Here is a 72,089-nt window from a genome sequence, read left to right on the forward strand (position 1 = left end):
TCCACTTTGAGAGAACCCTGGTTTCCTTGGTTGTTTTCTAAAGAGTAGAAAAAGAACACCTAACAGGCAAAACAACAATAAGCACATTTGAGGGCATAGGCAAAATAGGGAGATCAGCTGTCATGTCATTTAGGACAACTGAGACAGGGACAATCAGAAGACCAATAGAAACTGCAGTGGACTTGGAAACACTGCCTACGTGGAAGGTGAGAGGAAGTAGAGCCATGCAAACCAAGCTTAGTTGACTGTGGGCAAAGTCATCAACAGTGTTAGGAGTTTGTAGGAAGTAAAAGGGAAAGTGAAAGAGAGTAAGCTATTTGCTTTTTGCCAACACCACCATCACTACAAAACATTTAGAGCGAGGTGGTCAGCAAACTTTTTTCATAAAGAACCAGTTAGTAAATATCTCAGGCTTTGCAGCCAGATAGTCTCTGTCTACTTTAAGACAACTCTGACACTGTGGCACAAAAACAGCCATGGACATATGTAAACAAATGGGTAAGACCATGTTTCAATAAAACTTTATTTACAAAATAGATGTGAGCAGTCATAATGGCTATGATTAAAAAGTCAAAAATAACAGATGCTGGCAAGGTTGTGGAGAAAAATGAACACTTATACACTGTTGGTGGGAGTGTAAATTAGTTCAACCATTGTGGAAGACTGTGTGGCGATTCATCAAAGACCTAAAGAAATAACATTCAACCCAGAAATCCCATAACTGGGTATATACCCAAAGGAACATAAATTATTCTATTATAAAAAGACATGCATATGTATGTTCACTGCAGCACTATTCACAATAGCAAAAACAAGGAATCAACCTAAATGCCTATTAATGATAGACTGGATACAGAAAATGTGGTATATATACACTACAGAATACTATGCAGCATAGAAAATACACGATCACGTCCTTTACAGGGACATGCATGGAGCTTGAGGCCATTATCCTTAGCAAACTAAAGCAGGAACAGAAAACCAAACACCACATTCTCACTTGTAAGTGGGAGCTAAATGATAAGAACACATGGACACATAGAGGGGAACAGCACACAATGAGGCCTTTCAGAGAGTGGAGGATGGGAGGAGGGAGAGGATCAAAAAAAAAAAAAAAAACTAGTGTATACTAGGCTTAATACATGGGTGATGAAATAATCTGTACATGGGGTTCTATGACACAAGTTTACCTATGTAACAAACCTGCACTTGCACCCCTGAACTTAAAAGTTAAAAAAAAAGTGATTGGCACAAAGTGACAGAATGGATAACCCAAGGGCAGTAGAAATGGAAGATGCAGACATTTGAAGACAACCTTCATAAAGTACTACTTACAAAACAGCATGTAGAAGAGGAAAATAGTGGTTTCCTGAAAGGAGAAAAAAATGTGCTTAATAATCACTTACCATTCTGACTCAGTTACAAAACCTGTGTGTGGAGACATGCAGAACATTGCGATATTTAACCATCATAATAAATCCAAAAGGCAGAGCTAGAACACAGAGTCCCAATAGTAATATCTAATATGCTTAACACCTTGGCATAAACAATGCAAGGTTCAAGTTGGGACAAATCTTATGCCTCACATGTCCTATGGCATACCCTACACATCAAAACGTGATGTCAGGCATCATGCACAAATCATTCGCCCAACATTGAGTCAAATGTTGAAGTCACAAAATAAAGCAGAAAAATAATGCTCTTAAAAGCAAATTAGGCCAGACTCAGTGGCTTGGCGCAGTGACTCATGCCTATAATCCTAGCACTTTGGAAGGCCGAGGCTGGCAAATCACCTGAGGTCAGGAGTTCCAAGACCAGCCTGACAACATAGAGAAACCCCGCCGCTACTAAAAATACAAAATTAGCTGGGCGTGGTGGTGCATGCCTGTAATCCCACCTATTCAGGAGGCTGAGGCAAGAGAATCACTTGAACCCAAGAGGCAGTGGTTGTGGTGAGCTGAGATCGTGCCATTGCACTCCAGCCTGGGCAACAAGAGCAAAACTCTGTCTCAAAAAAATAAAAATAAAAAAATAAAAACAATTAAACGCCAAGGGAAACTGGTTACTACTATAAATATGTGTTTGGGAAATGCTCTCATTTAGAAAACTGTGAAGTTAAATTTATTATAAGGCATAACAATAAAACTAGATACAATATCAGTGCATTAGATTCAGTTTTATCAATATTTACAGGTAAATAGGTAAAATGAAAGTAGATAAGAGCTCATAGCCCATCTTTGGGAAAGAGTACAATCTAGCAAATAAATTATGTGTATAACAATGTTGGCTCATTAGAAGAAAATACATTAAAATCAACCCGAAAAAGTATCATGAAGACCAAAACTGCATAACTTGCAAAGCTGCATTATAGAACACAATGACAAAACAGATGATCTATATACATGGATTAGAATGGGTTGGCATATAAAAAAAGATCATCATCACTGATCATGAGAAAAATGCAAATCAAAACCACAGTGAAATACCATCTCACACGTTAGAATGGTGATCATTAAACAGTCAGGAAACAACAGATGCTGGAGAGGATGTGGAGAAATAGGAACACTTTTACACTGTTGGTGGGAGTGTAAATTAGTTCAACCATTGTGGAAGACAGTGTGGCGATTCCTCAAGAATCTAGAACCAGAAACACCATTTGACCCAGCAATACCATTACTGGGTATAAACCCAAAGGATTACAAATCATTCTACTATAAAGACACATGCACACATATGTTTATTGTGGCACTGTTCACAATAGCAAACACTTAGAACTAACCCAAATGCCTATCAGTGATAGACTGGATAAAGAAAATGTAGCACATATACACCATGGAATACTGTACAGCCATAAAAAAGGATGAGTTCTTCATGTCCTTTGCAGGAACATGGATGCAGCTGGAAACCATCATTCTCAGCAAACTGGCACAACAACGGAAAACCAAACACTGCATGTTCTCGCTCATAAGTGGGAATTGACAGTGAGAACACATGGACACAAGGAGGGGGACATCACACACCGGGGCCTAAAAGGTGGTGGGGAGCTAGGGGAGGGATAGCATTAGGAGAAATCCTAATGTAGATGGGTTGATGGGTGCAGCAAACCACCATGGCATGTATGTACCTATATAACAAACCTGCACATTCTGCGTATGTATCCCAGACTAGGTATATTAAAAAAAGAAAGAAAAAAAGAAAAAGAATGGTTTGGGTGTTGAAGGGGTAGATGGTTAAGTGCCACTTGGTATTGCTGAAGGAAATCAATCCGTCTTTTTTATACTTAGTGTAAAAAGATACAGAAACAACTTGAGGTCTGTGAAGGCAAATTCACCAACAGGAAATACATGTGTACAATGGAACACCAGACACGAAAAAGAACGCATTCTATCTACATGCACCGTGACAAGTAAAAATGAGAAAACAATGCTAACAGAATTTTGTGTCCAAAGAAAAAAGTTACACATACGGTACATCTGTTTTTTGTTTTTGTTTGAGACAACATCTGGCTCTGTTGCCCAGGCTGGAAAGCAGTGGTGCAATCTTGGCTCACTGCAGCCTCTGCCACCTGGGTTGAAGCGATTCCTGTGCCTCAGCCTCCTGAGTAGCTGGGATTACAGGCGTGTACCACCATACCTAGCTAATTTTTCTAATTTTAGTAAAGATGAGATTTCATCATATTGGCCAGGCTGGTCTTAAACTCCTGACCTCAGGTGATCCAGCCACCTTGGCTTCCCAAAATGCTGGGATTACAGGCATGAACCACCGTGCCCAGCCACACTGTGCATCTAGTGTATGCCCAAGTTTCTAGACATTTACAAGAAATTTGAGTGGCACCTTGAAAAACAACAGTGGGGGCTGGGCACGGTGGCTCACGCCTGTAATCCCAGCACTTTGGGAGGTCAAGGCAGGTGGATCACGAGGTCAGGAATTCGAAACCAGCCTGGCCAACATGGCAAAACCCCATCTCTACTAAAAATACAAATTAGCTGGGCGTGGTGGTGGGCACCTGTAATTCCAGCTACTTCGGAGGCTGAGGCGGGAGAATCACTTGAACCTGGGACGCAGAGGTTGCAGTGAGTCGAGAGTATGCCATGTACTCCAGCCTGGGGGACAGAGCAAGACTATCTCAAAACAAAAACAAAAAAAGCATTTATTATGTTTGGTCAAACATCAAAGAAAACAATCACAGATCAGTATTTTGGGAAGGTGTCTGGAGAAACCTCTAAAGCCACACCAGTGCAGACACAATTGCATTTAAAATACTACGGTATGCTAAAAAATGTTAACTGAATGGTGAAAAAATTTTAAAGTACAATCACATACTCAAAAAAGAGCCACAAAATTTTACTTGGATAATCATATAGAGTTCAGTAAAAGTAGAAACGGTCTTGCAAAAGCTATAATTTGCTTATGCTGGTTTGCTAGGGTCCTCCTAGAATGTTATTTGTATATAATCAATGGAGCTGGAAGAGTATTTAGAACAAACCAAGGCTGGATGTGGCTCACGCCTGTAATCCCAAAACTTTCGGAGGCCGAGGCGGGAGGATCACAAGTTCAAGAGATCCAGACCATCCTGGCCAACATGGTGAAACCGTCTCTACTAAAAATACAAAAATTAGCTGGGCGTGGTTGCACGTGCCTATAGTCCCAGCTACCTGGGAGGCTGAGGCAGAACTGCTTGAACCCCAGAGGCAGAGGATGCAGTGAGCCAAGATTGTGCTACTGCACTCCAGCCTGGTGACAAAGCAAGACTCCGTCTCAAAAAAAAAAAAAAAAAAAAAAACTCACCAAACGTCATTTTATATTTACCTCTAGACTACATAATCCCCAGTAATAAAACCCTAGTTCTATTTTCAATAACAAAAGCTATTTGTAGAACCTCACGGACAGATGCATGCTTTTTAAGATGGTGTGTTGCCGGCACCCAGGATGGAGTGCAGTGGCGCAATCTTGGCTCACTGCAACCTCCGCCTCCTGGATTCAAGCAATTCCCCTCAGTCTCCCAAGTAGCTGGGATTATAGGTGCACACCACCATGCCTGGCTAATTTTTGTATTTTTAGTAGAGACAGGGTTTCACCATGTTGGCCAGGCTGGTCTCCAACTCCTGACTTCATGTGATCAACCTGCTTCAGCCTCCTAAAGTGCTGGGATTACAGGCATGAGCCACTGCTACCAGCCAGACTCATGCATTTTAATATATGTCTGCTTTTAAAACTTCTTTGGAGCAGGGTCCCAGACCATTCTGTTCTTGCTCTGTGCTCAGCACATGAAACATAGTAAATAGAGGTGCTCAATACATATGCATGTGTATACATACGTATTTTTTTTTCCAGAAAAGGTAGGAAAGTGAGTTCTGTGCACAACTATGAGAAATCACAATGTATGAAATACAGAAAAAGCGGCAAGAATAAAATATGAAAATTAGTTCCCCTGAATTGGAAAAGACAGCAACATAGGTACATGTGATCACATGCCTACAATTTCACTTTTTGCTTCTACCAGTGGAACAGTCATAAGAATACTGAACTCTGAACCATCTAAGGTAGTAGGAAGGCTACCTAATGACTACTTTGGAATTCATTAGTAAAGCAGGACACAACAGTTTAAGATGCCACAGAACAGGACTAAAGTTTTGACACCAAATCCATTAACTGTATGAAGATGAAAACTAGACCTAACAGACCTGGTTGTTTTAGGGAATGATGGGCAAATGAGATGCCCAGGGCTAAGGGGGAAAGCAACCTGTGAGCAGTTTCTCACACCATATGTGAGGGAACAGTCTTAACCCTTAACCTGCACTCTGCCAGACATACTTTATATGTGTGTGTGTGTGTGTGTCATATATACACACACACATTTTTTAATTTTGTAGAGATGGGGTCTCACTTTGTCACCCAGGCTGGTGTTGAACTCCTGGACTTACCCAGTCCTGCTACCTTGGCCTACCAAAGTGCTGGGATTACAGGTATAAGCCACTATGCCTAGCCTTTAAGATATATTATTTTAAAAACATTACTAGAAAAGTGATGACATATTAATGTCACAGTAATATAAAATTGTTATAGAAGTTTCCAGACACATACAATTTCTACACTGACCTTGAGAGAGATGCTGAAGTTTTGTTAATGTTAATCTGGCCTAAACTCTTGAATCTATGTAAAAAGGATCTGACATTTATTATTTTACTACTCAGTAATAAAAGACATACTATAAGAAACAATTAGAGGCAAAAGGTGCATAGACTTGTCATTAATTTTAAAATTTAACACTTGCTTTGTCACAATGCCTAAAATTATCCTTTTGAAACTTAAGCATTTAAGAATCTCAATTATCAATTTGAACAATTTTGCCTTATTTTGCCACTTAGATTAGAATACAGAAGCTTAAAAATGTATATGAAAACATGACCATGCATTGCTTAATGATGGGGATATGTTTTGAGAAATGGGTCATTAGGTGATTTCACTGTGTACTTACACAAACCTGGATGGTATAACCTACTACAAATGCAGGCTTCATGGAACAGTCTTACTGCTCCTAGGCTAGAAACCTGTACAGCGTGTTACCATACTGAATACTCCACATGGTATTTGTGTATCTAAACGTAACAAAACATAGAAAACGTACAGTAAAAATACAGTGTTATGTTACTGGCCCACCATTCTAAATGTGGTCTGTTGCTGACCAAAACTTCCTTATATAGCATGTGACTATATTTACTTACACTACACTCCTGTAAACTCCTGTACCTTTGCCTCCAAACTTCCCCAACTAACACAGTGAATATAGGGAAAATTTCCATCTTTTATTAGATTCATTACCAAGGGGAGTAAAACAGAGACATGTTTGTATGCCCAACATATAACAAGCTGAGGTCATTTACTATATTAGGCTATACCCTGTGGAAAAAGTGTTATGTAATTATTGTCTCTGGAACCCAATTTCCAGAATTCAAATCCACCCTTTGTAAGTTGCAAGCAAAAGTTACTTAAATTCTCAGTAACAGCACCTACATCTCAAAAGATTATTGTGCAAGTTAATGTGTATGTAAAGTAACTGGAATACTGCCTGTCACATAAATTATTACTATGTGTTATAATTATTTAATTACATAATATTCATTAAATCCTTCTGTAGAATTGGGATAGTCGACATTAAATTCATTAAATGAAATATGTCACATTCCTACAATAAAAGCATCCACTAAAATCCTATTTCAATTCTCTATTATGAAAATACATCTATTTATAATATCTTGTTAAACAGAAAAGAGTAAGTTGGAAAATAACATATAACCTAATTTTACATTTAGAGAAGGCGCTAATAAAGTTATAAAAGTTGCTTAGTCACTGTACTATTTAAGTGGCAACTGCCCAAAGTGATTCGGAGTAATTTATCATCCTTTCTTGTCCCCAGAAAAAATGTTTAAAATAAAATCATGATTCTAAAATGGTAATAACAATAATCAAATGCTACAAATTAGTTACTTCTAAAATTTAGAACTGTATACATTTAATGTATTATTCCTCCTTTCCCCCTATGAGCTGATGCTTCTTAAAACTGGACTTCATCTTAGAATTCAGGAAATACAACATTAATTTCTAATAGATACACTACTTCAGTCCCACCCATTGCCAACATACCACTAACACCATCACTTTTAAGCAAGCTCTTCAAGTGCTCAGAACTATACATATCAACACAGACAGTAAGTCAGCTTAACCAATTACCCAAGTTTAACCAGCAGATATTATGTACAGTATGCTGAGATTATAATAAAAACAAAAGAGTCAGTATTTCCAGAATACTGAACAAGAGGTGTTTGTGGCACTGAGAGAGTACTGTGATAACCTTGGTACCCTTTAAACTATTTTAAAATTCTACAATGAAATCAGTGCTATTAATTTCATGTTTATTTCACACATGGTTTTTGTCAAGTTTCAGTTTTAAAATGATTAAGTCATAGTCACCATTCAAAGACAAATTTTCCTCTCAAACTAGTAATTTCCATTCTGCTACCTAGAGCTTGGCTTATCCTTTGGTCTGATAGCCATACTTCATTTCACAGGACTATACAAGTATGTACTATGTACAAAATATTTTCAAGTTTGTTTTCAAATGATATCTACAAAGAGCAGATCAAGTTTTCGAGTTTACAGAATACCATACTACAACAATTTATCACTATAAATATGTCTTAATACCTGTTTATTCCATTCAATTTAGACTGCAACACTAACAAAATTCTTAATGCATACATCCCCACCACCTGTCCTTTCACTATACTATCATTTTGACACTTACATACAAACAACTCAATTCAGCAACCAAGTTTTACAACCACTGTTGCTACTAATCAAATGATGATGCGTCAGATCCCAATTCTCATGAGTATTAACATATTAAGAGAGTACATTATTTACCTAAGACTGAAGGACTGCGCCTTACTTTAGAAAAAAACAAAGATAGTCACATCAATTTAATTCCATATATATGATACTACCTATTCAATTTATTAAAAATTGTAATCAACATAATAATCAAACTAGTGCTCCAAACTTATGCTGTTCACATGGAAGACACCACAAAAGAAGACACAATATAGAGACTGCCTTGCAATAAGAAGTACAAATTCCTTCTATAGAGATGGAGAAATAAAAGGACAAATCTAGTTGTCTAAAAGACAATTCACTGTACACATTTTATTTACAGTTTTGTACACTGTCTTAATATGAATGGGACTGCTTTTCTACTTGAGCCATTTTTAACCAAAGCAAAATAACCTAAGTAATACAAAGTGTTAAAATACAGCATAAAGATACAAAAACAGACATACTAATTCTAGTTAGGAATGTAATTATGATGTTACATTTTTTATAATCCACAATTATGTTTAGGAAATCACACAAACATAGATCACTGATTTGAATGAAATGCATAAATTTGTAGCAAAGCTTTGTAGTTACAAAAAAACAAAAAAATTACCAAAGAATGCACAAAATTAATGTTTATTCCACCTCTGTGTCATATTCCTGGATCCTTCACCAATGTTATATGAGGAAAAAAACAAAAGCAAAACAAATGAAAAACTGAAATCAGAATCACTAATATTATCAAGTAGGGAAACAAATAAATTAAAATCTAGCAGCCATCAGCAAGAGTACAGCAAAGACAATGCTGTAAAAAGAAACAAAGAAAATTGCTAGAAAACTGTATGCATCATAATCTTTCAAACCAGCAAAATATGCTCCTGCATACAATAGAACATCAACAGAATTTTTTTCCTGTAAAGTAGAGAAATGCCAAGTTGTTTTCTGAATATTGTGGATAGGTAAAATGTGTATGTAATTAATGGTAATTCAATTGAACTATTACAGAGTGGGCCAGGAACACATTTATGGATTCTGGGGATGTGTACTATAATTCTTTGATTGGGATAGTGGACACTCTAGCCAAAAAATATATATATATATGAACACAGAAGTACAAGACAAAGGCAAATGAGACTTCTCTTATATCTCAGCAACATTTAGATGGAAATCAAATTTAAATGCAGTCCACTCTGCTTTTGGAAGAGGCTTTGGTTCAGCTCCCAAATCTCGATTGCTTGACGCAGTCTCCTATGAGAATACTCAGAAGGTGTCTTCTTAAACAACAAACCTATTTTTAGTGGTGGAGCCGCTCTTAGTAGCTGTGTCTGCGTGGGACTGATAACCAATCACTATCTTTGGAGGAAGTCCTAACCTTTCCTTGTATACCCTCCTAGAAGAGAAAAAAAGAAGTAGTCATTAATTTTTATTCACAAGAAGTAAATAAATTTAAAAATTTAGTGTTACTAGTCTTCATATTATAAAATACAGACTTGAGAGTACAATAGGAAATTATACAGCCTTTTCCTTTTAGCACAATCTACTCTTCCATTTTTGCAATATTCTTGGTTAATTACATTTATTTATTTATGGATTTTTGCTTTTGGTACCCAGACTGGAGTGCAATGGCACGATCTCAGCTCACTACAACCTCCACCTCCCAGGTTCAAGCGATTCTCCTGCCTCAGCCTCCCGAGTACCTGGAATTACAGGCACTCGCCACCACACCTGGCTAATATTTCGCATTTTTAGTAGAGTCGGGGTTTCACTATGTTGACCAAGCTGGTCTCAAACTCCTGACCTCAGGCGATACACCCACCTTGGCCTCCCAAAGTGCTGGGATTACAGGTGTGAGCCATTGCGCCCAGCCATTAATTACTTTTAAAATATCTGAGAGCCAATCAGGTATGTTATTACTAAATTACGGTAGCATTACTACATGATTATACTGTTATTTATTCTGGTACTATGATAATCACTACTAAATCAATAGTGAACAAAGCCAGGACAGTCCCTGGGCTCACTGCATTTACAGTCTAATTAAAAAAAACACAAATAATCACAAATACCTATGACAGACCTGTATCACATGCGTACTTAAACAGAAATCTGTAACACAAACATGTTTATTTTCATTCTTTGATCTAAAATGTTACATTTCACATCTGAACCCTAGCACATATTGTATATTACTATACAAATTACATTTACCATATCTGTTACATAAGACTGCACAAACAAAAACTAAACACTTAAGAGATTAATTTAGAACATACATAATTTCTAACTTACTAACTTTACAATCTAATTTTCAAATAAGATGTGACTCAAGCACACGTTTCCAAGAACAAAATGGCACTTGTCAAAAGTGCCAAAGAGTAAATATAGGGGCTGTGATACTGTATAACAAGGAGATTCTAATCTCATCTACAAAATTAGAGAAGTCTCCCCTTTAAATATCACGAGGTCAAAAGGATAACGTTAAAAGAAGGAGCACATCTGAAAGCTGAGAAATAAAAATTAGACTGTGTGGCTATGGCTCATAAGTAAAGTGAATATGAGATAAGGCTGACAAGTTTTCAGAGGAAGAGAGCTTCATAGGTCACCTTAAAAATTTGAATCTTTAAGAAAAAAATAAGGCCGGCACAGTGGCTCATACCTATAATCCCAGCACTTTGGGAGGCCAAGGCAGGCGGATCACAAGGTCAGGAGATAGAGATGGTGAAACCCCAACACTACTAAAAACAAAAACTTATCTGGGTGTGGTGGCATGCGCCTGTACTCCCAGCTACTTGGGAGGCTGAGGCAGGAGAATTGCTTGAACCCGGGAGGCAGAGGTTGCAGTGAGCTGAGATCGCGCCACTGCACTCCAGTATGGGCAACAGAGTGAGACTCTGCCTCGAAAAAAAAAAAGAAAAAGAAAAATATAGCAAAAATTCAAAAATAAGCAAAATCAAATACAAATAAAGGAATAGCCAGGGGTAGTGGCTCACACCTGTAATCCCAGCACTTTGGGAGGCTGAGGCGGGCAGATTAGCTGAGGTCGGAAGTTCAAGACCAGCCTGACCAACATGGAGAAATCCTGTCTCTACTAAAAATACAAAATTAGCTGGGCATGGTGGTGCATGCCTATAATCCCAGCTACTCTGGAGGCTAAGGCAGGAGAATGCACTCCAGCCTGGACATCAAGAATGAAACTGTCTCAATCAATCAATCAATCAGTCAATCAATAAAGGAACAAACATATTAATGGAGTTAAATCCTCCAACACAATACTAGGATAGTTTTATCATACCTTCCAAAAGATTTATCACCTTCCCCCTAAAATAAAGTATTAAAAAGAAATTTTATGGTAATTATCAAATTTGCATTATAGTGATAATTATCAAATTTGCATTATAGGCCGGGCGTGGTGGCTCACGCCTATAATCCCAGCACTTTGGGAGGCCGAGGCGGGTGGATCACGAGGTCAAGAGATCAAGACCATCCTGGTCAACATGGTGAAACCCCGTCTCTACTAAAAATACAAAAAAAAAAAAAATGCTGGGCATGGTGGCACGTGCCTGTAATCCCAGCTACTCAGGAGGCTGAGACAGGAGAATTGCCTGAACCCAGGAGGCGGAGGTTGCGGTGAGCCGAGATCGCGCCATTGCACTCCAGCCTGGGTAACAAGAACGATACTCCGTCTCAAAAAAAAAAAAAAAAAAATTGCATTATAATGCAATGCATTCCTTTCAATTATACTTAATTATTAAAAATGCCAGAAAGCAAGACCAATGCAAATTGGAAGGGTTAAAAAAAAAAAATCTTTCTTTGAAAATCTGCAGTCTTAATACAGACTCAAAAGCATTTAATATCGACAAAAATACAAAACTTCGGTAGAAAAAAATTCTTAATTTCTCTAACTCTTGTTTAAAATAAAGTAAAACTTCCACAATTAGGTTTTGATGTTGGCAGAAACATTAAAATATGATGACAAATCAACTCCTTTCTCTTACTGAACCCTATACAGCATGAAATGTAGAAAATCCCTATACCTTTTGATCTAGAAATAAATTATGTTCACAGAAAAATACATGGCTGAGAGCGGTGGTTCATGCCTGAAATCCCAGCAATTTGGGAGGCTGAGACAGGCAGATCACTTGAGGTCAGGAGTTCAACACCAGCTTGGCCAACATAGCAAAAGCCTTGTCTCTACAAAAAACGCTGTAGTGGCTCAGGCCTGTGATCCCAGCTTTTCAGTAGGCTGAGGCAAGAGAGTCACTTAAGCCCAAGAGGTGGATGTTGCACTGAGCCGAGATCGCGCTACTGCACTCCAACCTGGGCAACAGAGTGTAACTCGTCTCAAAAAATTAATTTTAAAAAGAAAAAGTAATAATATTTGAAAAAAAATCACAACGGGGCAAACCAAACATTTTGTGACCACTGACTGACCAGCACTTAATTTTAACATAAAATTGTGAGTCAAATATTACTAATATAATTGAGGTAAAAAGAAATCTTAGAAAAAAAATGCCAGCTGGTTTAGCATGGTGGCTCACGCCTGTAATCTCAGCACTTTGAAAGGCTAAGGTGGCTTGATCAAGTCCAGGAGTTCATGACCAGTCTGGGCAACATGGCAAAATCTCTTCTCTACAAAATGTACAAAAAAAAATTAGCCAGACGTGGTGGTACGCGCCTGCAGTTCCAGCTACTCTGGTGGCTGAGGTGGGAGGATCACCAGGAGGCTGAGGCTACAGTGAGCCATGACTGCACCACTGCACTCTTGCCTGAGTAACACAGTAAGACCCTGTCTCAAAACACAAAACAAAACAAAAACAACAACAACAACAACAAAAAAAAAAACACCATTTTTTGCAAAGAATAAAATTTCCAAAAGTGGTCAAAAACCCCCACATATGTGGGTTTTAAATATGGATAAAAACCAAGATATGTCATATAAATTTAATGAAAATTCTATGTAGTAAACACACATGCTTTAAATGCACATAGACTATTTGTCAATACTCACTGAATTATTTTTATTATGAGCATACATTAGCTCTTTTCAAAGTAGTACTTTTTTCAAACAGTACTTTCAAAGTAGGAAATAATACATTCTCATTTGGTGAATGAATAAAAAAAAATGCTACATGCCAAAGGAGTGCTCTAGTGGTTATATACTTTACTGCTGAGAAAAAAAAATTTTACAGAAATAAAAAACATATAAACAAGGCTGGGTGCAGTGGCTCACGCCTGTAATCCCAGCACTTCGGGAGGCCAAGGTGGATGGATCACTTGAGGCCAGGAGTTAAACACCAGCCTGGTCAACATGGCAAAACCTGGTCTCTACTAAAAATACAAAAATTAATCGAGCATGGTGGCATGCACCAGTATTCCCAGCTACTTGAAGGCTGAGACATGAGAACTGCTGGAATCTGAGAGGTGGAGGTTGCAGTGAGCCTAGATCATGCCACTGTACTACACAGCCTGAGGAACAGAGTGAGACTCTCTCTCAAAATAAATAAATAAATAAATAAATAAAATAGCAGTGTAAAAAAAACAAAATCAAAAACAAAAACCACAAATATATATATGAACAAGACACTGAGCACCAACAGAGCCATTCAAACTTATAAAAGAGTTCATGAAAACAAGGAAAATAGAATCTACACACCAAAGTATATCTAAAGCTACAAATAAAATAACTTCTTTTAGTCATTTTAATATTGTAAAAATAAGTAGGCAAAGAGCAAAACTTACCCTATATGTGTAACAGCTTCTCTGTTTTCACATTCAGTAGTCCATATTGCTATCTTATCTCCTTTAGCTCTAACATTAACAACAGCGCCACATACATCGTCACTGTAGTCATCAAAAGATTCTCCAATAAGGCACAGAAGCTTAAAAAAAAAATCCCAAATTACATTTAATAGATTATAAACAAGCTATTACACTGCAAATGTCTCTTCTATATTCGTATAGACACAAAAGTAAAGAAAGCTTTTAAATCAAGAGTTAACTTTTTAAATGTCTAAATTTTATTTGCATATACAGATTTGTCCTGACTTTTAAATATTCATTCATTTATTTATTACCAAAAACATTAACAGTTGTCCTCACCTTTTTCAGCAAATTTGGCAGTTAATATCATGGCAGATATAAAAGCTGACTTTATAATATTCATTTGCTCTGCTGCTGCTTCTATTTACAAGCAAACAACAGAATAACAGAAATATTCATTCATGGTTAATTGCCTCTTGTTCTTATTTTTTATCAATAGTTGTTAATGGTTTGAGGTTTTTTGTTGTTTTTGAGAAAGGGTCTTGCTCTGTCACCCTGGCTGGAGTACAGTAACACCATCACAGCTCACTGCAGCCTCAACCTCCTGGGCTTAAGAGATCCTCCCACCTCAGCTTCCTGAGTAGCTGGGCCTACATACTGGCACATGTCACCACACCTAGTTAATTTTTGTATTTTTTGTAGAGACAGGGTTTTCCCATGTTACCCAAACTGGTCTTGAACTTGTGAGTTTCACTGAGTGAAATACCTGGCTTGGCCTCCTGAAGTGGTAAGATTACAGGTGTGAGCCTGGCCCTATTGGGTTTCTTAATTGTGGTAAAACATCAATAACAAAATTTACCATTTTAACCATTTCTAAGTGTACAGTTCAGTGGCGTTAAGTAAATTCAAAATTGTTGTACAACCATCACTACTACCATTCATCTCCATAACATTTTTTTTAACTGAAAAGTGGAAATGTCCTGACTTTTTAATGTGGAATTCCAAAATGATACTTGCTGATGATCTTCCCCCTCAAAAACAGAATTAAATTACTTCTTAAAAAGCCATTCATTCAGTAGCTAGGTGTGCTGACATGCACCTGTAGTCCCAACTACTTGACAGGCCAAGGCAGGATGATTGCTTGAGCCCTACAGTGAGCTATGATGGCCCCACTGCACTACAGCCTGGGTGACAGACAGAGCAAGACCCTGTCTTTAAAAAAACAAAATAGTCACTTATTCCAACATTTTAAGTGATTAACTTAGTAAGTGCTAACTATAAACCAGGCACTCTTTCAAGTGCTAGGGATACAAAGGAGACTACAAATCCCATTCCTAAAACTTGGGGTTTGGAACCTCTGTCTACAGAAAATGCCTATTATCTCATATTTAATTTGTCTTGTTAAGGCAAAAGTTCCAGTTATATCACAACGTATAGGTCGAATGACAGTACACAACAATTTTATTGTTTGCTTCACTGATCTAAAAAGTTTAGTGGGACAGGCACAGTGACTCACATCAGTAATTCCAGCACTTTGAGAGGCTCAAGTGGGAGGATCACTTGAGGCCAGGAGTTTGAGACTAACCTGGACAACATATCAAGATCCTATTTCTACAAAAAGATTTTAAAAATTAGCTGGGCATGGTGGCACACACCTGTAGTCCAAGCTACTTAAGAGGCTGAGGTGGGAGGGTTGCTTGAACCCAAAGGGTGAGGCTGAAGTGAGCCGTATAAAAAAATATCTGCACTCCAGCCTGGGTAACACAACAAGGCCCCAGCTCTAAAAATATAAATATTTAAAATTTTAGTATACATATAGCAATGCTGTAAATGAGTTGGAAAAACTTCAATCATACAAAATGTAAGGTTCTATAATTTTGGGGTTAATGAAATGACCACAAAATTGGGGGTGAGAGTCAACTGCCAATCACTCGAATATCTGACTTACAATATGGTAGGATGTTTTACTATACATAAACAGAAGTCACATGACAGAACAAAAGTAATTACTGACCCTGATTTTCTAGTGCTGGGCATCCTTCTTTCCTCTTAAATCAAGTAACAAATGTAAAATGTAACATATATTAAGTTTCAGTATTCCAAAACTACCTCTAAAACTGCTTTATACTTTTAAAACCTTACTGTCTCTAGCCAAAAGCGATCGAGGTCACTTCGTCTCTGCTGTTTGTTCAATGTAATTAGCCATCGTCCTCCCCGTTTGTTTTTCTCATCTTCCCACATAGGCTCAATACCATCCTACAGGGTTAGAAGACAACAGTATTACACAATATTGTTACCTTGACTTTGAGAGATAATCATCAGAAACAATGAGCAATAACACTGTTAACTTCTTAGTTTATTCTCCATAAAACTGTCACTGATGTAGTTTTTAAAAAGCACATAAAACTTAACACCAGAGGCATGACACTGCAGAATTACAGTCCTGACTGTGTCACTTATTAGCTAGTAATCTTGAGTTTCACTTAATTTGAAGGTTCTTTTTCTAAGTAGCAAACATATTTTAGAAGCTCTGTACACTTCTATATCTAGAAAATACATGCAAAAACTATTCAGTTTCAGTTAATGAATGTCCTGTCCCCACACCTGACAAATCCCAATAATAAGTATTCCAAGGGCCTATGCTCCTAAGGTGAAGAATGCCTGGTAAACTCAGTCTGCTCAAGTATATAAAGGAAGGAGTAGACTGGATAATCAAAGCTCTCATCAAAATCAATCTCAGTATGGTACCCACAGAATAACTCTCTCTCAATTTTTATAAACAAAAAGAGTAAGATATATTTATACTAAAGCATACTAAAGCCAATTAAATTATCAGCCTGCTCACCATACTATCAAATACTCCTAAGTTTATGGCAAGATTTCTTAATGAATACCAAATGGCCCAGTCCTATAATAAATATATAAAAATCACCAATTATGCATACCTTAAAAAGTGAGTAGTCACAGCCAGGCATTAAATTACTAGACAACTGGATATGGTTGTACAGACTAGGTAAAAGAAAATGACAATTAAAAACACAGAATATGTAATACAGAGTTTAGGTGCTTACATATATATACATTTAGAAAATATGAAAAATAAATAGATAAAAGTTCATGTCTACTCGTTTCTAAGAAGCCAATTTCTTAAAAGGACAAAACAGATCTTAAAAGCAGTTCAATAATCAACTTCGGATGACAGGTATAATTTTCAAAAAAATTTCTAGTAATTGACCTGACAAAAATATATTTTTATATGTTAGTTAACTGGGTGCATACATATGTGTGTATATAAGAAACTGAGAAGAGAGGTATATGGTGGCTTTAAGTAAATGAAATAATTTCTGAAGTTTATCAACAGTTTTGTTTTTTCACATACACATTAGAAAAAAAAAAAAAAAACAGAAAAGATGAACTTTCTGACCATCGAGATTGTGTGACTGAAATAGTCAACATTATTATCCTCGAGGGTATCCAAGAGGAGAATAGACCAACGGTTCGCAAACACCACTAACTGTCGCTGGTCAGTCAACAGAATAATCATTTTAAAAATGATTTTAGAAAAATATAGTTCCAAGCACTACCTCTTGGGATTATAATCACCTAAATATGAAATGAAACCCTGGAATCTGTATTTCTAAACTATTTCCCAAATAACAGAATAACATCTGCAATGACTCAGTCGCTTGCCTGAAGGCAAGAGGTTTAGATCATTTGATCTCCTGTAGTCACTTACAGCAAAATTGATTTTTAAAAAATTATCAACTCTTAAGAATCTTTTGCCTGTCTCCAATATTAGATGGCAGAAATAATGATCTTAGCTTAGACCATGGATGATTCTATTATCCTTAGTCTGGTTCTCCTGGTGCTATGTTAACCCCATCTAGGAGTATTTCAGGTAAAGATTTAAGAAAGAATTTGGCATCCTTTAGATCAAATCCCACAATATAATACATAAATATCGTTTAGGTGAGACAACCTAAGATCACATACGGTTTGCAGAGTCACTACCTAATGGTAACTCCAAACTACATTATCAATGACAGCCTCCACTAGGCAACAAAAGCAGCTGGATACTAAGTGACTATGGGCCAGGTGCAGTGGCTCACGCCTGTAATCCCAGCACTTTGGAGGCTGAGGTGGGCAGTTCACCTCAGTTCAGGAGTTCAAGACCAGCCTGGCCAACGTGGTGAAACCCCATCTCTACTAAAAATACAAATATTAGCCAAGTGTGGTGGCGCATGCCTGTAATTCCAGCTACTTGGGAGGCTGAGGCAGAAGAATCGCTTGAACCCAGGAGGCGGAGGTTGCAGTGAGCCAAGATCACACCATTGCACTCTAGCCTGGGCAACAGGAGCAAAACTCCGTCCCAAAAAAAAAAAAAAATTAGCGCTACTAATTTCATAAAATAAATGGATATTGTGGGAATGACCTTCAAGAAAATACTTTTTTCTTTTTGCTGCCTTCTTTCTCTTCCGTGGTGCTCAAAGGTCTTTCAAGTTCATAATGAGACTTTGTAATAGCACATCTAAACAGAATCCTAAGACTATGCAGTCTGGAAAAATACAAAAGGACTCGATGGTTATTTGCAATAAATTTGCTAGAAAAAAAAAAAACAAGTTAAGAAGTGGCTCACACATGTATAGAAAACTAAAAAGTTCTTCATATCTCTAAATTACAGTTTAAAAATCTACTATGCAATGACATTAATTACATATAACTGAAGTGTGGAGGCACTGTTCTAATTAGAGGGTACAATTATGTAAACTGGTAAAAGTCAAACAAACTAGATAAATGCAAATCTGATTGGGGAGGGTGACTCAAGGCTGCCTTTTCCTCTGTAGGAGAATGAAGAGCTTTTTTTTTTTTTTTTTTTTTTTTTTGGTGCAAAAGGCTGGAGTTCTAAATAAACATAATTATAGAAGAAAAACTACTTGATGTTTTGATGACGGGCAAAGAATAATAACCCTAGTTTAACTAGACCTATAAATTATTAGGACTTAAATGTAGTTATTATTAAGTTTCAATGCGTTTATGCTTATTAAAGACTTTTGTCTTTCATGGTCTCAAATAGTTCCTCCCTACTCATTCTCCAAGTAAATTAGACACACTGGATTAACTTTGTTTTTAAGAGAATCAATTCTCAAAACTTCTTAATTTAGACTTTACAATTTTTATATTTTATAGATAAACAGGAACTCATGTTGACCAGGCTGGTCTTGAACTCCTGGACACAAGTGATCTTCCTGCCTCAGCCTCCCAAAGTATTAGTATTACAGGCATGAGCCACTGAGCCCAGTCTTAAATTTTGTTTTGAAGTCATGAAAAACTTGATGATCCCAATTCTTAGCTTTTTACTATATCAGAAACAAAATTTCAAAAAATATTTCAAATATTCTTCTTGATATTGATCAAAGTATAATGAAATGAATAAAGTATCATGACAGATACTGGCATTCCTTGACAAACCCTGAACTCTGAACATTTCAGCCTTTGATATCTTAAAATCTGTGATACAGGAAATTCCATATGTTCCAATAAAAACAGTTCGCAAAAATGAGGACCCAATAATGCACTGGAACACCTGGTTATGAGGCAAATGTATCTTGTCAACCAAGAGAAGAACAAGTTCCAACTAATTGTCAAAAGTTCTAAGGGCAATAAAGGATTCCTGAGCAAAGGATATCTCAGGACAAGAAACAGAATAATCAGGGCTGAGGGATGACAAGATTGAAGTTTTGTAAAACTAATAAAGCATAATCACCAATTCAAACATTTGTGAGAAGATAAAAAAATAGATGAACAAAAAAAAATAGATGAACATTCATTAACTGTTCACCTCACACTTCATTTTGTGAATTCAACTTAAAAATAAAAGACTACACAGCTAATAAAACAACAAACATTCTAAAACAAATGGCTACTTACGCCCAAAAGTCTTCAACGGTATCAAACTTAGAGATCAGTCGTAGGTTTGCTTGCCAAGTTTTGCTTTTATCATTTTTAAAAAACCAGAGTGCCCATCTAAAAATAAAAAGTCAATGTCAAAAAATGATAGTTGCACCCCCATGTTAAAAGCAACATTATTCACAACAGTCAAAAGGTGGAAACAACCCAACTGTCCATCCACAGATAAATGAAAAAAAAGTATATATATATACATGATGAAATATTTAAAAACTCTAATGAAAGAAATTCTAACACTTGATAAAACATGAGGAGAAGCTAAGAACATTGCATTAATAAGTCAGGCCCCCTGCTCCAAAAAAACCAAAATACTATACAATTCCACTTATATGAGGTATAAGAAATCAAATTCATAGAAACAAAAAGAATGGTGGTTGTCACTAGCTAAGAAGAAGGGGTAATGGGGAGTTTAATGGGTTATAGAGTTTACAAAGTTTTGAAAAATGAACAGGAGTTCTGGAGATTAGTCGCAAAGTAACTGGTTGCACAAAGTACTTAACATTAACTGAACTGTACACCTAAAAATAGTTAAGATGGTAAATTTTATGTTTACCCCAAACATTTAGGAAAAAAAATGTAAAATGCTAGTTGCTATTACAGTAGCAAATAATGAGAGCTCTCCATTGCTTTCATTTAAAAAATATGTTATCCTATGCCTACTACATAACAGATTTTCTGCTATACCTAGAGACCCAAGACACTCTGAAACTCATCACTCAACAGAATTCATAGAAATGAGGCAGAGAGACAACTACAGTGTGCTAAGTGCTATGACAGACATAAGCAAGCAGTTATTTAAGAGAAACACAGAAGAAACACTTAACTATAAAAGAAGGCGAAGAGGCTGGGCATAGTGGCTCACACCTGTAATCCTAGCACTTTGGGAGGCTGAAGCAGGCAGATTGCTAGAGCTCAGGAGTTCAAGACCAGCCTGGGCAACATGGTGAAACCCCGTCTCTACTAAAATAGAAAAAATTAGCTGGGTGTGGTGGTGTGCACCTGTAGACTCAGCTACTTGGGAGGCTGAAGCAGGAGAATCACTTGAACTCGGGAGAGGGAGGGAGGTTTCAGTGAGCCAAGATCGTGCCACTGCACTCCAGCCTAGGAGACAGAGCAAGACTTGGTCTCAAAAAAATAAAAAATAAAAAAAATAAAAGGCTAGGTGGCTCAAGCCTGTAATCCCAACACTTTAGGAGGCTGAGAGGGTTGCAGATCACTTGAGGTCAGGAGTTCGAGACCAGCCTGGCCAACATGGTGAAACCCAATCTCTACTAAAAATACAAAACAATTATTTAGCCAGGCATGGTGGTGTGTGCCTGTAATTCCAGCTACTCAGGAAGCTGAGGCACTAGAATCACTTGAATCCAAGAGGCGGAGGTTGCCATTAGACAAGATTGTGCCACTGCACTCCAGCCTGGGTGACAGAGGGAAAATCTCAAAAAAAGAAGGCGAGGAACAGGATGACTGATTTTTCAGAGGAACAAATCAGTCAAGAAGAAATGAGAGTGCTGTGCTAGGAGTGGGGAAAATGATTAAATGTGATTCTGCATTTAATCAAACACCTAACTGGAAAAATAATAAAGATTAAGTAATGCTGCATAGATATGTTCTGAAATAATGTGTACCGGTTTTAATAGATCTGTATATACTTACTTCTGTTAAAATAGTTTTATTGCTAGATAATATATAATAGCTTATACATACCTGACATATTATATAAAGAGGCATACCTTGGATATATTGTGAGTTCAGCTCTAAGTGAATATCACAAAAAAGGGACTATCTCTAAGGAGGGTCAAAACAAATTTTCTGGTTTCCCAGTGCATATAAAAGTTATGTTTACACTATACTGTAGTCTATCTTATGTCTGAAATAGCATTATATCTAGGAAAAAAAAAATGCACATACCTTAACTAAAAATTCTATTGCTTTAAATGAAAGTTGCCAGGTTAAAAAAAAAAAAAATTCTATTGCTAAAAATGCTATCATCTGAGTCTACAGAGAGTGGTAATCTTGCTGATGGGAAGGCCTTGCCTAGATGTTCATGGCTGCTGACTGATTATAGTAGTGGTTGCTAAAGACTGGGGTGGCTGTGGCAATTTCTTAACATAAGACAACAACAAAGTTTGTCACACTGACTGAATCTTCATTTCACAAAAGACGCATTTTTTCATTTCTCTATAACACGAAATGCTGTTTGTAAGCATTTTACATACAGAATTTCTTTCAAAATTGGAGTATGGCCTCCCAAACCCTGGGGTTGCTTTATCAATTCAAGTTTATGTAATATTCTTAATCCTTGTTGTAATTTCAACAATATTCACAGCATCTTCACCAGGAGTAGATTCCAGCTCAAGAAACCTTTTTTTTTTTTTTTGGCTCACCCATAAGACGCAACTCCTTACCCATTGAGGTTTTATCATGAGATTGCAACAATTCAGTAACATCTTCAGGCTCCATTTCTTACTATAGGTCTCTTGCTCTCTATCTGCAGTAACTTCTCCCACTAACGTCTTGAACCCTTCAAAGTCATCAATACAGGTTGGAATCAGATTCTTCCTAACTCTTGTTCTGACCTCCCATGAATCATGAATGTTCTTAATGACATCCAGAATGCTGAATCCTTTCCAGGTTTTCAATTTACTTTGTCCAGATCCATCAAAGGAATCACTATCTACAGCACCTATAGCCTTATGAAATGTAGTTCTTATTAATAAATAATAAGACTTAAAAGTCAAAATTCTTCTTTGTTGCTCCACAGGCTGCATAAAGTACGCTGTGTTAAGAGGCATGAAAACAATTCGTCTTCATCAGAGCTCTTGGGCATCATCAATGATCACCTATTTTGAAAGGAAACTTTTCTTCTAGGCAGTGGGGTTTCAACAGTAGGCTTTAAGTTTTCAGTAAACCATGCCATAAATCAATACACTGTCAACCAGGCTTTGTTGCTCCATTCCTCGAGCATGGGCAGAGTAGATTTAGCATCATCCTTAAGGACTCTTAAGATTTTGGGAATGGCAAATGAGCACTGGCTTCAACTTAAAGTCATCAACTGCAACATCCCCTAACAAGAGTCAGCCTGTACTTTGTAGCTTTGAAGCTAGGCACTGACTTCTCTCTAGCTAGCAAAGTCCTAGATGGCATATTCTTCCAGTAGAAGGCTGTTTTGTTTACATTGAAAATCTGTTGTTTAGTGTAACCTCCTTAATCAATTACCTTAGCTAGATCCTCTGGATAGTTTGGTACAATTTCTATATCTGCATTTGCTGCTCCACCTTGTACTTTTATGGAAGTGGCTTCTTTCCTTAAACTTCATAACTGACATCTGCTAGCTTTCAACTTTTGAGACAGAGTCTTGCTCTGTCGCCCAGGCTGGAGTGCTTATGAAAGTGGCTTCTTTCCTTAAACCTCATAACCGACCTCTGGTAGCTTTCAATTTTTTTTTTTTTTTCAGATGGAGTCTTTCCCCAGGTTGGAGTGCAGTGGCACGATCTTGGCTCACTGCAACCTCTGCCTCCTGGGTTCAAGCGATTCTTCTGCCTCAGCTTCCTGAGTAGCTGGCACTACAGGCGAGCACCACCACACCTGGCAAATTTTTTTAGTAGAGACAGGGTTTCACCATATAGGCCAGGCTGGTCTCAAACTCCTGACCTCGTGATCCGCCCGCCTCAGCCTCCCAAAGTGTTAGGATTACAAGTGTAAGCCAAAGCGCCCAGCCCACTTTCAACTTTTATTCTGCCGTATCCCCACCTCTCTCAGCCTTCATAACACTGAACACAGTTAGGGCCTTACTAAGGATTAGGCTTTGTCTTAAGGGAATGTTGTAGCTGGTTTTATTTACTACCCAGACCACTTGAACTTTCTCTATATCAGCAATAAGGCTGCTTTGCTTTCTCATCATTCATGTGTTTGCTGGAGCAGGACTTTTCATTTCTTTCAAGAACTTTTCCTTTGCTTTCACAACCTGGCTAACTCGTTTGGTGCAAGAGACCTAGCTTTCGGCCTGTGTTGGCTTTTGACATGTCTTCCGCATAAGCTTAGTAATTTCTAGCTTTTAATTTAAAGTGAGAGACATGCAACTCTTTCTTTCACTATAACATGTAGAGGCCAATGTAGGGCTATCAATTGGCTTAATTTCAATATTGTTGTGTCTCAGGGAATAGGTAGACCCAAGGACAAGAAGATGGGAATGGCCGGTCAGTGGAGCAGTCAGAACACATATAACATTTATCAATTGAGTTTGCTGTCTTATATGGCCAACATTCATGGCACCCCAAAACAATTATAATAGCAACATCAAAGAGCACTGATCACCGATCATAACAGATATAATAATCAGAAAGTTTGAAATACTGTGAGAATTACCAAGCAAGCACATGCCACTGAGAAAACGGCATCAACAGAATTGTCTGACACAGGATTTCCACAAACTTTCAATTTATAGAAAAGGCATTATTTGTAAAGCACAGTAAAATGAGGCATACCTGTATAATATTTTCTCTAATACCTTGAAGATAAACTCAGGGAACATTAAAGTTACACTTAAACATTATTATCCCAAGATGATTCTCCTTTAGAAAAATTAAACTGATTATTCTCTGAATTACAATACCAAAGGAAAAGTCAAAGGGAAATTCCATTGTCTCATCAATACAAATGTTGTATGAAGAGCCTTCCAAATTGTATATTTCATAATCCTATAATTAATGCTTGGTAACCTTACCTAGACAGAAAAATGAGACATATTTCAACATGTACTTGGTATTTTGTCAGCAACTGCCACCCCATTATCAATAAAAAAGAAAAAGATAAGGGAAGAAAACCCTGAACAAGGTCAAGTGCTACACTCTGGATTTTTAAAAATAATTAAATCGGCTGGGCGCAGTGGCTCATGCCTATAATCCCAACACTTTGGGAGGCCAAGGCAGGCAGATCCAGAGGTAAGGATATCGAGACCATCCTGGCTAACATGGTGAAACACTATCTCTACTAAAATTACAAAAAATTAGCCGGGCGTGATGGCACATGCCTGTAGTCCCAGCTACTAGGGAGGTTGAGGTGGGAGAATCGCTTGAACCTGGGAGGTGGAGGTTGCAATGAGCCAAGATCACGCCACTGCTCTCCAGGCTGGGTGACAGAATGAGACTCCGTCTCAAAAAAAAAAAAAAATCAATCTTTTTTCAAAACAACAAGGCCGGGCACGGTGGCTTACGCCTGTAATCTCAGCACTTTGGGAAGCTGAGGCGGGTGGATCACGAGGTCAAGAGATCGAGACCATCCTGGTCAACATGGTGAAACCCAGTCTCTACTAAAAATACAAAAAAATTAGCTGGGCACGGTGGCGTGTGCCTGTAATCCCAGCTACTCAGGAGGTTGAGGCAGGAGAATTGCCTGAACCTAGGAGGCGGAGGTTGCAGTAAGCTGAGATTGCGCCATTGCACTCCAGCCTGGGTAACAAGAGCGAAACTCCGTTTTAAAAAAAAAAAAAAAAAAAAAAAAAAAAAACACTACACCGAGCCAGTTAAACATATAAAGAACTATGAGACCAGGCAAGATGGCTCACACCGGTAATAACAGCACTTTAGAAGCCTGAGGTAGGAGGATCACTTGAGCCCAGGAGCTCAAGACCAGCCTGAGCAACATAGTGAGACCTTGTCCCTACTAGACATTTAAAAAATTAGTGAGGAATGGGCCAGGCATGGTGGCTCACACCTGTAATCCCAGCACTTTGGGAGGCCAAGGCGGGTGGATCACCTGAGATTGACACCATTCTGGCTCACATGGTGAAGCTCTATCTCTACTAAAAATACAAAAATTAGCTGGGCATGTGTGGTGGCACATGCCTGTAGTCCCAGCCACTCGAGAGGCTGAGGGAGGAGAATCACTTGAACCTGGGAGGCAGAGGTTCCAGTGAGCCGAGATCGCCCCACTGCACCGTAGCCTGGCAACAGAGCAAGACACCATTTCAAAACAAAAAACAAAAAATCTTAACCATGTATGGTGGCATGTCTGTAGTCCCAGTACCCAGGAAGCCAAGGTGGGAGGATTGCTTGAGCCCAAGAGTTTGAGGTTGCAGTGAGCTATGATCATGCCACTGCATTCCAACATGAGTGATAAGAGCAAGACCCTGTCAAGAAACAGGACTGGGACAGGGGCAGGGAAAGGAAAGGCGAGAGGACTGCTTGAGGTCAGGAGTTTACAAACAGCATAAGCAACAGAGCAAGACCCTGTATCTCTTAAAAAAAAAAAAAAAAAAAAAAAACCATAGCCAGGCATTGTGGTGCATACCTGTAGACCTAGCTACTTAGAAGGCTGAGGCAAAGAGATCATTTGAGCCAAGTTTGAGGTTATAGTGACTTATGATCATACAACTATACCCCAGTCTGGGTGACAGAGTAGGACCATGTCTCTTAAAAAAAAGAAAAAAAAAAAGCCAGGCATGGTGGCTCATGCCTGTAATCCCAGCACCAGCACTTTGGGAGGTTGAGGTAGATGGACTGCTTTAGTCTAGCAGTTCAAGGTTAGCCTGGGAAATAGCAAAACTCCAACTCTACAAAAAAATGCTAAAATGGTGGTGGTGCATGCCTGTGACTCCAGATGGGGTGGAAAGATGGCTTGAGCATGAGAGGTCAAAGCTGCAGTGAGCTGAGACTGCACACTCCAGCCTGGGTGACAGAGTGAGACCCTGTCTCCAAAAACAAACAAATCATGTTTTTAGTTTTGGAAATTTTGAAAACTTACTAAGTGCTTATCAACAAGCAATTATCTAAATCAGCTGTTCTCAAAATGTGGTTTGCAGACCTGCAGGAGGCCCTAACATACTTTTTCATATGCCAAGATGTCACTTTGCTCTTCAGTGTTTACATTTGTACTAATGGTACAAAAGCAATAGTAGTTAAATCTCCTGGTGCCTTAGCAAGAATCAAGACACTGACACCAAACTGTGAGTAGTCACTGTATCCTTTATTACTACCAACTCTCACAGTACTAATAATGTGAGTTTCATATAAGTATGCCTTTGGGCTGGGTGAGGTGGCTCACAACTGTAATCCTAGCACTTTGGGAGGCTGATGGGCAGATCACCTGTGGTCAAGAGTTCGACACCAGACTGGCCAACATGGTGACACCCTATCTCTACTAAAAATACAAAAATTAGCTGAGTCTGGTAGAAGGTGCCTGTAATCCCAGCTACTTGGGAGGCTGACACATGAGAATCACTTGAACCCGAGAGGCAGAGGTTGCAGTGAGCCAAGATCGTGCCTCCAGCCTGGGCAATAGAGTGAAACTCCATCTCAAAAAAAAAAAAAAATGCCTTTGATGAAGCAATAAACATGACCCATTTCATTAAATTTCAATCTATTTCCATATTTTTCTTATAATCTGCACAAAACACACTTCCAGTACAGTGCAACAAAACATAGTATCTAAGCAATTGTCTGAATTTAAGACTGTTGCTTAAACTTTGAGGGTTCAGTAGAAAAATCAGATTTTGAAAGATTTCATCTGCCACTGCAAGCTTGATAACTTCCTAAAAATCAAAGATGCATAATAAGTTTAGAGGTAATATTAAGGAATTATTATTGCTTGATGCTATATAAAAAAATGTGTCAACATCTGGAAGATCTGCATAACTTACTGAACCAATATTTTCCAAATAAGAAATGTATGATGTTAAAAAATCTTACATAGGTAAGAGAGATCCATTCCAGATGTGAGACAGACCAATGGATTTTTAATGTGACAAAGTAGAAAAAAATTCTTGGATTTCAGATTCCACATTGCAACCAACCTCTAAGAAACCTAGTATCTCTTGGAGCACGTATCCTAGGGGGAAAAAAGGGAGCTGGCGGCTCATGCCTGTAATCCCAGCACTTTGGGAGGCTGCAGTGGGTGGATCACCTGAGGTCAGTTTGAGACTAGCCTGGCCAACATGGTGAAATCCCATGTCTACTAAAAATCAGCTGGGCGTGGTGGCTCACGCCTGTAATCGTAGCCACTTGGGAGGCTGAGGCTGGAGAATCACTTGAACTCAGGAGGCGGAGGTTGCAGTGAGCTGAGATCATGCCATTGTACTCCAGCCTGGGCGACAAGAGCAAAACTCCAGCTCAAAAAAAAAAAAAAAAAAAAAAAACCGGGGGCGGGGAGCGTTGCAGGGAAGAAACATCATAGTAGTATCAACAATTTTTTTTTTTTTTGAGATGGAGTCTCATACTGTTGCCCAGGCTGGAGTGCAATAGCACGGTCTTGGCTCACTGCAACCTACACCTCTCAGGTTAAAGCAATTCTCCTGCCTCAGCCTCTCAAGCAGCTGGGATTACAGGTGCGTGCTACCACACCCAGTTAACTTCTGTATTTTTAGTAGAGAGAGACAGGGTTTCACTATGTTGGCCAGGCTGGTCTCAAACTCCGGACCTTAGGTGATCTGCCTGCCTTGGCCTCCCAAAGTGCTGGGATTACAGATGTGAGCCACCACACCCAGCTCAACAATTATTTTTAAAAACTATCCTCCCTTTTCCAACTTCTTATACTTCCAATGAAACATCTTAACTTCACAGACTGAATGCAAAAACAGCTATGAAAATCCAGTTGACTTCTATTAAGTCAGGAACTTAAACAGTGCAAAAATAATAGCAAAAATGCTATTCTTCCCATTATATATTTTTTATTTCAAATAATTATTTTCATCATAAAATGTCATTTATGTTAACGTGATGAATTTTTCCAAACAAATATTAATTTTACATTTCTCAAGTTTTTCAGGTGAAATTATATATATTTTTTGAGACTTTAGTAGATGGGGTTTCACCATGTTGGCCAGGATGGTCTTGATCTCTTGACCTCGTGATCCTCCCTCCTCAGCCTCCCAAAGTGCTGGGATTACAGGCGTGAGCCACCACACCTGGCCAATATTTTAAATGTGAAAAATAACATCTTAGCATTATTTACATAAAAATATAGTAAACAGCAATAGTTAAAAACTCACATTAAACTCTGTGGAGACCTCAATAATTTTTAAGAGTGTAAAGAGATTGTGAGACCAAATACTTGAGAACTGCTGATTTAAATAAAATATACATCCATGCAAGTGACTACTATGCAACTACTAAAAAGTTTGAAAACAAAAAGGTTAAACAAAAAAAGTTTAATTGTGTGGTGAAGTTTTCCTAAAACTGATATGAAACCCAGAAGCTACCGAGGAAAAGCAAATTTGCCTACATGAAAATTAAAGATCTCTTAAAAACAAAACAAAACAAAACAAAACAAAACAAAACAAAACAAAACAAAACAAAAACACCACATAATTCCACAGACAATGTTAGAAGAAAAATGATTTGGACAACTTGTTTCTGACTTAATATTCCTCCAGCTTCCCTTCCTTGGGTGAGCTAGGACTCTAATATAAAATGCTTGGAAATAAACTTGAAAAGTTTATCCATAACTTCTTAGCTTGAAAGTAGGGGGAAAAAAGATAATCCAAAAGAAAAAAATAGAAGAACTGAACAATCTGTCTTTAGATAAAAGCCACAAATCATCAATATAATATGAAAATATTTTAAAATTTCAATTTTAAAATGCAAATTGAAAATACTGACATTGTTTTCCCAAATTAGACTGGGACTGATCTGATTGGCAACAACTTAAAAGACTGATACAGCAGTTGGCAAGGATGTAGAAACCAGGAACTCTCAAACTATGAAGTCTAAGCCAATAAAACAGAATAATGTGGCAGTTTCTAGGCAAAAGTTGTTAAAAGGTAACCTTTGTTCTAGGAGATCTGAAATTCACACAAGTGCACAAGTATATAAGGATGTAAATTATAACACTGTGTGTAAACAGCAAAATCTATACAGTCATTAATGTAAGCCTAATAAAATACATGGCTGTATATTAATATAATACAAGACAATGGTTTAAAACAATGAGGTAAAATCTGCACATACAAACAAAAAAGTCAATTGTATGGACATTTATATTAAAAAGTATATACATGTTCATTTAATACTTCTGGAAGAACATAAACCAAATTTAACATTGACTACTCTGGAGAGTGGAGAAAAGTAAAATGCAAGAGTAAATAATGAGAAAACTGCCAAAATTTGAGCCATAAAACATGGTATTTTTCCAAAGGATATTTGCTATTTTACATAAAAAGTAGAATTTGTAGAGAAAATGAAGTCCCCAGAGACTTCATTTTAGGATTTAAACTTTTTTTTTTTTTAAACTGATGAGGACACTTAGGAATCCCTTCCTAAATTTCATTCAAGCTGTGAGGGATATATGCCTTGTTTACTTCTCCAATAAAAGTGACACCAAGAACTGGGCTCACAGACAGCTAGAAGATATAAAAGTTTGTTTTATATCACTGAAAAGATGGGAAAAAAAGTAAGAGTTTTGGTGCTACTATTAGATTAAACTATGTAAAACTGCCACTAATGAATTCTTCAACCTAACACATGTGGTACATTGCTTTCCTGAGGATTTTATCCTTTATAGACTGACTTCTGATGTCCCCACTAGCTGACAATCTCCACTGTCTAAAAAACTGATTTGTTCCTCACTGGAGGATATGCTGAACCAAAGGGTCTCCTATGAGAAAACCACAAACAGTATATTTGAACTATTTATTTCAGTAGGTCTTCCATGATGAATAAAGAAAACATTTTTTAAAAATTAAGATCATAAAATTTTTTAAATAAAAGAAACTATATAATAAATAGACCTGTGGACTCTTTTAAGTACAGAGTGAATGGTCTGCCCTAACAAAAAGTAAATAAAAAGAAACAAAGGCAAAGGAAAGGACGTGAAATACTTTAAAAACCTCAGAAGTTAATTCCTATTTACTTTCCTCTAGACTGTTACAATGTTTCCAAGTTGCCATTTTCTTCCCTCCATCAGTATTCAGTGAACTCAAGTTAATTCTCATTATATAACCCAGAAAATAAGTAAAAACAAACCTACTGGGAAGGAGTGGGAAGAGTTGGGAAAAGTCATATAATGAACTAATACTCAATTTCCTACTACACTGTTAACTATGAAACTTAACTAATTTTAATCTTTCCCTTTTTTTTTCTCCTTGTCTCTTTCTCAGTTACAAACCAATCAGCCTTCAAACTCCACATTCCCTGGCTCTCATTTCTCATTCTCAGTCTAAATTCAAGTTAACTTTTCTTATTCTATACATCTGTATATCTCCTACTCACTCCTCAAACTAATCTCTTTTTCCATGTTTTATGGAACTATTCTATGGAACTTATACTCTATTAAAAAAACTTTTTCCTAAGTCAGTAGGGACTTTTTTTTAAAGTGTTCAATCCAATGGATATTTTGACACCTTGCTTTATTTGGCCTTTTTAAGGTGCTGTTAACCACCCTATCCTTAGCACTAACAAACCACCTTCTTGGTTTCCATGCCCACCACTGTCTTTTTTTCTTTCTTTTTTTTTTTTTGAGACAGAGTTTCACTCTTATTGCCCAGGCTGGAGTGCAGTGGCATGATCTCAACTCACTGCAACCTCCACCTCCTGGGTTCAAGCAATTATCTCATCTCAGCCTCCCAAGTAGCTGGGATTACAAGCACCCGGCAACATGCCCAGCTAATTTTTGTATTTTTAGTAGAGAAGATATTTCACCATGTTAGCCAAGCTCGTCTCAAACTCCCGACCCTCAGGTGATCCGCCTGCCTTGGCCTCCCAAAGTGCTGGGATTACAGGTGTGAACCACCATATCCAGCGACCACCACTGTCTTAGTTTGCATGTCCATCCTTCATAGGCATTCTTCTTCAATAAAAGCCCCCTATATGATGCTAGTATCCCAGGTCTTTGTCCTGAGTCAAGTTCACTTCTCCTTAAAGGAACTTATTTAATAATGTGGCTTCTATTACGACCAATATACTGAAGAATTTCGAACTAATCTCTCACCTAGTTCATTTTGAGCTCAAGACTCACACATAAAACTGTCTGCTAGTCATGGATCATCCAAGTGAAAAACAGAATCCTCAACCTTAGCATATCTAAAACTAGCCTCATAATCTAACTTTCCCTTCAAACTTGCCCTGTTCACCATTTACCTGTGGCCTAACTCAGAAAACCCAGGTCTCAGAAAGCTTACCTGTTCTGCAGAGGATGTTTAATATAGTGTTCTGGATTAGCGACCTCCTGATTAGATTCTGGTTTTTCCTCTTCTGTAGCCGGGGGATTAGGAGTAGGGGTGGTTTCCTAGTAGAAAATATAAAACATTATTTTAAATTTCTTAACACACACCTATGACAGCAATATTCTAATTAAACCTGAACTGACATGCTGATAATATTTTTTAAGAAGAAGTAATTAGAGCAGATTTCTTCGTAAAACAGACCATAGACCAACCTCTAAAGAACCATTCTCTATTCTTGTATCTCTTCATTAAGAGCAAAGGGTTTCTCAAACTGGAAAATATAATAGTATTTATGGTTATCCTTCCACTTGTACTTTTTCAATAGCGGGAAGACTGTCACAGATTATGCAACAAAGTAGGAAAATTTGCTATCTTTCTTAACATATCATGTCATTAAAATACTGTATATGGTATTGAAGGGGATATCAGGATGGATAGAGGATTAAAACTAAAGTTTCAAGAGTATAATAACTACATCACTGGGCACTGTGGTGCATGCCTATAATCCCAGCTACTCAGGAGACTGAAATAAGGAGGATTGCTTGAGCCCAGAAGTTTGATACCAGCCCTGGCAACACAGCAAGATGCTGTCTCAAAAACAAACAAACAAAACAAAACTATATTATAATGACAAAATAAGCTTTGTAAAGTGATCAAGCCAATGATATGCCAGTCTTGCCTTCATGGCATACTGTTTACCCTATGGTAACCTAAAAGTTCGGCAACTTAACATTTTCAATGGACTCTAAGATGATGGACATTGGTTTGAACTTAAATCTTCTTTTAGGCTAGGCATAATTAACATTGTCATCTAAAAATATCAGGAAGAAAAGGAGAATAGTAATTTAAAATAGGTGTTCACCACATTCTTCCATGTAGCTCTTCACACTACAATAAATTGCTGTCACCAGAACAAGACAGCCATAGAAAGGCATTAGGACAAAAACTGATACAAAAAAAAAGGGGCAATGCAACAAGTGTATGGATATCAGATTTACTGAAGCAGTAAACAAAAGAGATCTATGTTAACATAACAAGATACGTAGTCAAATATTTATTAACCAACAGACCTCAGAGTAGATAGGTAAATTCTCTTAAATTTACTCATAAGGCTCAAAATCCTCACTATAAACCATACTTTTGCAACACTTATTTAAACCTTTTACCTCAGCAGCACATAAATAGTAAATTACAATATGATTAATTACAAGTTTCATGGAGTCCAAAACATCATTTTAAAACTAATTTAGTTCTTTCTCTTCTTTTCTATTATTCCATTCTTTTCATTCTTGGGAAAATGATGGAATACTAATATGGTATCAAATCTTTGGACATACAGAAACTAAAAGTAGATAATCACTTAGGAAAAACATATTCAGTTCCTAGAATTTTAAAAGTGTTATTTTGAATTAAAAGTCCCACTTTAAGTAATTGATACTATAGTCTTCATATTAAGAACACATTATTTTGTACTTTTCCAACAACTTTAAAAAGCTACACATTTTTAAATGTGTATATGTACAAATCAAAACATATATTAATTTAAAATCTCTAATCTTCACTTTTAATTATATAGATAGATTATGAAACAAATGATCTATAAAACCATAAAAATTTTTAATGGCCACAGTCATCTTTTCATATCATCTATTTGGGAACTAAAAAATATTTCAATAAACAAGTTCTATTTTAAGATGTATAATCTTATTTTTAAGGTTGCTTCCTATAGACACTTAAAAAGTTTTAAGTTTACATTCAGTTTAATAACAAAACTCGGCTGGGCAAGGTGGCTCACACCTGTAATCCCAGTACTTTTGGAGGTCCAGTACTCTTGCTCATGCCTGTAATCCCAGTACTTTGGGAGGCCGAGGTGGGTGGGTGACTTGAGGTTAGGAGATCAAGACTAGACTGGCGAACCTGCTGAAACCCCATCTCTACTAAAAATAAAAACATTAGCCAGGCATGGTGGAAGGCAACTATAATCCCAGCTACTCGGGAGGCTGAGGCAGGAGAATCGCTTGAACCTGGGAGGCAAAGGTTGCAGTGAGCCAAGATCAAGCCATTGCACTCCAGCCTGGGGGACAACAGCAAGACTTACATCTCAAAAATAAAATAAGATAAAATAAAAATACTCCAAAATCCTACCATATTCCCCTCTCTGCTCTCTCAGGCTGGTGTTCTCTCAATGAGAAAACTTCATTGGAAATTACATCCTAAATGACCAACCTCAGGTTCTATTGGGGAATTTAAAAAAAGGAAAAAAAATTAAATGACCAATATTTCTAGGTTTATAAACTACCTGGATAAAAAAGTAAAGGCTAATTTAGCAGATTATGGCTAACTCAAAGTAATCAAACACATTTTTAAACTAAAATAAGACAATCTTCCCTTGAAAAAGCATTGTGTAACATACTTTAGGCGAGTATAACAGGGTGTAAGAGTGAGGCCATGGATGGTGCTGTGTTCATCCAGATAGTAACCAGTGTGGCTGAAAGAGAAAGTTTATGAAAGGGAAGAGCTAGAATGGTAGGTTGGAGTGAGATTGTTAAAGGCCTCAGAGGTCAGGCTAAAAGTGTACCTTTCATCTTGGGGGCAATGAAAGCCATTAACTAGAAGGTCAAAGAGATTAAATCCAAATGGCAAGAGAACAAAAGATCACCAATTTAAGAGCAAAGTATTAAACCTGGTTTGAGATTTGCTGAGTTTATCAGCTTCAAATAAAAATGTTCAGTATTAAAATTTAGCAAACCCAGGGCTGAATAAACTGTCACAGCAACAAAAGAAAGTTGAAAGGGAAGAAAAAAGACAAGCAAGGGCGAGAAAACTCTAACAATTAGCTGCCAAGAATGTCAGGTAGCTTTTTAATACATTCTGCAAAATTAGCACAGGTATAATATTAATCTTATGGGACAATCCTAATATTATAGAGGCAAGTATTTCCCAGGTCTAGCATCATTCTGTGGTGTTTTCAATAAATCTGACTAAATTTTAGATTCTCCTCACCATGTTCAAATCTACATAGCTTAAATTCCAAAACCGTGATGTGCTTTTCCACGGTTTTGAACATTCAAGATTTCTCAGCAACTCTCAACCCAAATACACATAAAAACCATCTATTTACTCACAGGAATTTCCAAAAAATTTTTTCCAGGTTAAGACAAATCACCCGACACCTTATTTGAAGTATTTAATGATCATTAGTCCCCCTGGGCACTAATAATGGTTTGAACCAGTAACTCAAAGTATAGTCCACAGACTATCCACAGACTACTACTGCTGGTCCACAAACTGGTCATGGTTGACAGTGAGGTTAAGTATAGAAATGCAAAGTAAACACTTAGAAAATTTGTAGCAATCTTCTGAAACTAACCAAATTCAGGCTTACATTTTGTATGCATGTCTTCATGTTTATCATTTTACAAAAGTATTATATTAGAAATTTTTTTAAAAGGCCAGGCACGGTGGCTCATCCCTGTAATCCCAACACCTCGGGAGGTCAAAGCAGGAGGATCTCTTGAGCCCAGGAAAATCACTTGAGCCCAGAAGTTCAAAGGCTGCAGTGAGCTATGATAGCGCCACTGCACTCCAGCCTGGGCAACACAGTAAGACACTGTCTCTAAAGAATTAAATTAAAATTGAAAAACAAACACAAACCAGTTTGTCACCAGAATATAAGATGCAGTAATTCAAATCACACCCTCTAGAACCATGTTACCCATGTTGGAATCCCAGCTCTGCCATTCACAGTTGTAAAATTCAGAGCAAGTAACTTCCGTGGCCTCAATTTCCTCATCTTAAAATGGGCACTGTAACATTTATCTCCTAGGATCACTAGGGATTAAATGAATTAAAAAATAAAAGCATTTAAACAGTCTGGTACATGGGAAATGCAAAATAAGAATTTATTTTTTTTTAAGTAGCTAAAAATTTTAAGTGTATGGTTACCTGGCTTTCCATTCATTCATTCACAGCAAACTGTATGGCCAGACACTATGCTGAGTTGTGTTATATGATTTTAGAAAGAAATTTTTTAAAATTATATTTATCACTTCCTTCCCTAAATTCTTTCTGATATATGTAGATATAGATATTCCTCCCAGAACAATATAAAGTCATTTTAAAGTAACATTCAAGTGAGGAAACCTACTTTTCTTACGTTTAAAGGTACTCCCAGATACCGTATTTCCCCTTTTCTGTACTGAAGGCATCATATCTTTGGCCTCATTCCCCATACTCTTGGCCTCAGTGAATTAATGAATGGCTAGAATGTACCATTGAGCTGAACTATTTATTACCAAGCAATAGCATAAAGGACATTGAAATCAAGTATCAAAATAAGGCACAAAAAAGGGGCTAGAGGAAGAAAAAAATTCTACATCAGCACATTTATTCACATAACATCTTTTGTGCTTCCAAATAATGCTGCAACCGACAGTCTGTATATACCAGGCTGGGACTTCACTACTACAGTTTTTCTCTGATAATAGAAAAAGCAATCCCAGGTTTACCAATCTCTGATGCACTAGGAGGCAATACTACAAAATGGGTAAAAGCTCAACAACACAGCCTGGATCCACCTCTAATCCCTGTTTGATGAGTCCTTTAAGTCTTAAGTATGATAGGAGAAAATTTTCAGAGAATAGGGATTGTTTAAGTGATCCTTAGGGTAAGTCCTTAAAACCCCTATAAGGAGCAGTTTCTTCACTTGTAAAAAGTGCTGTGTGGGTTTTCATCAACAATCCAACAGTTTGGCACTTAAGTGATCAATAACTGTCAGCTACCATTAGCAATCAGTACTTGAGATGATTTTAATTTAAAAGTTTACTGGCCGGGCGTGGTGGCTCACGCCTGTAATCCAAGCACTTTGGAGGCCAAGGCAGGCGGATCACCTGAGGTCGGGAGTTCAAGACCAGCCTGACCAATATGGTGAAACCCCGTCTTTACGAAAAAAAAAAAAAAAAAAAAAAATTTATATAAAAAAAAAAGTTTACTAAGAGCTGAGTAAATGTGGCATACTGAACCAAGCTTCAAACTCTGGAGGGGGTTTGGCTAGTCCTTTAAATTTTAAGATGAAAAGAAAATTTTAAGAACAATAGAAGATAAATCACTAACATTCATATCCCAGTAATATACTAAAGCGTGAGTAGTAACCTAAACTGCCTAGAGTATGTTCTCTAAATTACTGTCCTGGCTCATTTACTTCTCCTATCCACCCTCAAATCCTTACACCAGACCTTCCCCACCTTCACCCCACCCCCAATCATACACACAGTAAGTGGAGATATGGAAAGAGAAAGAACTGGTGATTAACTTAGAAATAACTACCCAGATGACTGTTACCACACCCAAATAATTCTGATACCAACACTCTCCCCCTTCCTGATGACAGAAAATAAATGTGTACAGTCAAGCCTACAGCACCAAATAATGAATAACAATATGATTAGTAACCCATATCTAGTAGCACTTCCTTACATTCCCCCTTCCTTGCTTCACTTTCTGTAGATGAACTGGAAAGACCATCTGTGTCCATATTAGAAATGTAAATGCCACATATGGCAAAGACAGCTGCAATTATTTCTACAAGGTACTAACACAACATTCCAGTAAATTGAAGGCACTATATTAAATAAAGGTATGTAACAATGGGCAGGATAGGCATAGTAAGAACAGAAAAGGGGGGTGCTTTGATTTTGACAAGCTCACACCTCATCCAAATTATGAGTTTTTACTTGATAGGTAGCATTTACCAAGCAATGACTACCAGGGCATGTGCTACATATTTTCATACCTATTATCTCAATATATCATAAATCATCTCAATATAGTCAATCTTCACAATCCCTGTGAAACAACTATTATTGTCTCCACTCTTCAGATAAAACCAAGCCCTAGAAAAATAAACATGTCATTTAAATCCAGGACTACCAGGGTTTACAGCTACAAATACCACATGTCCTAATTCTACCTGTTTGTTGTATCAGTATAATTGTTACTAGAACTCTCATTCACTCTCAAAGGTGGCCAGGACTGAATAAATTATATGGTTACAAAGATTCTTTCTAGGCAACATAACCCTGTAATATATATTGTGCTCTGCTCTACAGCTTCAGGCTCAATACTTTTGCTCATCCTGCCAATGCCATGTCACTGCCAATAAACTAGTAAAAAAGGCATGAATGGTACACCTCACCTTTCCTCCCAGACACACAAAAAATTCCACTACCAGAAAAAAAAAGCAACTATATATTGAGTTTATATTATTATGCAAACAGGACACTAAATACCTATTGGTCAAATATCTCACACACACACAGGTTAAGTGTAAGTAAAAACCTCTTTTATGTGTACAAATAACTTTAATGAGAACATTATTTAATACAAATATGTAAACAAACTTCATACTTTTCTGTTCCTTCTAGTATCCACTCAGTTCTCAGTTTTGCCATTTATTTTACATATTAAATCAGGCAAAGAAATGTATACAACCACATAAAAAGAATCACATTCTCCCACCTGAACACACAGCAGTGGTCAAAAATAATTAAATGTAAACTGGATCCCAGGATTTAACGCAAAAAACATCCTGTACAGAAAAGTTTCAAGCTTCTAACTTCACTGAATCCAGTACTAAGTATTCTTTATATTCCTCAGCTTCTTCCAAGTCTTTTTCACTTTCTAACATCTGCCAAAGAATGGTATATGTAGCTTCCAACCTGTGCCGGCAGTCAAGCTTATCACCTGGGATTCTTGCAGGATTTCTGCCTGCTTTTTAATGGCATCATTTTCATCATCTTCAGCTCTCATTTTTTCTTTTCTTCTTGTTTTCCTTCTTTTTCATACACCAGTTTTTCTTTTTCTTTTCTTTTAGACAAGAGTCTCGCTCTGCTGCCAGGCTAGAGTGCAGTGGCGTCATCTTGGCTTACTGCAACCTCCGTCTCCTGAGTTAAAGTGATTCTCCTGCCTGAGCCTCCAGAGTAGCTGGGACTACAGGCGCACCCCACCATGCCAAGCTAATTTTTGCATTTTTAGTAGAGACAGGGTTTCACCATGCTGACCAGGCTGGTCTTGAACTCCTGAGCTCATGATCTGCCCACCTCAGCCTCCCGAAGTGCTAGGATTAGAGGTGTGAGCCACCGTGCCCAGCCACATCACTTTTTCTTTGATCAATTGCTTCACCACAGGAGTCTTCATTTGTCTCAGGCCAGGATCAGCCATGGTCCCACAAGCACCATGAGAAGGGAGGGACAGAGAGCCAGAGTAACCATGAAGGAGGCGGCTGCCAGTCCTCAGTTCTTTCCAATAAACCATGTATTTCCTCACAGCACCCTCCCATACGTAAAGTAGTGTAATTAATTAACTAGTACACAAGAACAAATATAGTCTCACCACCTGTCTTGTAAGGAATAAAAAATTTGGTGAAAATACTGAAAAATTGCCTCAGATAACTAAACTGTTTTGGTTTTTAGTTTTCAAATATATATTTATAGTAAAAAAAAATACCAGCTAATGTGGCATCACCCATGGAAGTGTGGCTGTGGATTTTGCAGGTCTTCTTCCTTATCTGTAATAAAGGATCAACACTATGACTTTGGTACACCTCCCTTAACCTAGAAAGTTGAGGCAGAAAAGTAGCACATGGAGATTTAGCAAAATACAAATCTTTCAACATTAAAACATTGCTCACATGGAAAATTTTTTTCACGTAAAAGAACCTGAGACATCGTATATCAATTATGATTCAAAAGATAGTACTTCTTAATGTGCTTTTCAATTAATATAAAATGGCATCTAATCAATAATAAAAAATCACTATTAGCTGGGTGACTAAAGGAAAGAGTTGTGATGATGTGTACAAATTGTGCAGTCTCCAAAAATACTATCAAAATTAACAGCTGTTTGCTCTATTTAAATAATCTAATTATTTAATCAAAATTAATAAGTTGCACTAAACTCATGACTGAATAGAGTTCATTAAATTTGTAGGGCTATAGCTAAAGATTTATATTATATTAGTGGGCTTTTTTTTTGAGGCTGAGTTTCACTCTTGTTGCCTAAACTGGAGTGCAATGGCGTCATCTTGGCTCACTGCAACCTCTGCCTCCCGGGTTTAAGTGATTCTTCTGCCTCAGCCTCTCAAGTATCTGGAATTATGGGCACCCACCACCACACCCGGCTAACTTTGTATTTTTAGTAGAGACAGGGTTTCCCCGTATTAGCCAGGCTGATATTGAACTCCTGACCTCAAGTGATTTGCTCATCTCTGCCTCCCAAAGTGCTGGGATTACAGGCATGAGCCACTGTGCCTGGCTCACATTTCTATTAGTTTTAAAGTAATTTTTACAAACATGTTTAGTGCTTGCATCATAAATGCCGTGGTTTATCTGTTACCTTTTGGTTATATCTGTTGATATATTGTTTCTTGGAAGTCTAATTACTGGGTTAAATAATGTAGATCTTTTTATTTTAATTTTATTATTTTTCTATTTTCTCATTTAGCTTTAACTTGAAACTCAGTAGATATTTTTACGTTTGGAAGCTTGATAGTTCATTAACTTAAACTAGGTAAATAGAAGGTTACATACTCTAGTTTTGGGGACATATGAAACTGACTATACCTGGTTTTGTACATTTTTTTTTAAGAAATATATTCAAAATGTTTTCTTTTGAAAGGTGATTTTAAAACCTTGGTATATAAAAGAGGCAGGTGGGGTGGCTCACTCACTTTAGGAAGCTGATGTGGGCGGATCACTTGAGGTCAGGAGTTCAAGACCAACCTGGCCAACGTGGTGAAACCTCATCTACTAAAACTACAAAAAAATTAGCCAGGCACTGCAGTTCCAGCCACTCGGGAGGCTGAGGCAGGAGAATCACTTGAACCCGAGAGGCAGAGGTTGCAGTGAGCTAAGATCGTGCCACTGCATCCCAACCTGTGTGACAGAGTGAGAATCTGTCTCAAAAAGAGTGCATCTAAGTTTTAAAATTGTTTATTTGAAGATCAGAAATGCAAGTGTGGACTCTTGGGTTTTTTTTTAATTAATAAAATATGTTTAAGTATAGCTTGCTGAGTATTCAGAAATATAAATCTTTAGCTATAGCCCTACAAACTTAATGAACTCTATTCAGTCATGAGTTTAGTGCAACTTATTAATTTTGATTAAATAATTAGATTATTTAAATAGAGCAAACAGCTGTTAATTTTGATAGTATTTTTGGAGACTGCACAATTTGTACACATCATCACAACTCTTTCCTTTAGTCACCCAGCTAATAGTGATTTTTTATTATTGATTAGATGCCATTTTATATTAATTGAAAAGCACATTAAGAAGTACTATCTTTTGAATCATAATTGATATACGATGTCTCAGGTTCTTTTACGTGAAAAAAATTTTCCATGTGAGCAATGTTTTAATGTTGAAAGATTTGTATTTTGCTAAATCTCCATGTGCTACTTTTCTGCCTCAACTTTCTAGGTTAAGGGAGGTGTACCAAAGTCATAGTGTTGATCCTTTATTACAGATAAGGAAGAAGACCTGCAAAATCCACAGCCACACTTCCATGGGTGATGCCACATTAGCTGGTATTTTTTTTTACTATAAATACATATTTGAAAAAAAGTTCACAAACAAGTGAACCCAAATATCACCAGAGAACACCTAGTTGTTGAGATTACAGTTTTCACACTGATCTAAATGTTCCAAATTAATATAACACAGTTATATTAAAGCCCAAATATACATCTGAAACTACTCCAGGACTGTTCAGTGTATTCCAATAATCTGCACATCCTCTTCTGTGCCAATATCATATTTTTGCAAATTACTTTTTTTTTTTTTTTTTTTTTTTTTTGAGACAGAGTCTTGCTCTGTCTCCCAGGCTGGAGTGCAATGGCACTATCTTGGCTCACTGCAACCTCTGCCTCCTGGGTTCAAACAATTCTCCTGCCTCAGCCTCACAAGTAGCTGAGATTACAGGCACCCGCCACCACACTCATCTAATTTTTTGTATTTTTAGTAGAGATGGGGTTTCACCATGTTGGCCAGGCTGGTATCAAATTCCTGACTTCAGGTGATCTATCCGCCTCAGCCTCACAAAGTGCTGGGATTACAGACGTGAGCCACTGTGCCCAGCTGTTACCTTTAATGTTTTTCTTCATGGTAGGGTAAGCTCCCCATTCACCTTTGCTCTTCCTTTTCAAAACTTTGCTTCTGCTCATGCCTGTAATCCCAGCACTTTGGGAGGCTGAGGTGAGCAGATCACATGAGGTCAGGAGTTCAAAACCAGCCTGGCCAACGTGGCGAAACCCCATCTGTACTAAAAACACAAAAATAAGCTGGGTATAGTGTTGGGCACCTGTAATCCCAGCTACTCAGGAGGCTGAGGTGGGAGAATCGCTTGAACCCAGGAGGTGGAGGTTGCAGTGAGCCAAGATGATGCCACTGCACTCCAGCCTGAGACAGAGTGAGGCTCTGTCTCCAAAACAAACAAACAAACACACATCTATATATTTCCTCAAAGGAATAAGTTAAGATTTTGCATGTATATAACAATTACAGGAAGCCATAAAAGTGAATATTCAGAGGACAAGAAAAAAGGATAGAATGGAGAAAATAAATACCTGGAAATTCAAAATAAATGGAAATTTAAAGTGAAGGTTGAAAAATGAATGAAATTTCCCAGAGAACTGGTCCAAGAGATCTAATATCTGAGTAACTGTTTCAAAGAGAATTAAAAAAGAGAGGAGAATCACTAATAAACCTGTGAGAAATGATGGACATGAGTTGCCATATTAAAAAAGCCCAATGAGTAGCCAGTATAATGGATGAAAACAGACTTATACTAAGGTATATCATTGTGAAACAGGAAAAAGAAAAACAGTCTACAAATTTCTAGGGAGGGAGAGTAAGAGAGGAACAGGTCACACTAAAACAATTTTTAAAAAGCTATCAGAATAATTTCAGACTCAGGGCCGGGCGCGGTGGCTCACGCCTGTAATCCTAGCACTTTGGGAGGCCAAGATGGGTGGATCACCTGAGGTCAGGAGTTCAAGACCAGCCTGGCCATCATGGTGAAGCCCCATCTTTAAAAAAAAAGATAAAAAAAATTAAAAATAAAAATAAGAGTATGCTATTTAGTTAAAAAAAAAAAAAAAAGAATAATTTCAGACTCATCAACAGCTACAACAGAAGTCCACCATGGAACATGACTTCAGAATCCTGAAGAATTCTATGTTCAGCCAAAGTACAGGTATGATGCTTAATATTCAAGGTCTCAAAAATTTTTTTACTATGTACTTTTTCCCCAAAAAACTGCTGAAGATGTCGCCCACCAAAGTGAGACAAGAAACCAAATAAGAGGAAGATAAAGGGCACAGCAAATAGAGGGGTGGAACACAAAAGTCAATGAAAGAATCAGGAACATGGTAAAAGGAGATCCAGGGAAGACAAATATTTACCATATACAGGGCAACAGTCCATACTAGAGCAATGAGATTCAGGTGAATGTGATTGGAACAATGTGATTTAAAGGCTGTTATGATCAAAATGCCTACTATTCTACCTTTTCTTTTCTTCTTTTTTTTTTTTTGAGACAAAGTCTTGCTCTTGTTGCCCAGGCTGGAGTGCAATGACCCGATCCTGGCTCACTGCAACCTCTGCCTCCCAGGTTCAAGCTTCTCCTGCCTCAGCCTCCCAAATAGCTGGGATTACAGGCACCCGCCACCACACCCCGACTAATTTTTGTATTTTCAGCAGAGACGGGGTTTCACCATGTTGGCCAGGCTGCTCTCAAACTCCTGACCTCGTGATCCGCCCGCCTCGGCCTCCCAAAGTGCTGGGTTTTATAGGCCTGAGTCACTGTGTCCAGCCTTATTCTACCTAAACACACACATACACAAAACCCAAATGCTCAAGTGTCCAGCCCAAACTTTTATCTCTACTTAACTCTGCTTGACCACGTGTTCATTAAGTTCCTCTTCTCTCCTTTATACCCTGCTAACCATATCAGATAATTTCATATCAAAAGTGTTCAGCTTTAATCTAATCTTAAAACAAGATACAAAGCAGTATATTCCCAAAGACCAGTCTCTTACTGAAGATTCTTTGCCTGGTCCACAAAGCAGCCTCACAACTATAAGACCTATGTTTCCCAGGACATGTTCATGATCATGCCCACTGATTTCCTCAAGGCTCTAGTAGAAATTACAGGAAGCTGAAGCCAAACTATCAACGAGAAACAATTTTTATAAGCCTTCATCCAACAGTGGCAATACCGTCTTTCCCCTCAGACACCGTCTAGCTTTTTAGCTTTTTCAAAATTAAACATAGCTGAAAGATATATATACAGGAGAATATTGTAGAAAAAACAAAAAGCAAGGAAACGATTAATTCAAAAATCAGAAAAGAAGATGGAGAAGGGGCCAAACATACGAGAATGCAATCATGGAATACTAAAAAAGCTGAAATGCTGCTATGATCTCCTAGGTCATGGTACATGCTCTCCAGTTTACTACTCTAAAACCTGGCCAGGTGTGATGGCTCACACCTGTAATGACAGCACTCTGGAAGCCCAAGGCGGGAGGACTACTTGCGCCCAGGAGTTTGAGACCACCCTGACCAACGTGGTGAAACTCCATCTTTACTAAAAATACAAAAATTAGCTGGGCGTGGTAGCATGCACCTGTAGTCCCAGCTACTCAGGAGGCTGAGGCACACACCCGTAGTCGTAGCTACTCGGGGGGTTGAGGCAGGAGGATCACGTGAACCCAGGAGTCAGAGGTTGCAGTGAGTAAAGATCACACCACTGCACTCCAGTCTGGGCAACAGTGAGACTCTGTCTCAAAATTTAAAAAAAAAAAAAATTTAAGAAAAAAATTTAAGATTAAAAAAAACTTTTAGCACGGAAAAGGAACATTAAAAGTGTTTTATTTGACCAACAGAGTTTAAAATTTTTCAATTTGTTGTCAAAACATCTATTTTACAATATATTATCTCATATATGGAATGATACAGAGAAAAGTTTATTCAAAAGTTTCTTGTTAAATCCAGGAAAACTGGTACTTAACCCAATCCCAGTACTATTTCAAACAGCAAATGGTTGGAAATGACCTAAATATTGATTAACATAGAAATAATGTTAAAACCATATAGTGTAACATATACCATCAAAAAAACAAGTGAAAGCTTTATATGCAGATATGTAATGCTCTACAAGACACATTAAGTGAAAAACACAATGTGCCAGAAAACTGCACATAGTGAGTTACCATTTTCTTTTTATAAATATATATATATATTTTCTTGTATATGCACAAATCTCTAAGTTAAACAAACGACAATGCTGGTTGCCCCTAGGCCATCTGCCTGAATACAGATCAGTTTGAGGAGACTGTGTACTCTTTTGCATAAAACTTGAGTTTTGAACAGTGTAAAGTACTGCCTATTTACATACACATTGAAAAAACTAGCAAAAAGGTGGGCGCAGTGGCTCACGCCAGTAATCCCAGCACTTTGGGAAGCTAAAGATGGGCAGATAATGAGATTGAGACCATCCTAGCCAACATGGTGAAACCCCTTATCTACTAAAAATATAAAAATTAGCTGGGTGTGGTAGCATGCACCTGTAGTCCCAGCTACTCGGGAGGCTGAGGCAGAATAGTTTGAATCCAGGGGGTGGAGACTGCAGTGAGCCAAGACAGTGCCACTGCACTCCAGCCTGGGTGAAAGAGTGAGACTCCATCTCAAAAATAAATAAAAATCTGGCCAGGCACGCTGGCTCACACCTGTAATCCCAGCACTTTGGGAGGCTGAGGTGGGCGGATCACGAGGTCAAGAGATCCAGACCATCCTGGACAACATGGTGAAACACCATCTCTACTAAAAAATACAAAAATTAGCTGGGCTTGGTGGCGCGCGCCCATAGTCCCAGCTACTGGGGAGGCTGAGGCAGGAGAACTGCTTGAACCCAGGTGGCGGAGATTGCAGCGAGCCAAGATTGCGCCACTGCAATCCAGCCTAGCACCTGGCGACAGAGCAAGACTCTGTGTCAAAAATAAATAAATAAATAAATAAAAATCCTTTTTTCTTTTTTTGGTTAGATAGGGTCTCTTTCTGTCACCCAGGCTGGAGTGTAGTGATGTGATCACAGCTCACTGCAGCTTTGACCTCCCAGGCTCAAGGATCCTTCCATCTCAGCCACCGCAGTGGCTGGGACACAGGTGCACACCGCCACATCCAGCTAATTTTTTTTGGAGAGACAGAGTCTCGCCATGTTGCCCAGGCTGGTCTCAAACTCCTGGGCTCAAATGATCCTCCTTCATTTCCCAAAGCCTCGGATTGCATGTATGAGCCACCAAGTCCAGCCCCTTTCTTTTCCTGCAGCCACGATTAAGGACTTATGAAGGAACACTAGTGATTTTTATGGTAGGGATAGGAGAGCATCTGAGGATTGAGTCACAGGCTTTGCATTTCTTGCTAATGGTTAAGGACTGATAATTAAAAAGCAGCGATGTGAAATTCCTAGAAAAGAGGGAAAATGATATGTAAATGCATGGATATATCTGAGTATAAAACATTCATAGAATGTTAACTTTATCTAGTTCCTTATAGTTTACAAACTGTTATCTTTGAATATGGCATTTAAAAATTGAAATCACTGTAAGATATTTTATTCCAGCTTCCAGCTGGACTAAGAAATTTCAGTCTTCAAGATAACTCAGATTTTAAAATAAGACTATAACCCATGCTCATTTCCACTTCTCACAAAAGACTCTGACTAAAATGGTGCAATTCACTGGTACTAATAGATTAAGGAAATTTCCAATGGTAGCAGAGGAGGAAAAGTAGAAATTACCATTGCTAGAACATTTCACAGGTTCCTTGTTATGTCCAGGGATACTGGTACTTCTATCATATTCCTAACTTTATGTAAATTAAACAATATTTTACTTAAATGTTTTTTTCCTACAGTTTTCTGTTCAAATGAGAGTAAGCGTACATAATTCATTTTGCATATTATCCCTTCTGCAACTTTTGTGTGTAAACTGAGTGTCTACATTGAATTTCTCTAAGTCTAATAATCATGCACATTAACTCAGATTATAAAATGAAGTGTGAAATTTGGTGTGTGTGTGTGTGTGTATATATATATATATATATATATATATATTTGATGGAGTTTTACTCTGTCGCCCAGGCTGGAGTACAGTGACGCGATCTCAGCTCACTGCAACCTCCACCTCCAGGTACAAGCAATTCTCCTGCCTTGGCCTCCCCAGTAGCTGGGATTACAGGCACCTGCCGCCACATCTAGCTAATTTTTGTATTTTTAGTAGAGACGGGGTTTCACCATATTGGCCAGGCTGGTCTCGAACATCTGACCTCAACTGATTCACCTGCATGGGCCTCCCAAAATGCTGAGATTACAGGTATGAACCCCCACACCAGGCTGGTATATTTTTTCTTTTAATTGAAGAAATTTGGAATAGGAACATCAGAACCAAATTTATGTGGATTATCGAGGAACTCTGATATAGTGGGTTCTTTCATTAAGAAAAAAAACATTAATTTGCAGTCTGCTTGGCATTCAATAGTTCATTAATATGAATTAAATAGCACAACATATATTTGTCAATATGTAATTAGGCCTTATTTACTCTTATTAATAAACTGCGTAGTACAAAGCATGTTTCCAAAGTATAAAAAAGGAAGCATTAGATCAGCTGATTGTTCAAGTTGATTTACTTATGAAATTAATATACTTTTAAAAAATTCAAGAGCTAAAAATTATGTATCTTCAGTTAAGCTAAAGAAACCAAAATTAATCTCTTACCTCAAAAAGAACTGCAAAAAAAAAATTTAATTCTAATAGTGAAGTATGTAGAATAAAGATAAAGCTACAAAGAAACAAGACCCCCTAGAGGTAAGATGGCCTAAGGAAACTGCCTTGCCATTTTCACACACTAGTATTAAACCTAATTTTGACCTAGCCACAATTCAAATGCCAATAGAATAACAGCAAAGTATTGTTTGTCCTAATGTTTAAATTTTTCACAAATTATCTATTAAGAGGTAAAATGTTTTTCCCTTTCAAGCTTCTCAACAAATTTAATATCTGTGGGCCACATCTTCTGTAACTGAACTCATACAAAGAGAAGAACACACAACAATATCAAGGTGAAAATACTTTATGTCATGTCCATGGAAAAAAATCATCCAGATAATTATATATAATGGGATAGGCAGGAAAAACCCATGGCTCTTTTTAAGTGTTTATGATTACGCACAGCAGAAAAGCATTATGGAAGCTCACATGCTAGCTGAAGTAACACAAAACATGACTTTTGCAGGCTTCAGCGGGGGTACCTCAAGTACAATTCAATTCTTACCAGTTGCTTCAAAAATAAATCCAGGCCAGCCTTGGTGGCTCACACCTGTAATCCCAACACTTTGAGAGGCCAAGGTGGGAGAATCACTTTAGTTGAGGAGTTTGAGATCAGTCTGGGTAAACATCACGAGATTCCATCTCCACAAAAAATTTTAAAATATCCGGGCGTGGTGGCCTGGGCATGGCAGCCAGCGCCTGTATTCCTTGCTACACAAGAGGCTGAGATGGGAGCATCTCTTGACCCAGGATCACACCACTGCACTCCAACCCCAGTAACAGAGAAAGATCCCCCCCACCACACACACAAAATCCAACTATTTAGAACTGCCAAAAATAATTCTACGTAACTAGCCTGTGGACAAGGGTACATTAAAAGTACTAAAAATTTTCATTTCCCACTAAAAATAAACATTTTGATACTATTTTATACACATTCTCAAAATACTTTAGTTTCCACCTTCACACACTTTGTTTTTAGGTTCCATCCAAAATTTAAACGACCATCCAAATCTCCCAGTCTGCACCAGAACAAATACTGTATCACTGACTACATCCCTAGGAATTAAGCTCCTTAAGAATTTACATTCAACAAGGTATAGAGTCACATCTTATATCACTTTGTATCCTAAAGAACACTTGGTACAAGACCTTGGATATATCAGGAGCTTTTAATACTTACTAGCTCAAAATAGTCCTTCATCACTTTGTAGTTCTGTTCTGCGCTGCTGAAACAAAACTGCATAAACTCTGCAAAATTCAAGGGACCTCAATGTGACAGAAACTTAACAGAATTTATTACTGTTTTGTAGTTTACAGACTTGTAGCCTTGCCCCGTTACCAGATGTAATGCTTTGTACTGACACCAGTATAGTGGGGTAGGAAGAGATCTAGTCAAAAGTGGACATCAGAACCTGTCAAAAGGGTTTAACATTTATGTTTTACATACTTACCCTTCATTAGTGTTATGTAGCATTAATGTCCTAAAGTCAGTTAACTGTATCAACAACTTAAAGAGTTTTTCAGTCAATCTAATTCCCAGGAACATAAATGAAAACTGGTGCCAATAAAAAAAAAAGTAAGCAAGCAGAAAAGCTGCCTTGAATTCTGACAAGGTAAGCAGAGTTTACACTAACACAATGAAAAAATAAGCCTCTGTGTAGTCTATAAAAGTTTTTGAAATCGTTTTATACATTCTTTAAAAGTCAAAGCAAACTGGTAAACCATTAGCAAAACCACAGGCTACCATTAAAAGACACACAAAAGTATCTGGCAACCAAGTTCTAGCTGGTTCCAGAGAGTGAAAGGTTTTCTGATTGCTAATAAACTCTATTATGCACCCGAGACACTGTCACTTAGCTGTGTCATTTCTAAAAAGGCAACAGGGGCCCAGAAGTTTCAGTGAGCCAGTACTGGCAAACCAAAATAAGAAAAAAATATTCTCTGCTTTAAGAGTAACTACAAACCTTCTACCCTGGGACCAACTTCCTTCGGTTAAGTTTAAAATGGTGCCCAAATTCAAAGGAAAGCCAATAGCATGGATAAAGAGAAAAAAAAAATCTAATGGAAAAGTAAATTTAAAAGTTTCTATTTCCAATAAACTGTGTCTCAGAAATCTTCCAGGCGATAAACACTAGAAGAACAGAGGGATCTAGATCCGTTCGCATTCTCTGAGGCGTGCGCACTGCGCGGAAAGGATGAATGAATGGAAGACCGGCGCGTGTGAAATGCAGCAGGTCCGGCCGGCTAGCCGACCGGCTAAAGCGATCAGTAGGCCTCGCTCCACCCCCTTCCCTCCTCCATGACAGCCCAGTCCCAAGCATGGAGGGGCGAGGACAATGTGATACCCCTTCTCACCACCACCATCCCTAATTCTACTTGGAGAGCTTGACCGTGAGACAGGAGTCTTCCTCCCCACCCTAAACCTTTCTCGCCTCCCCTGGCGCAAACCCCTCCAACTCTCCATGGAGCACGCTGGATTAACAGGCGTTCGCCCCTCTCACCTCCCCGAGGCGAGGTCGCAGCTCCTGCGCGCGTGCAACGGCACCAATCCCGCCTAACCCAACCTCCGGCAACACTCGCCCACCGGCTCCCCAGTCCACCCGCCTAAGGAAGACGTGCGCGCGCCCCACACCGGAGCCCCGGGGCTGGAGCTCTGGAGGAAGGGAAAGGCTGCCCCGGAGCTCCCTCCTCCAACCCACTCCAGGCCGGCTCGCCGCCCACCCTGCCTGCGGATCCCAGTGCTCGCTGGGAGCCGGCCCCGCGCCCTCCGATCACGAAGACACCATCCCCACACACCTAGCACAGAGCCCCGGCTACCCTCCACCCTGTAGATACCTCACGGCTCCAAGGGAGGCGCCACGCCACCCCTCCCCCACACCGCCCCCCCAGCTCTCGGGCCCCCACCAGAAAGTGTGCGCTACACGCCGCCTCGGCCAGCCTCCGGGACGTCCCCACTTGTCCGAGGGAGTTCAGTTCCAACATGAGGGGGAGGGGGCGGCAAGGGGTAGAGTGCGCGCCGGGAACGCAGTCCCGTGGACTCCCCCAGTCGGAAGAGAGACGGAGCGCGGGGACTCGTGGGGGTGGGGGCTAAAGGCAATACTCACCGGTTCGACAGTCGCCATCTTAGATCGATCTGATCGCACAACCGCTCCAGAAGGGGGGGTGAGAGAGGAAAAAAATGAGATTCAAACCGGATTGGCCAGCTACTGGCCACGTGACGGCCGTGTCCGTTTGGCCCTGGCGGCGCCTGCGCAAGACTGCGGCTGCGTGGGTAACGAGAGGCTTCTGGGAAGTGGAGTCTCTCCCCCACCCTTTTTTTTTTTTTTTAAGGCAAAGAAGTTTTTTTAAAAAAAGGACTGGTCACGTGGTCGATGGGTAGGGTGAGCGGTTCTAAGAGCGGCAGACACTCGCGTGCTGGAGGGTAGTTGCAGTCCTCAGCTCTTCCGCCTGAATAGCTGCGGTCACGTTTACTGCCGGGCATGCCTTCTGTGGCGCTTGTCGCCCTGTCCTACCATCTTCCCCGAAGGTTGGGAACTGCAGGCTCAGCACACACAATAAGGCTTCATTTGCTTAGTCGAGGTCCCAGAACAAGTTGCCTGTGTGTTTACTTAGTTTTCTCTTTACCTCCCACCATTTTCTCTTAGTTTCAAAAAGAGGCAGCGATGCAGAGTCGTTTAGGCAGTAATCAACCCTTCCCCGTCCCCTGGCTCCGCTAATGCTGGTGGTCACTCGTTGCCATCTCTGCGAAAAGGAATGGGTAGAACCGCCCGCTGTACCCGCTTGCCACCGGCCTGGGGCGAGGTGGAGGGGAGGACAGCTTTTCCTATCCCAAATCCTGAGATTAGGACCTCAGGGCTAAATCTTGCGTGGCAGTAAAAATTATTTGGAAGTTCTGTGCAACCGTTCCAATATTCTGCTTTAATGTGCACGGAAATAGCCTAAGTCCAGATGCCAGCCAGGGAAGCCACTCCGGGCTCCGCTGACTAAGCCCTGGACTGCTGGTCTGGAGTCGTTAGGCTGGGTCAACTATGACTCTTGACGTTGACTCATTCTCCTTAGGCGAGTGACTTAATCACTCGGCGCCTCAGCTTTTTCATTTATGAACCAAAGGTGATGATACACTTACCTCACAAGGGTGTGCTTTGGTAATACTGTAACCAGCTTTGAAAATGCATCCGACTCTAGAAATGCTTCATAATAAGCAACCTCGTGCCTTCTTAAAGATCAGCTGTTTCTCCTGTTTGTTTGTTTTTTTTAACAAAGTTTAAATTTTTTTCTTATGTTTACTTTACTTATGATGTACACCAGTGTAGTTTTAAAGTTTCATTTTTTTTCTTTACAACTGCAGCTGCCCTCAGTAGAGGATTTCATGTTCACGAAATTATTGTTAAGGTCACAACAATCACTGGCAATCAGAAATTTGTCCCCACACTGGCATCTTACATTTCCTTTCCCTCTAAGATACTGTGCTATCGTTTCTCAAGACCGTGATTTTTGCACAATCTGGCTATTACAAATAGAGATGAAGAAATCTGGGAAATTCCCAAGGTTCTAATGAAGAAGACACTGTCTCATTACTATTTCTCATGCTTCTTAATAATGTTGACGCCGGGAAAAGGAGTGTATGCAGGCTGCCCATGCCTGTCTGCTTATAGTGTTACTGAGGTCCAGAGCTGTGTCATACCTATTATTGAGTACATAATGGATGCTTGAGTTGACTAACACATAATTGAGGCTGTATAAGAACCCAAAGCTATTGCCTGTTCATATGTTTTGGTTTACCTGAATATCAGAAGTGATTAATGAAAGCTTTTGTCTAGTGGGCTTAGCTCTACTAGGTTTTAAAGTAGATAGAATTATAAAAGATAAACAGGTAAGTGGATTTCTACTTACAAAGACTATCTATGGTTACTTAGACTATCCAAAGTAATTCCAGTTGATGGCATTGATATTTTCTCTTGCTGGTGTCGCGTTACCTTCTTTGAAGAGACAAAGAGACAGCATAGATTTCCTATTTTCTTCCTAACTTCCTTCCTTCCTTCCTTTCTTCTTTTTTTTTTTTTTTTTTTTTTTGAGACAGAGTCTTGTTCTGTCACCAGGCACCAGGCTGGAGTGCAGTGGCACGATCTCGGCTCACTGCAACCTCCACCTCCTGGGTTCAAGCAATTCTCCTGCCTCAGCCTCCCGGGTAGCTGGGACTACAGGCGCACGCCACCACTCCCAGCTAATTTTTTTTTTTTTTTTTGTATTTTTAGTAGAGACAGGGTTTTACCATGTTGGCCAGATGGTCTTGATTTCTTGACCTTATGATCCACCCACCTCGGCCTCCCAAAGTGCTGGGATTACAGGCTTGAGCCACCGCGCCCAGCCCCTTTCTTCTTTCTCTTTCTCTCTCTGTCTCTTTCTTCTTTCTTTCTTTTTTTTTTTCCAAGGTATCACTTTGTTACCCACACTGGAGTGCAGTGACATGATTATGGCTTACTGCAGCCTTGACCTTCTGAGTTCAAGGGATCTTCCCACCTCAGCTTCCCAAGTAGCTAGGACTACAGACATGGGCCGCTATGCCTGGCTAATTTTTTTGTTTTTTGCAGAGATGGGGGGAGGTAGAGGGGAGCCAACCATGTTCCCCAGGGTGGTCTCAAAGTCCTGGGCTCAAGTGGTCCCCCTGCCTGGGCCTACTAAAGTGCTGGGATTGCAGGCATGAGCCACCATTCCTAGCCAGATGTCCTATTTTCTTTCTTTCTCCCTTCCCTCCCTTCCTTCCTTCCCTCCTTCCTTCCTTCCTTTCTTTTGAGATGGAGTCTCATTCTGTCACCCAGGCTGGAGTACAGTGGCACAATCTTGGCTCACTGCAACTTCCATCTCCTGGTTCAACTGATTCTCGTGCCTCAGCCTCCTGAGTAGCTGGGATTACAGGTGCACACCACCATACCTGGCTAATTTTCATATTTTTAATAGAGATGGGGTTTCACCATGTTGGCCAGGCTGGTCTCAAACTCCTGACTTTGTGATCCACCCACATTGGCCTCCCAAAGTGTTGGAATTACAGACGTGAGGTACTGCACCAGCCTCAGATGTCCTATTTTCATGAAGCTGTTACATAACAGCAAAAAGTCGATGAACTTGACAAGGAAATACCTACATGGGACTGAAAACCAATGATGTTCTTAAAATGTTTTTTTTTTTTTTTTTTTGTGGGGGATGGAGTCTTGCTCTGTTGCCCAGACTGGAGTGCAGTGTCGCAATCTCGGCTCACTGCAACCTCCTCCTCCCGGGTTCAAGGGATTCTCCTGCCTCACCCTCCCCTGTAGCTGGGATTACAGGCACGTGCCACCACACCCGCCTAAATTTTTGTATTTTTTTTTAGTAGAGACAGGGTTTCACCATGTTAGCCAGGATGGTCTCGATCTCCTAACTTCGTGATCTACCACTTTGGCCTCCCAAAGTTCTGGGATTATAGGCGTGAGCCACCGCGCCCAGCTTAAAACTTTTTTTAAACAGTTTTCATTTTCATTAAGTTTTCTCTTGATCAGTCAAACAAGACTTAAACTTTTACAATACTTATGGATGCTGTATTCTTTACGGATTAGTTTCTTTCCATTTTTTAAATAGTTTTCAACATTTTTCTTTATTTTTTTTCAAGCACAGAGTTTCAGGAAAATCTCTGTTTTTGTATATGCTTTGTTGCATGTGTTTTATGACCATTCATGTGTCTTTGCCTATTTGAGATTCTACCTTGTCAAAGATTTAATGATTAGGTTTTTATGTATGTGTGTATGTGGTTGTTTTGATTCTGCCAATCTTAAATATACAGAGCGGAAATTTTATGTTTTATTTCTCTATCCCTTTTCTCTGTTTATTCTATATTATTCTTTATTGCTCTTCAAAGGACTTAAGATTCCAAATTCATTTACTGAACCTACCAGAAACCATCCAACAAGTACTAAGTTAGTAATGGGAACTATGTAATCAGTGGAGGATATTTAAAGGACACAGGAAGTACAGGCACTTCCTTCCCTGACTGTAAAATCTGGTTGGCATACTAAGTCATAGAAATATAAATAGTTCGGTACCCATATAAAGAAGTGTGACTAAGAACCAAAAGGATGCAGTTAACAAGCACCATAACTAGCACACATTCACATAATGAATGAGAGAGTCACATACTTCCTTTCCTCATTTCATTCAGGACTCTGTTCCAAAGTCATCTCCTAAAAGAGGGTTTCCTTGATGACCCTATCTAAATTGCCGTTCCCATTACTCATTTTCCCCTTTCTCTGCTTTGGTTTTTTTTTTTTTTAAGTTAATTAATTATTGATTGATTGATAGATTGATTGATTTACTTAGAGGCAGGCAGGCAGGCTTGCATTTATTTATTTATTTATTTTATTATTATTATTATTATTATATATTTTTTGAGACGGAGTCTTGCTCTGTCACCAGGCTGGAGTGTAGTGGCGCAATCTCGGCTCACTGCAACCTCCAATTCCTGGGTTCAAGCGATTCTTCCACCTCAGCCTCCAGAGTAGCTGGGATTACAGGCACGCGCCACCATGCCCCGCTAATTTTTTGTATTTTTAGTAGAGTCGGGGTTTCACCATGTTGACCAGGATGGTCTCAATCTCTTGACCTCGTGATCCACCCGCCTCGGCCTCCCAAAGTGCTGGGATTACAGGCATGAGCCACCACACCCTGCCTGCTTTGGTTTTCTTTAGGTCACTTCATATAACCCTAACTCTTAACTTGCTGTTATGTTAAACATAACCCTTAACCAGTTCCCAATGGTTACATGTTTAGGTAATTTCCAGTCTTGTATTATAATGTTCTAATGCATACATTTATGAGAAATGTGTTTTCCTATTTAGATAATTAGGAAAATTTTTCATCAGTAGAATTAAATAGTTTATAGGATACAAACATAGTTTTGACTGTTTATACAAATTGGAATTAATGTTGCTCTCCAAAAAATGTGGTATCAACATGTCACAACAGACTTACCAGTGTTGGGTAGTAAAGGAATTAAAAGAATATATTGTTAATAATTCTTATTGCTAGCTTCAATATTTATTCATAACCTTTACCTTTGTTCCATTACCTGTTATTTTGGAAATGTTGAAAACTACAAAAAATTTGAAACAATACAATGAAAACTTATAAACCCTTCACCTAGATTCTCTAGTTGTTAATCTTTGAATCAATAAGGATTGATAAGGGCCAGGTGCAGTGGCTCACACCTGTAATCCCAGCACTTTGCGAGGCCGAGGTGGGTGTATCATCTGAGTCAGGAGTTCCAGACTAGCCGGCCAACATGGAGAAACCCCATCTCTACTAAAAATATAAAAATTAGCCAGGCATGGTGGCGTGCACCTATAGTCCCAGCTATTCAGGAAACTGAGGCAGGAGAATCGCTTGAACCTGGGAGGCAGAGGTTGCAGTGAACCGAGATCAAGCCACTGTATTCCAGCCTGGGCAACAAAGTGAGACTGTCTCAAAACAGACAAACAAACAAATAAGGATTGATAAGAATACTGATGTAATTTTGAAAAGTGTGTAGTAGCCAGTGGACCTGTCCCTTATGGAAGAGTTATGGAAATGGTTAATAGAACATGGAGTCTCTAGGTGCAATATAGATGGGCAGTCAAGAAGAGTACTATTCAATTTCTACTATCAAAAAAAAAAAAAAAAATCAGGGCTGGGCAAAGTGACTCACGCCTATAACCCCAGCAATTTGGGAGGCCAAGGCAGGAAGATTGCCTGAGCCCATCAGCCTGGGCAACATGGTGAGCCCTGGTCTCTAAAAAAAATAATAAAAATAAAAATAAATGATGGCCAGGCATGGTGGCTCACACCTGTAATCCCAACATTTTGGGAGGCCAAGGCAGGCAGATCACCTCAGGTCGGCAGTTTGAGACCAGCCTGACCAATGTGGAGAAACCCCATCTCTACTAAAAAGACAAAAAATTAGCTGGTTGTGGTGGCACATACCTGTAATCCCAGTTACTCGGGAGGCTGAGGCAGGAGATCGCTTCAACTTGGGAGCCAAGATGGCGACATTGCACTCCAGCCTGGGCAACAAGAGTGAAACTTTGTCTCAAAAATAAATAAATAAATAATAAAAATAAAAATAAATGATGGATGATAAGGAGACCATAGGCAGTTACACCAATAAAACATCACAATCTCCTGCCAAGTTCCTGGACCTGAGCCAATTTTTAGACCCAAAATCCATTGACTGAAGAAGTTATGTGACAGGAGAAAGGAACTGTGGCAAGCAATAGGGTTAATGATTCCCCAGTTCTTTCCCAAAATGACTTATGGCTGTTTATTTGTGTAATTGTATACTTTGAAAAGGGGAACACCCAGGCATTTCTAATATTGCTGGACTCAGGTTTGACTTGACATTGATACCCAGAGCCTGAAGTACTATCCTAGCCCTCCTGTTTGAGTGAGGGTATATAGGGTTCAGGTAATACATGAAAAGCAAATAAAAATGGAAGATCCAAAATTCCTTAAAAGTATTTTAAGCAACATTAATAGGAGACTTTTTTTTTTTTTTTGAGACGGCGTTTTGCTCTTGTTACCCAGTCTGGAGTCCAATGGCGCGATCTCGGCTCATCGCAACCTCCGCCTCCTGGGTTCAGGCAATTCTCCTGCTTCAGCCTCCCGAGTAGCTGGGACTACAGGCACGCGCCACCATGCCCAGCTAATTTTTGTATTTTTAGTAGAGATGGGGTTTCACCTTGTTGACCAGGATGGTCTCAATCTCTTGACCTCGTGATCCACCTGCTTCGGCCTCCCAAGTGCTTGGATTATAGGCGTGAGCCACCGCGCCCGGCCAATAGGAGACTATTATATACAGCTGACCATTGAACAACATGTGTTTGAACTGTGTGGGTACATTTATACCTGGACTTTTAAAATATAAATATATCGCAAATTTTTTTTGGATATTTGGAACAATTTGAAAAAAAAAACACAAACTGAATAGCCTAGAAACGTTGAAAAATTAAGGAAAATATATGAATGAATAAAATATATGTGTTAATAGATAGACTACTATGTTATTGGTAAGGCTTCTGGTCAACAGTAGACTATCAATAGTTAAGTTTTAGGGGAGTCAAAAGTTATATGTGAATTTTCAACTGGGCATGGGGGCTCATGCCTATAATCCCAGCACTTTGGGAGGCCAAAGCAGGTGGAGCACTTGAGGCCAGGAGTTGGAGACCAGCCTGGTCAACATGGTGAAACCCTGTCTCTACTAAAAATACAAAAATTAGCCAGCCATGGTGTTGTGAACCCATAATCCCAGCTACTCGGGAGCCTAAGGCATAAGAATCACTTGAACCCAGGAGGTGGAGGTTGCAGTGAGCTGAGATCATGCCACTGCATTCCAGCCTGGGCTACAGAGCAAGACTCTGTCTCAAAAAAAAAAAAAAGGTGTTTTAAAATTAAAAAAAAAATAAATTAAGGCCGGACTTGGTGGCTCACGCCTGTAATCCCAGCACTTTGGGAGGCTGAGGTGGGTGGATCATGAGGTCAGGAGTTCAAGACCAGCCTGGCCAAGATGGTGAAACCCCCGTCTCTACTAAAAATACAAAAATTAGCTGGACATGGTGGCGGATGCCTGTAATTCCAGCTACTCAGGAGGCTGAGGCAGAGAATTTGAACCTGGGAGGCAGAAGTTTCTGTGAGCCAAGATCATGCCACTACACTCCAGCCTGGGCAACACAGCAAGATTATGTCTCAAAAAAAAAAAGTTGTATGTGAATTTTCATCTGCGTGGGAGCTCAGCACCCTGACTCACACATTGTTCAAGGGTCAACTCTACTGGGAAACCAACAGATGTGCCTTCTGTAATGAAAACCACACAGAATCTGTAGAATGTAGTGGTCACCCATTTTGTAGATTTGAAATGAAGAGGGTATAACTGTTCTACTCTCTGGGAGAAGACTATCTATAAGAGAACATCCAAACTGATGAAATTGTTAAGGTACTGACATGAGATTACAAAGTATGTTTTATTCTAAGTACATAAGAAAGAAAAATAAGGTATTAGAGGAATCTGAGGCAAGAGAAAGTTGGCAGGGGATAGTTCATATTTCTTCTTTTCTTTCTTTTTTTTTTTGAGATGGAGTTTTGTTCTGTTGCGCAGGCTGGAGTGCAATGGCGTGATCCCAGCTCCCTGCAACTTCTGTCTTCAGGTTCAAGAGTTTCTCCTGCCTCAGCCCATGCCCAGCTAATTTTTTAGTTCAAATATTTCTAAGGCCCAGCCCCTTGAGATAGACCTGTAGCCAATAATTTACACAATAATAATAAAAATGGCAAGGGAGTGAGTAAACTTAAGTGGTTCACAGGGCTAAAAGCAAGGCAGGATGCAAGGTGTGAATGGAACAAGAAAGTGAAATGTGTTGCCTGGTTATACAGAACTTGATGTTTGTTTTTTTGTGCTTTTTTTTTTTTGAGACAGAGTCTTGCTCTGTCACCAGGCTGGAGTGCAGTGGTGCAATCTCGGCTCACTGCAACCTCAGCCTCTTGGGTTTGAGTGATTCTTCTGCCTCAGCCTCCTGAGTAGCTGGGACCACAGGCACATGCCACCACGCCTGACTAATTTTTGTATTTTTAGTAGAGACGGAATTTCACCATGTTGGCCAGGATGGTCTCGATCTCTTGACCTCGTGATCTGCCTGCCTCAGCCTCCCAAAGTGCTGGGATTACAGGCACGAGCCACTGCACCCAGCCTCTTTCTTTTTTTTCTTTTCTTCTTTCTTTCTTTCTCTCTTTTTTTTTCTTTTTTTTTTTTTTCAGACAGACTTTCGTTCTTGTTGCCCAGGGTGGAGTGCAATGGTGCCGTCTCCACTCACTGCAACCTCTGCCTCCCGGGTTCAAGTGATTATCCTGCCTCAGCCTCTGAATGCCTCCAGCGGGTATGCAAATTTTCATAAGTAGCAAGGAGCCTCCATGTGGAAAGCAACCAAGACCTAGAACATTTCTCTTTTGATATTCCAATGTGTAAGAATGTACTAGATTAGATGGTCCCAACTGGTGCCCTCTACTGGAAAAGAACACTAAAGCCACCAGGAGCTAGTCATGAAGAAAGGGGACATCTAGAGGTGTTAGATATAGTGAACCCCAAGTCTCTTTTCAAAGAATCAGTATGTCAGTATGTTCAGCTCTCTTATTCTTTAATTCTCTATTTTAAAGTTTAACGTCCTTGTAGCTTCAGTAAACAACCTTTTCCACCAGTTCTAATCAGTAGTCTATATCTGTTCCCCCAGTCCCCTGCCATGTCCTGACTCATCCCAGTCACCTGCACCGGTCACCTGCTTTGACCCCTGCCTACTTGCTCTGACCTGCCTGTAACTGTCCTTCCTGCCAAACTACTCTCCCTGCCACTCTGGCTTGTACCCCTGCTCCCTTTAAAATAGTCAATTGGAATTAGACTAGACTGTGGTCTACCCTAGTCAATAGGGGAATGACACAGCAGTAGGGGCTACCTCCGTCAGGGCATAAGTACCCCCTCCCCTCCTTGTTCAGGTGTGCGCTCACCATTGTTCCATCTGTGGGCTGCACCCTTCTATAGAAGTAAATTGCCTTGCTGAGGAAATTTATATTCGAGTGCTACTTCTTTTGGGGCATTGAAAATTCTACTTCTAACAGAGGGAAGTGACCAAGCAAGTGCCAGTATTTGGCATAGCATGTGACTGACAAGAAGCTTTTCACCCTCCACTTCACATCTTACTTGTCTTAGAGAGTATGTTCTCAAATATAAGTCAAAAATGCACCAGGTGTGGTGGCTCATGCCTGTAATCCCAGCAGTTTGGGAGGCCAGGGAGGCTGGATCTCCTGAAGTTGGGAGTTCGAGATCAGCCTGACCAACATGAAGAAACCCCGTCTCTACTAAAAATACAAAATTAGCCAGGCATGGTGGCACATGCCTGTAATCCCAGCCACTTGGGAGACTGAGGCAAGAGAATCACTTGAACCCGGGAGGCGGAGGTTGCAGTGTGCCAAGATCATGCCATTGTACTCCAGCCTGGGCAACAGGAGTGAAACTCCATCTCAAAAAAAAAAATATATATATATATATAAGCTGTCAAAATGTGATAGCTTGGAACCTAAACCTAGGGTGGCCTGTAACCACCAATACCAGCAAGGTAACAATGGTTGCAGTAGCAGACAAAAGCATAATTGCAAACTAGGGCTGCTGTTAGACTGGTCCACTTCTCCAATTCTCTCTTCAGCAGCTAAGTAGCTTGGAATTAGTACAGTCCTCTTTGAACTGGTTTAAGTTTCTAGTTTTTTAAATTAATTCAAGGGGAAATGCAAAAACAGAAACTACTTCCCCAATAATGAATGGAAAGTACCAAAATTAAATAAAGATAACTTGGGTGTAATTTTAGGGAAGGACAATTGGATTGTGATTTTAACCAAGAAACGTAAAACTAAGTGGTTGCAATATATTATGCCTGAACAAAAGAAGTGCTCTAAAGGAGGAAAGGGAATCCATGGCAGTCTCCCTATCACCTTGAAAAGGAAAGTCCAGGCTGGGTGTAGTGGCTCACGCCTGTAATCCCAGCACTTTGGGAGGCTGAGGTGGGTGGATCACCTAAGGTCAGGAGTTCGAAACCACCCTGACCAATGAGGTGAAACTCCCTCACTATTAAAAAAAAGAAAAAAGAAAAGGAAAGTCCAGAAAGATTTGGCTGTGTGTTGCCTGCACTACTCGGGGCCCTGGAATACAAATATGGTAGCTGACTCATGCATGGGCTGAGTATCTCTCTATATCAGACTAGAAATGTTAGTGACACTTGTCATTTTTGAATAGGTTATAAAACTCAAGAACAGGTAGGCCAGGCGCGGTGGCTTATGCCTGTAATCCCAGCACTTTGGGAGGCTGAGGCGGGCAGATCACCTGAGGTCAGGAGTTTAAGACCAGCCTGGGCCGGGCGGAGTGGCTCACGCCTGTAATCCCAGCACTTTGGGAGCCGAAGCAGGTGGATCACGAGGTCAAGAGATCGAGACCATCCTGGTCAACACAGTGAAACCCCGTCTCTACTAAAAATACAAAAAATTAGCTGGGCATGGTGGCGCGTGCCTGTAATCCTAGCTACTCAGGAGGCTGAGGGAGGAGAATTGCCTGAACCCAGGAGGCAGAGGTTGCGGTGAGCCGAGATCACGCCATTGTACTCCAGCCTGGGTAACAAGAGCAAAACTCCGTCTCAAAAAAAAAAAAAAAGACCAGCCTGACCAACGTGGAGAAACCCCATCTCTACTAAAAACACAAAAAATTATCCAGGCGTGGTGGTGCATGCCTGTAATCTCAGCTACTCTGGAGGCTGAGACTGGAGAATTGCTTGAACCTGGGAGGTGGCGGTGGCAGTGAGCCAAGATGGTGCCAGTGCACTCCACCCTAAACAACAAGAGTGAAACTCTGTCTCAAAAACAAAACAAAACAAAACAAAAAAACAACTCAAGAACAGGACAGGCGTGGTGGCTTATGCCTGTAATCTCAGCACTTTGGCAGGCTGAGAGAAGAGGACTACTTGAGCCCAGGAGTTTGATACCAGCCTGGGCAACATAACGAGACCCCGTCTCAATTTTCAAAAATAAAAAATAAAAACAAAACAAACCTCAAATACAACCTCATGAAATTAATCCTGACAATTGCTCCCAGATGAATGCTGATGAAGGTATGCGAAGTCTAAAAGCAGTACTAATCTCGCTTCTACCTCACCAAATGTGTTTCTTTTCCCGAATTCTTCTTTTTTTGTGGGGGAAGGTGGGGGACAGAGTCTCACTGTGTTGCCCGGGCTGGAGTGCAATGGCTCCATCTCACCTCACTGCAACGTCTGCCTCCAGGTTCAAGCGGTTCTCCTGCCTTAGTCTCCTGAGTAGCTAGGATTACAGGTGTGTACTACCATGCCTGGCTAATTTTTTTTTTTTTAGACGGGGTTTCACCATGTTGGTCAGGCTGGTCTTGAACTCCCAACGTCAGGTGATCCACCCGCCTCGGCCTCCAAAGTGCTTGGATTACAGGCGTGAGCCACCACGCCTGGCCACACCTGGCTAATTTTTGTATTATTAGTAGACATGGGGTTTCACCATGTTGGCCAGGCTGGTCTCGAACTCCTGACCTCAGGTGATCTACTTGCCTTGGCCTCCCAAAGTGCTGGGATTACAGGCGTGAGCTACCGCACCCGACATTCCTGAATTCTTTATCCTGGTTAATGATAAAATCATCTTCCAGTCACTCTTTTTCTAAAATCTTGTCATCTTTCCAATAATGGTAACTATTTCATCCCCCACATCTAGTAAATCAGCAAGTTTTAGCAATTATTATTATAATTTTTTTTTTCAAGACACAATCTCCTTCTGTTGCCCAGGCTGGAGTACCATGGCACGATCTTGGCTCACTGTAATCTCCGCCTCCCAGGTTCAAGTGATCCTCGTGCCTCAGCCTCCCGAATAGCTGAGACTACAGATGTGCCCCACCACGCCAGCTAATTTTTGTATTTTTAGTAGAGACAAGGTTTCACCATGTTGCCCAGGCTGGTCTTGAACTCCTGATCTCAACTTATCCACGTGTCTCAGCCTCTCAAAGTGCTGGCATTACAGACGTGAGCCACTGCACCTGGCCATATTTTTATGTTCTCAACTATTCCCTCTCCTCTTCATTCTCACAGTCTTAGTGTAGTGGACATCTATAGATCTACAGTTCAGCTTTCTTTTTGTTATAATTGCAGTTCTCATCTTTTGGGGACTTATTCCTTCTCACTCTAACCATGGGTTCTACTGGGACTAGCCTTATGGTTCCCCTTACACCAGCCACTATTGGAGGCACATGACCTGCGTGGAAAATTAGGAGCTATAACTCAATGCATAAACTTGACTTTATGCAAATCAAGTTTATCGTAGTGGTCATGGTGGATGACTTTTTAACCAAGGTCTCTCACAATATTAGTCTAAGCCAGAAGTCACCATACTGTTAACATTTAGGGTCAGATAATTTCGTAGTTGGGGCGGTTGTTTTATGTATTGTAAGCTGTTTAGCAGTATCTCTGGCTTCTACCCGTTAGATGCCACTGCACCCCTTCTCTAGGGTGTGACAACTAAAAATATATCCAGATATTGCCAAGTGACCCCTGGAGGGTTAAATCATCTCAGGATGAGAATTACTGGTCTGAACCATTTGTGGCAATCCTATTACTTTCTTCATTGGCCTCCCAAAACAGGCCAATGTATAGCATTAAGTTATTGTCCACTAGAGGGCTTCTGGGAAGGTTTCCACAATCCTAAGAAAGTAGACTGGAAATTATTTCACTTCATAAATGAGAAATAATTTATGAAGAGAGCATTTTCTTGAGAGAAGTTGTTTTTATGTGAATACTTAAACTAGCTGCAGCCAACATGGAGGGGGAAATGGAGAAATAAGGAATGTAAAGTAGGAGTTAGAATCAATTTTAATCCTTAACTATTGAGCTGATGATTTCCCTGCATGCACTTAAAACAGTCTTAGAGAAAAAGAAAAAAAATACAAAAAGAAAAAACAAAACAAAACAAAATCTTATCTCTGTATTACCACTTATTTTTTAGTATATATATATACTAAAAAAAATACACATGCGTGAATGGGAGTATACTGTATATACTTTGTGTTATTTCTTTTTACATATTTGTAGGTGATGCATCCACATAAGTATATGAAAAGCTTCCTCATTCTTTTCATTGATTGTAAATTATTTCACTTCATAAATGAGAAATAATTTATCTAACCAGTATCTTGGAGTCTTTTATGTTTTTTTTTAACTTTTCTAATGCAAAGGATGATTTCATAAACTTCCATTATACACAAGTCATTGGAATAGACATGAGAAGAGAAATTATTTGGCCAGGTGCCATGGCTCACGCCTGTAATCCCAGCACTTTCGGAAGCCAGGGCGAATGGATTATTTGAGCTCAGGAGTTTTAGACCAGCTTGGTCTACATGGTGAAACCCATCTGTACTAAAAACACACACAAAAAATAGCTGGATGTGGTGGCATGCGCCTGTAGTCCCAGCTACTCAGGAGGCTGAGGCAGGAAAATCACTTGAACCTGGGAGGTGGAGGTTGCAGTGAGCCAAGATCATGCCACTGCACTCCAACCTGGGTGACAGAGTGAGACTCCCTCTCAGAAAAAAAAAAAAAAAGACGAATTATTAGGTGTGCGTATGTGATTTTCATAGATATTATAAAACATCCTGGGCAGAGATTGAGTTAACACTGTCATTATCAACATATGGTAGTACCTGTTACCTCATACTCTGATGAATAAATAAGTTATCAAACTTTTTGTGCTTTGGTAATTTCATGAAATATGATATGCAATGTCATTTCAGTTTATATAATAAAACTTGTCAGAATCAAAATGGAATCATTTGTGTAAAACCCTGGCAAATGGAAGACAATGAAAGGAGGGGTCTCATGCACATATACCTGATAACAAGAACTATCACAAAAGATGGCAAAAAAACACAGTCTTACACAGAGGCTGCTTCAACCTCTCACAAAAAATACTTCTGTGAAAAATAAAAATACTTGGACTAGGACTCAGGGAAAAAAAATAAAAAGAAAAAAAAATACTTCTATGAGCACATGTGCTGAGCAACTGCCTGTCCAACCTGGGACTGACACCATCCTTGTTATTGGTCTCTGTAGTCAAAGATAACTGTTTCAAAATAGTTATGTAATCCCCCTCATTTTTCCTTGAAAAACCTTTTACCTCCCAGAACATGCTCACTGTATTCCCATTGCAATGCTCAGTTCTCAAAACTATCATTTTCTTTTAGAGAGTTTCTCTCTGCCTGTTATTTAGGTTGCCATAATCTGGTGTGGAGAAGTGGGACCCAAAGTGAGCTCACCTTGATAGATCAGTGACCCCTGGAATCAAGTGAAGTTCCCACACTGAGCCCCTTTGAGTTCTCCAATCCTACAGCTCACCTCTTCTGTCACGGTGAAACTCCTCGCATTTTGGTGAGTTCTTGGATTCCCTTATTTTGGTGAGTTCTTTTGACTTTCTTTGGGATTTGTTTTGGATAATGGTTGCCTTAATAAAGGACCATGTATCCCTCTTGAGACTAGAAAATACTTTTTTTTTTTCTGGGAAATCCTTTCAGTACAAAGATATTTTATCTTTCTGGTGAATATACTCTTCTGATTTCTATAAAATTTACCTAATGTATTTTCTGGTGAGTTCTTCTTTTTTTTTTTTTTCCGCATGCCTCAGCAGCCACTATACAATTCAGTGAGTCCTAGCTGTAATGTAAAAACACCTGAGAAACTAACCACTAAATTTGAGGCTTTAAAAAAAAAAGATAAGAGAGTTTTTTCTTTTTACCAACTGCTATGGAGATGTAACTCAGATCCAACCAATGAATTTATGTTACTTATATTTCACAGTCTCATGAATACATTTAAAAGTGAAAGCTATAAGATCTTTGTTAACATATGTGTTTATGCATGTTATTTGTTGTGTCTACATAGCAAAAATCTGACGTAATTGACCAGAAATCCCTTAAGAAATCCTATTTATTTTGGCTTAGAGATAAATGGGTGCTCATGTAAAATTATATCTAAAACTGTTAAAATATGTAGTAATTAACCCAAATGCCTTTTAGTTTATGTGATTTAAGTGAATCTTTGATAAATAAGCTGGTTTTAAATTTGTCAGTAAAATATAAGTGTCTTTAGAATTGTCAGTATACATTTTTGCCTGCATTTATTGTTCAGACAATTTTATACTTATTCTGGCTGTTTTAAAGTGTCAGGATTCAACACAAAGTTCATAAAACTACAATTCCAGCCTTAGAAGCAAAATGATCATTGTGTGACTGTTAATACTGAGTGTTAACTTGATTGGATTGAAGGATACCAAATATTGATCCTGGATGTCTGTGAGGGTGTTGCCAAAAGAGATTAACATTTGAGTCAGCAGGCTGGGAAAGGTAGATCCACCCTTAATCTGGTGGACACTATCTAATCAGCTGCCAGCAAATATAAAGCAGGTAGAAAAACATAAAAAGGAGAGACTGGCCTAGCTTCCGACCCTACATCTTTCTCCCATGCTGGATGCTTCTTGCCCTCAAACATTGGACTCCAAGTTCTTCAGTTTTGGAGCTCAGACTGGCTCTCCTTGCTCCTCAAACTTGCAGACAGCCCATTGTTGGACCTTGTTATCGTGTAAGTTAATACCTAATAAACTCCACTATACACACACACACACACACGTATATACACATACATGCATGTATATATGTGTATATACACGATTACCTAGAGGGAACCATGACTAATACAGTTTGTGACACTTTTTTTTTTTTTTGAGATGGAGTCTCACTCTGTCACCCAAGCTGGAGTGCAATGGCACAATCTTGGCTCACTGCAACCTCCACCTCCTGGGTTCAAGCGATTCTTCTGCCTTAGCCTCCCGAATAGCTGGGATTACAGGTGTCCACCACCACACCCGGCTAATTTTTGCATTTTTAGTAGAGACTGGGTTTCACCATGTTGGCCAGGCTGGTCTCGATCTCCTGACCTTGTGATCCTCCTGCCTCGGCCTCCCAAAGTGCTGGGATTACAGGCATGAGCCACCTCACCCAGCCATAACACTTTTTTTTTTTAAGACAGGATCTTGCTCCGTTTCGCAGTCTGGAGTGCAGTGACATGATCATGACTCACTGTAGCCTTAACCTCTCAGACTCATGCAATCCTCTCACCTCAGGCTGCCACCACATAGCTGGGACTTTCTTAAAAATTTTTTTGTGTAGACAGGGTTTTTCTATGTTGTCCAGGCTGGTCTCAAACTCCTGGGTTAAAGTGATCCTCCCACCTTAGCCTCCCGAAGTGTCAGGATTACAGGCAAGGACCATCATGTCCAGCCTATTTTTGTGCAATTTTTTGATGAATAAGTCTAGTTTAATATTGTTACTTTAGTGAAAACAGCTATAACTTCAAAGTAATCAACAAAATATCCATATATTTAACTTTAAAGTTCTTTCTTAAGGTGAACACCTAACATTCATATGCTGTAAAAATGGCTAACAGAAAGGTAACTTGAAATAATGATTAGCTCCATGTAATATCTGTTTTCATAAGTAATCTAGGTATAATAGTTAAAAAAATAAATTAGGTGAATGTGGCTGGGCATGGTGACTCACACCTGTAATCCCAGTTCTTTGAGAGGCCAAGGCAGGTGGGTCACGAGGTCAGGAGGTTGAGATCAGCCTGACCAACATGGTGAAACCCTGTCTCTACTAAAAATACAAAAATTAGCCTGGTGTTGTGGTGTGTGTCTGTAATCCCAGCTACTCAGGAGGCTGAGGTAGGAGAATTGCTTGAACCTGGGAGGCAGAGGTTGTGGTGAGCTGAGATCCCCACTGCACTCCAGCCTGGGCAACAGAGCGAGACTCCATCTCAAAATAATAATAATAATAATAAATTAGGTAAGTGAAAAGGGAATAAGCATTTATAAATGAACTTTTCATGTAATTTGAGATCTTGAAGTTATGTTAAATAGGTAATAGTTATTCACTAAATATCTGGGTCACAGCCAAATACAATAAAATATAAAAACATTAATTATTGAACATAAATTCAAATAAATTTATTTTTGGCTTTTTTGGCGGGAGGGAGACAGGGTCTCACTCTCTCAACCAGGCTGGAGTGCAGTGGCATGATCACAGCTCACTGCAACCTCTACCTCCCAGGCTCAAGCAGATCATCCCAGCTTAGCCTCCCCAGTAGCTGGGACTACAGGTGTGAACCCACACGCCTGGCTAATTTTTTGAGTTTTTTTTTTTTGTAGAGATGGTGTCTTTGTATGTTGCCCAGGCTTGTCTTGAACTCCTGGGCTCAAGGGATCCTCCCCCTTCAGCCTCCCCAAGTACTAGGATTACAGACATGAAACACCACACCTGGCCTACTTTTGGCTTAAGTTTTAAAGAAAGAGAAAAGATATTTGGGCCTATTAGTAAATATGTTCTGTTTCACATTGGAAAATTGTTCTATGAGAAAGCATATGTTTCTACAGATTATGAAATACATATTCATAGGATGTTGATGTATATCAGATAGTTTAGAGTTTGGTTGCTTCCTGGGCTTTCACTAGAAATTAGGGTTACTGGCTGGGCATGGTGGCTCACGCCTGTAATCCAAGCACTTTGGAGGCCAAGGCAGGTGGATCACCTGAGGTCGGGAGTTCAAGACCAGCCTGACCAACATGGTGAAACCCCGTCTTAATAAAAAATAAATAAATAAATAAATAAAAGTAAATAAATAAAAATAAATTAGGGTTACTGAGAGTTAAAAATTCTAATTAACATATGTGAATTCTGCATGCAAGATGTAGAAGAAATTAAGTCGTGTTTTTGATGAAAAAATTTTAAAGATAAGAATTTTTTTAAAGAAAAGAATAGTTTTGTCTAAATTCAGAGGTTATTTAAGGTTATTTTAAAAAGTAAATTTAGAAAGAAGATAGCAGCAAGACAGAAAGGAGCCAGTAGGTAGAAGAGAGGCTTGCAAAGAAAGTAGAAAGTTATAGGTATGAAGATGTATTTTTGGAAAGGGAGGTTAAAAAGAGAAGGTTTTTTGTTTTTTTGATTTTTTTTGGTATGAGAGAGAATCTCAAGTGGTCAAAATCAAAAGAAAAAAAGAAGTAAATTTTGTCCTAAAGTAAAATGACTGGTTGTTAAAGAAAGAGCAACTATAAATAGGACAAAACCAAAGGTCTAAGCAGTTCACAGAAGGTCTGAGCCAGCTGTAAAAGGTTTGTGAAAGATGATACTTATGAAAGAAATTTTGCGTGTGATCGAGTTGGCTAAAATTACACTTGGTTTCAGCCAAAAGGCCGAGAAGCGATGAAGTTGGCTAAAATTAGAAGAGAATTATTTATTAATATTTCTAAAGATTTAGATTTAATTACATATACAATTATATATGGCTACATATGTATACATATATATAAATATGTTATTGATACAAAACTAAAATTTTAGTCCCTTATGTAGAGCAACTTTTTTTGGAATATTGATCTGTTCTTCACAAAATTTGTAAGAGGTTTTGATTTCTAATTCTGAAATCTGTTTCTTTAAGTTTTTAACCATCTTCTGAACTAAGCTTTCTTCTGTTTTATAGTCTCCATTTAATTTCCATAATTCCAGGTTAAAAATGTTATCTTCTTCATTTAGAATAGCAATTTCAATCCTCAAAATAGAGTTTTTCTTTGGAAGCTTTTCAGATTCATATCTCAGAAGTTCAAATTCTGCTGTATCTCACCACATGTGATTTGCAGGTCAGGGATCATTACCTTCAGTTTCTCCTCTTCTCCTCGAGAAGGTACTCTTTTTGTTTGGCTGGGGTGATGACTCTTTTCTTCAACTTTTTTGTCAGCTCCTTTAACTTTTTTCTCCAGTACTCACTCTGCTGTTGTGACCTGACACTGAATATGTTTGTCTTGAAGGCCTGGGAGAGCAATGCTTTCCTGCAATATAACTGGATTCTGTACTCTTGGCTTTTCTTAATGTATCTGGATTATTCAATGTAATCAGGCAATTTCACATATTTTTGCTTTTTCTAAGAGCCATGTATTCTCCCTGCTCAAGGGACTGGTTTTCTTGTTTACTTCTATGATACAGTGTACACTCATAACCTTAGACATACACTCTTCCAGTGTCTGATTGAATTCAAGTACCTTTATATCAAATCTGACTTCCAGGTTATCTGAATGTGCTTCCCATAAAGAAGAGCAATCAAAATGCTGGAGGTTTTTCTTTATCCTTTGGTAATTGGCCTAGGAAACAAAATTTGGTGTTTTATCGAGATAATTTCCCATGTGTAATACTGTTTTCATTAGGTTTTTGATTATGTAGGAAAACTGAGCTTTAAAAGAGTTAAAGGTTCTTTTCTTGTTTTGTTTTTGTTTTATTTTGCATCTATGTAATATCCTGTATTTGCTTTTGAAATATTTTAATTATCATTCTGGTTAAGTGAATGACAATTATTTCACAATGACATGTGATCCCATTTTGATCAGATGTTTTAAACTATTGACATCTTTGACAGGCTTCCTCAGTACCAAAGTTCTAAATTAAGTTTTTTTGACCTACAACTAACTTTGAGATTTTCCACTTGGGCCTCTGGAGAATCTCCAAGAATGTATTTCTCATCTGGTAGAGATGTTAATAATTAGGCTTGTTTGATGTATTAAATTATATGGGAGGCATTGTCAAATAAATGATGCTAAATCTTTGTTAAAGTTATATTTATATGAATATGATATTGATATTCTATATATTAACTTGTGACTGTTCTGAAGATTATATAAAATTTCTGAAAGTCTAATGATCCTGATGTGATGCTGTCAGTCATGATTCTGGTTGTTATTTTAAAATGATATATGAAATAAAAATAATTGAATTTCCTTGTCATTTGCTAAACTTTCCATCAGATTTTTCACCATGGTTGTTCAAAGTCTCTGTCATCCACAATTTTGATTTTTCTCTAAAAGCATCTACATTCATGCTGGCCTGGTGGCTTATACCTGTAATGCCAGTACTTTGTTTGGGAGGCTGAGACAGGAGAATCACTTGTAGCCACAGGTTCAAGATCAGCCTGAGCAACATGTCAAGACCCTGTCTCTATTTAAAATAAAATAAATAAAAAATAAAAGCATCTGCAATAAGATTCATGGAAAGACTCTATCAAATGCTCTTGATATACGTTTCTGATAACTTTAAAATCAATGGTCTAGTAAAAATTTCCAGAATTCTGTGGCCAGGTACGGTGTCTCAGGCCTGTAATCCCAGCAGTTTGGGAGGATGAGGCAGGCAGATCACCTGAGGTCAGGAGTTCAAGACCAGCCTAGCCAACATGATGAAACCCCATCGCTAAGAAAAATACAAAAATTAGCTAGGCAA

At 39.0% G+C, this 72,089-nt stretch overlaps 1 protein-coding gene across 2 annotated transcripts; it reads right to left on the bottom strand.

Moving 5' to 3' along the window:
• Positions 1-7,892: 7,892 nt before the first annotated feature.
• Positions 7,893-51,315, bottom strand: EIF4E (eukaryotic translation initiation factor 4E). Of its 2 annotated transcripts, none has more exons than XM_012474819.2 (7): positions 51,244-51,315; positions 32,210-32,316; positions 20,062-20,157; positions 17,079-17,142; positions 16,276-16,389; positions 14,113-14,252; positions 7,893-9,763 (listed from the first exon to the last, which is right to left on the bottom strand). In XM_012474819.2, the coding sequence occupies exons 1-7, from the start codon at positions 51,259-51,261 to the stop codon at positions 9,649-9,651; spliced, it is 654 nt and encodes a 217-aa protein (XP_012330242.1). In that variant the 5' UTR covers positions 51,262-51,315; the 3' UTR covers positions 7,893-9,648. The 2 variants fall into 2 exon arrangements, with proteins under 2 accessions (XP_012330242.1, XP_064225539.1); XM_064369469.1 differs by lacking the exon at positions 51,244-51,315 and adding an exon at positions 49,320-49,397.
• Between the last annotated feature and the right edge of the window lie 20,774 nt (positions 51,316-72,089).

The sequence above is a fragment of the Aotus nancymaae genome, unplaced genomic scaffold (assembly GCF_030222135.1).
Source record: "Aotus nancymaae isolate 86718 unplaced genomic scaffold, 86718_ANA_hifiasm-v0.15.2.pri h1tg000006l, whole genome shotgun sequence".
Classification (NCBI taxonomy): Eukaryota; Metazoa; Chordata; class Mammalia; order Primates; family Aotidae; genus Aotus; species Aotus nancymaae.

What these genes read in the sequence shown, in the direction of transcription:
- EIF4E (XM_064369469.1), bottom strand. Translation starts at nt 49,382, where the DNA reads ATGCAGTTTTGTTTCAGCAGCGCAGAACAGAACTACAAAGTGATGAAG. An exon ending in AAACATCCTCTGCAGAACAG is followed by an intron (nt 20,158 to 32,209) that starts GTAAGCTTTCTG and finishes TTTTATTTTTAG; the next exon opens with ATGGGCACTCTGGTTTTTTA. An exon ending in ATCGCTTTTGGCTAGAGACA is followed by an intron (nt 14,253 to 16,275) that starts GTAAGGTTTTAA and finishes TTTTTTTTTAAG; the next exon opens with CTTCTGTGCCTTATTGGAGA.